General features: G+C 42.2%; 2 protein-coding genes across 4 annotated transcripts; one reads left to right on the top strand and one right to left on the bottom strand.

Annotated features, from left to right (window-relative positions):
- Positions 1 to 3,348: 3,348 nt before the first annotated feature.
- Positions 3,349 to 6,740, bottom strand: LOC106578612 (motor neuron and pancreas homeobox protein 1). 2 transcript variants are annotated; one of them, XM_014157610.2, is made up of 3 exons: positions 6,137 to 6,740; positions 5,129 to 5,289; positions 3,349 to 4,890 (listed from the first exon to the last, which is right to left on the bottom strand). In XM_014157610.2, exons 1-3 carry the CDS (start codon positions 6,621 to 6,623, stop codon positions 4,603 to 4,605), a joined length of 936 nt encoding a protein of 311 aa, XP_014013085.1. In that variant the 5' UTR covers positions 6,624 to 6,740; the 3' UTR covers positions 3,349 to 4,602. The 2 variants fall into 2 exon arrangements, with proteins under 2 accessions (XP_014013085.1, XP_014013086.1); XM_014157611.2 differs by having other exon boundaries at positions 6,146 to 6,740.
- Positions 6,741 to 15,802: 9,062 nt separating this feature from the next.
- LOC106578613 (ubiquitin-protein ligase E3C) lies at positions 15,803 to 62,038 on the top strand. 2 transcript variants are annotated; one of them, XM_014157612.2, is made up of 24 exons: positions 15,803 to 16,089; positions 16,960 to 17,122; positions 17,454 to 17,507; positions 17,611 to 17,685; positions 17,904 to 18,050; positions 18,193 to 18,308; positions 18,551 to 18,708; positions 18,832 to 18,997; positions 22,357 to 22,577; positions 22,830 to 22,981; positions 23,400 to 23,590; positions 27,331 to 27,417; positions 27,704 to 27,867; positions 28,947 to 29,173; positions 31,689 to 31,793; positions 32,293 to 32,380; positions 45,385 to 45,482; positions 45,798 to 45,930; positions 46,819 to 47,066; positions 53,527 to 53,739; positions 55,562 to 55,750; positions 55,939 to 56,005; positions 58,874 to 59,004; positions 60,973 to 62,038. In XM_014157612.2, exons 2-24 carry the CDS (start codon positions 17,054 to 17,056, stop codon positions 61,141 to 61,143), a joined length of 3,270 nt encoding a protein of 1,089 aa, XP_014013087.1. In that variant the 5' UTR covers positions 15,803 to 16,089; positions 16,960 to 17,053; the 3' UTR covers positions 61,144 to 62,038. The 2 variants fall into 2 exon arrangements, with proteins under 2 accessions (XP_014013087.1, XP_045558120.1); XM_045702164.1 differs by lacking the exon at positions 15,803 to 16,089 and adding an exon at positions 16,577 to 16,597.
- The last annotated feature ends 10,051 nt before the right edge of the window (positions 62,039 to 72,089 follow it).

Raw genomic sequence — 72,089 nt, 5'->3', positions numbered from 1 at the left:
TAAGGGAAATAAATTATATGGGGGTTTTAAAGAAAGTAGTACGCTGTTCAGCTAAAATAGTGTAAAACGTTTTAATCAATGACAGTATGATTCCATTTGACATGATCACTTAGTACTGACATCTCAATATGACCCCACCTGGGATTAGAATTTACAACCTCTGGATTATGGATATGCTGCTCCACAAAGTCTGTAGCATTCCTCTACACGTTCATTACATATAATACATCTCTGCACTTTAAAAAGAAAATGCCATCTGCACTGCTATTTTCTGACTATTCTCTCATCATTGATTTAATTGATTTATTTCAGCAATTTGAGGGGTTTTCTGTATAGTTCTCAAATGTTGGTGAGGCATATTATTCTGTTTTAATGTTACTCCTGAATCACAATGATAAATATAATCGTTTTTCTTGAGTGTATTTTTAACAAAGCTGAGATTTACTTTACTTAAGTCCAAAGTGTAGGAATACAGGTGAAATCAATAATTGAGAAAGACATTGTGGCATAGCAGGGCGATCGGAATGCTGTGAACCTAGAGGTTGTGAGTTCCAATCCAAGTTGAGGACATACAATGTAATCATGAGTGTCAAATATGTAAATTGAAAACACTGTATGTTAAAAGCACTGTTTGTGTGTGTATCCTAAAGACACATTTTGGTTTGCAGGGCATCACCTGTGAAATCTAATGTAAAACAAAATATGCACATGTGAAAATGTGAATCCTCATGTGAGACGTATGCGATTAAATGTGAAACTTCATGTGAAATATCATCACGTGAAGTGTTCCAAAAACACATAGTTTCACATGATTTCACATGTGAAGTAAAACTTTGAAATCATGTGGTTTTTCCGTAAGGGTTTAGCTACTTTCTAAGCAAAAAACAAGTCACACATTTGGTCAAACGTGAAGGAAACGCTGATAAGGAATTCACAAAACAGTAATCATGCTATGCACCACATAAAGCATAAGTAACCCATAAACTCACCAATGTGCTACAGTGACTGATTTCCCACATTTAAGCTGTGCTAGGTTCTGTACATCAGACCAGACTGTGTAGGACAGAAACCTACAGTATGTTACAGGGTTGGGGAGTAACTGATTACATGTAATCGGTTAAGTAATATGATTACAAAAACCTGTAAATGTAAGCAGTTATGTTACTAGTAAAACTATTGTAATCAGTGCAGTCAAAAACTTGATTTTTGTGTTTTATATATATTTCCACACTGAGGTTGGAATAATACGATTAAATTGTGAAAATTATGATAAGGCCCTTTTAGTCTAAGAGCTGTTGAAAAGGCCGCCTGAAATTTCGGCCTGTTTCGATGGGAGGGAGTTTTGGCTTTCCATGGTGACATCACCATACGATAAATTAGTTACTAATTCCCATGTGGCTCAGTTGGTAGAGCATGGTGCTTATAACGCCAGGGTTGTATGTTTGATTCCCATGGGAGATCAGTATGAAAAATGCATGCATGCACTACTGTAAGTCTCTCTGGATAAGAGTGTCTGCTAAATGACCTAACTTTCAAATGTTAATAGACCAATAAGAAAGAGAGTTCCAAAACTCTGACAATAACAGCTAGTTTTCAATTTTCCCCTCCCCACTCAAACAACACCCGGACAGTCCTCGCAAAACTCTGACAATAACAGCTAGTTTTCAGTTTTCCCCACTCAAACAACTCCCGGACAGTCCTCGCAAAACTCTGACAATAACAGCTAGTTTTCAGTTTTCCCCACTCAAACAACTCCCGGACAGTCCTCGCAAAACTCTGACAATAACAGCTAGTTTTCAGTTTTCCCCACTCAAACAACTCCCGGACAGTCCTCGCAAAACTCTGACAATAACAACTAGTTTTCAGTTTTCCCCACTCAAACAACTCCCGGACAGTCCTCGCAAAACTCTGACAATAACAGCTAGTTTTCAGTTTTCCCCACTCAAACAACTCCCGGACAGTCCTCGCAAAACTCTGACAATAACAGCTAGTTTTCAGTTTTCCCCACTCAAACAACTCCCGGACAGTCCTCGCAAAATTGTTGCTTGAGAAATTGCTCTTTGCTAAGAAGTTATTTTTGTTTATTTTTGACCATTTTAATTTGAAAAAATCACAGTAAAGTACTTAATTGTTAGTTGTTACCCAGAAAATATTGGGATAAAAACTGCTGCATTGTACCTTTAAGTTTGTTCTACTTGAGTGAGTCTAGTCTGACCACAATTCAGAGACCACTATGATGACACAACAAATGTGTTTGATGGATCCTTTTTGTCATCTTCTAATGCCTCTTAAAGGGAAAGTAATCCAAAAGTAACTGAAAGTAATCAGATTACGTTACTGAGTTTGGGTAATCTAAAAATTACGTTACTGATTTCAATTTTGGACAGGTAACTAGTACACTAACTGTAACGGATTACATTTACAAAGTAATTTACCCAACCCTGTTCTTAAAGTAGACTGGTAAATATATCACACTTCATGAACATATAGCTGCAATGCAAGACATCTGTATTTCCAAAACAAAAAGACACTGCATGTGATTATGAACAACTACCAAACATTGTCAATCTTAAAAGAGACAATGGAATAGGGGGATATTAGATGAGGCATTATGGGTAAAAGAAAGGGAATATATTGCAAAGGAATTGCTTTTCATGCCTTGAGCATTATGTTGATATTTACATGTACTCAAGTAATTGATCTGAAATATAACTCATTGGTAGCTATGTACCCTTATGGAAAAACCCATGATTTCACATGTGGAAAATCACATGATTTCACATGTGAAATTCCCACATGTTTAGGAAATGCTTTTCATTCACATTGAACCAAATGTATGACTAGATTCTTTGCTTAGAAAGTAGCTAAGCCCTTGAGGAAAATCCACATGATTTCACAATTTTATTTCACATGTGAAATTCCACATGTGAAATCATGCAAAACCATGTTTTTTGGAACATTTCACATGTGATGATATTTCACATGAAGTTTCACATGTGGATTTTCACAAATGATCACATAACCTTTTCCATGTGAAATCATGTGAAACCATGAGGTTGTGGAACACTTCGCGTGATGGTATTTCACATGAAGTTTCACATGTGGATTTTCATGTTATCACATGCTGCTTTACATGTCACATTAACTTCACATGTGAAATTCATGTTTTTTTCTTAAGGGTGGGCCTAAATATGTATTAGACTTTTACTTTCTATTAAACTGGACTGAATTACATTGCCACAAATGCCATTGCAATTACTAAGAGCTCTGTCTTCTTCCAATATTGTATTTCTCTCCTTCCAGATAATGTTGCAGTCTCTTCAGGCCTAAAGATGATGTAGTGAGCTCAGTAGCCTATAATTTTGATGAGTAAAAGCATGTTGTTTTGGTGGATGTAACATAGGCAATAGCCTAAATAAAAAAAACGGCATTATAAGCTGTGGATGTAGTCTATATATTAGTAGGATATCATACACTTCGTAGGCCTATTGAAGGTTCTGTCGTCATCGTTGGTCTGACAGGTCGGGTCATGGGAATCGCTGTTTATACCGGTGTCGGATCTGTGCAAACGTGTCTGGAGTAAGACTGTGGAACCATTTCACACTAGACCAGCAATTGGCTCATATTAATACATCTTTGAAACCGCTTGTTAATGCGGATAGACAACAAAAGCACTATTTTCAAAGGATTGTCATTCGATCTGCTAAATATAGACATTATGTCATAATTTATTTATGAATGAAAATATTTTCCTACTTCGCACAATAGCCCTCAAGAAAATATAAAATGCTATGCACTTGCTGGCTAAATCAATATATCAATCAAAATTATACTAAGATCATAAGGTCAATTATACAGACCTATGTGTATGCTTATGACCTCTAAACAGAGAACAAATTGGCTCCAACATGGCACCATAATCAGCTAAGTGTGTTTGATAAATTCACATTGGTCAGCATTAAAAAACACAATGTTTTATACAACAAATGTATTTAATGTCGTCTGTAGGCTATCATGGGAGAGGTTAACAATAATTTAGCATGCATCGGTATAGCCATTTTATAAACACAGCATACAAAAATAAACAAAGGATATTTTTCTGCACGTTAACAATATATGACACAATTACATTAGTGTTATAGGCTATATCCACACAAATTCAAAAACATTAAACAAAATAAAATGCAAAGATGAATATCATGTCTGAATTTACAATTGGTAGCCATATCAAAATAGTATGACAATAACACCTATAGTGGAGTACCCATGTGATTGTACTGGACATCAGGGTCCTAAACCAACTGGATGAAAACATGACATTGTCACATAAAACCATGCAATATTACAAATAGCAGAGTGTACCTCGATACTGCATTCTAAAACGTCAATCTGACCTTATAGGGCCATTCTGCACACTGAATCTCAGTCAGGCATTGATCGTTTAGTATTTTCCAAATTATTCTAATTACTTTCGTAATTTCCGGGTAGGTGATTGAAGGTTGTTATTACTGTACATGCAGCTGCAGTTAGGTGGAACATTTTATTCCCATTTAAGGCGTGTAGGCCTATAGCGTTTCAAAAATACGTGTATCCTTACCCCTATCAAGGCTGTGGGCTTATATCACTGGTGTGGTTTCTATCGTCGTCTGATGAGCAATCCGAGGAGTTGTACAGGAAGTTGTCACCTTCATCGTCGTCACTGTCCCTGAAGTCTCTTATTCTGTTACTTTTGGCAGAACTAGTCTTTTGATAATCCGTTTGTTCCTGTCCGTCCGATTTCTCCTGTCCGTTTTTGTTGCTTTTCTTATTCTCAGCCTCCTGAGCGGCTTGCTCTTTGGCCTTCTTGCTCCGTTTCCACTTCATTCGCCTGTTCTGAAACCAAATTTTCACCTGAAAATGAAAATAACAAATATTTTTGAGAAAATGTGTTTTTATATGGTCGAACAATAATAGTTCAAGTTAATAGGCCGTTTTTAGATACGAGCCGTTCGTAATGGGCAGCACCTGGCCAGATCATAGAACACACAACTAAAGAACAGTGTTTTCATGTAAAACGGATTGAATAGCATAATAGTGGTATGTTTCACAATGGCTCACAAACAAACATGTATTTGAAGCTCTTATATACCTGCGTTTCCGTCAGCATCAAGGATGTAGCCACCTCAAAGCGCTTCGGTCGCGACAGATACTTATTCAGTTTGAATTGATGCTCGAGCTCCAGTAGCTGCTGACTTGTGAATGCAGTCCTTGGTCTTCTGCACTTTCCAAGCAAGTTTGACTGGGCCTGAGCTGGAAAACAACATGTAAGTACAAGAAAAAATGATGTCAACGTGCGTGCGTGATTTTACATTAGGCCTATGCACGGCATTTGAATAAATTATTCGATAGGCTGTAATAAAACCGTTATATGCCTGAAAAATCCAATTTGTCTGCAAACAAAAGGAATAATATTGAGATAACAATTTCCCTATATGATATAGCCTTTATGATACATGACCTATATGATATAGCCTATAACAATATGTACTTTTGTAATAAGCAGATTGAAAATGAAAGGCTAATCATTACAGGTTTAAATGGGAAATCAGTTGTTGAATATTAAATGGTAAAAGCTTTATATTAAACTGATTTAAATTGAACATATAGAACACATATATCCTTTGGGATATAAATGTGTGTTTTTTTTGCACACTATGCAGCCTTCTCAAGAAACGGGTTCAGGTCGAAATTGCCATAATATTGTTAGTATAACATCTAACATTGTCTGAATATATATTCAGAGAGAGCTAAGCTATTTGCCATCTAATTTTAAACACATCTGTTAAAACGAACCGGAACAAAAAGCGCAGTATCTGGTTAGCAAACAGTGTGTCGGCTGCGAGTTTCACACTGTCCATTATATGTCCATTTTAGTTTCTCTCTGAAAACCTATCACCCCTCTCCTCGCACCTTCACCAAGTCTTGAGGCAGTAAAAGTACCAATGGATGAATAATGTAAAATCCATCCACTTGCTCGCCAAGTGCGTATACAGCAATATAAAGTCAGCAGTTTTTTTATCAGCAGTCCAAAAATTATTATATAATTAAAAGCATAGACGACAAACTATGAAAATTAAATGGCAGCAGTTATACTCACAATACTCACAATTAAAGTCGGGCATTTTGGGTAGCATCATTCCCGCTGTGGAGACTCGCAGCCAGTGGTCGAGCTGAAACGTCCCGGCCGAGAGTTTGAGGGAGTCGCTGCATGGATGGTGGTGATGAGACCCATGCGGATATGAGTAGGACAAGGCAGGGTGCTGCCCGAGGGAGTAGGTATACATGGGGTGGCCGTAGAGAGCCTGGGGAGGGATCCCTGCGCTGCTCTGTGGATGTAATCCAAGCATACTGTGGGGACTGTTCAAGAAGCCTGGTTTAGGAATCAAACCAGAAGGGGAAATCCTAGGTGGAGACGGCGTCTCATTCCGTAAAGAGTCGGCATTCAATTCTGAGTTTGGTACACTTCCGGACGATGAAATGGAAGAGGAAGATAAAGAAGTCACAAGCGCAAGCGGAGATGTCTGCACCTTCGGCGGGTCAACAGCCAGAAGCGCATCGATGCGGAAATTTTTTGATTTCTCCATTTGAACCAATGTCCCCGTCGTTTGCAGACGTTGAACAGTTGTATCAAAACGATATTGAAGTGTCGTCGTCGTTCCACCTCTTAAAGTTATGATCTCGGTTAAAGTGTGAGCGGTGAAACCAACGTGACACTTAATTCTTATTCAATATGGGATTGGTTCCACCCGTTTGGCATGGGGTTATCCCATTGGTCAATCCAAGCCATGTTTACAATGCGTTTAGTTGGCACATTGCGTACCTCTCTAAGAAATGACCCGTCCCACTTTGGGTCGATGGGGCACTTTTGAAAGGGTGAAGTTTAGAAAACATTTTAATGAATTGGTTGGATATATTTGCATTGATCAATAATATGATATACATTTAGCCAAACATGGATAGACTTGAAAATGGATTGAGAGCTTATTGACCTATTTATAGTCACATAGTTTAATTAAATTACAAGTTGTGAAGACTTCAACCTATAATGCCAGGTGATTGCAAAGGTGGAGATTTGCTCCTCCGTCTTAAAGTAACTGTCCAGTGAAAATCTCACGTTTAAAAGTTAATACTCTCTTAACTCATAGTCTACCCAAATAATGTTGTTGACTCATCCTATACTCTCATTTGTAGCCAAAGCAAACTTGTATCTCAAACAGACATTAGAAAAATGCTTGCTATTTCCTCATAGAGGATGATGTCATCCTCCTGAAGAGGATAAGCTGGCCAATCAGTGGTCCATGAGCTGGTCAATCAATAGGCTATTTTTAATGATCAGTATAAGTCAACACCATTCTGTTGATGAGGTATACCCACAACATTCCGACACAGAAACTGCTTTTGACATACATGGGTACCATTTTTTGGAAGGAAAACTATTTGACTCATATTGTAATTAATTATAGATCAAATTTCATAGAAATGTCAAAACACTGGACAGTTACTTAAAAAAACTATAGCCTATACTTTCCTAAGGGAAATTATTCAAATGCTTTTTGGGTAGGCCATTGTGAAGAGAATATGGCATTCACCATATTGACAGCTAACGGAAGGCTCGTTATTCTACAACATATACACTGAGTGTACAAAACATTAGTAACATCTGCTCTTTCCATGACAGACTGACCAGGTGAATCTAGGTGAAAGCTACGATCTCTTATTAATGTCACCTGTTAAATTCCCTTCGATCAGTGTAGATAAAGGGGAGGCGACAAGTTAAAGAAGGATTTTTAAGCCTTGAGACAATTGAGACGGATTGTGTATGTGTGCCATTCAAAGGGTGAATGGGCCAGACAAAATATTTGAAGTGCCTTTGAATGGGGAATGGTAGTAGGTGTTGGCGACCGGTTTGAGTGTGTCAAGAACTGCAACGCTGCTGGGTTTTTCACGATCAACAGTTACCCGTGTGTATCAAGAATGGTCCACCAACCAAAGGAAATCCAGCCAACAGCAGGTCAGTGGTAAAAAACAGGTTATTGATGAAAAAGGACAAAGGAGGCTGACACAAATTGTGCAGAGCAACAGACTATAATGCCTGGTGATTGCAACAATGGAAAAAACACTGCACACTGGAGAGTTGGTCTGATGAAATCTGCTGTTTCACGCTGATGGGAGGACTACAGTATGGAGAAAACCACATGAGTACATGCATCCATCATGCGGCGTGTCAACATTGCAGGCTGGTGGTGTTACAGTGTGGGGTGTGTTTTCATGGCACACATTGAGCCCCTTGATAAAAGTGGAGCAATGTTTGAATGTCACAGAATATCTGAACATCATTTCCAATCAGGTGAATCACCTTCATGGCAGCAGTGTATCCATCTGCAAATTTATTTTCTCAGCAGGATAACACCTCATGGCACAAGGCTAGGATTGTCCAGGAATGGTTCCATGAACATGATAGTGAATTTAGCTTACAGCAGTGGCCTGCCCAGTCACTAGATCTAAAATCATTTGAGCATCTGTGGGATGAGATGGAACAAGCTATTTGAAATAGAGATCCACTACCAGCCAACTTGACACAACTATGGGAAGCATTGGAGTCAACATGGGCCAGCATCCCTGTGGAACGCTTTTGACACCTTGTAGAGTTCATGTCGCGACGAGTTGAGGCTGTTCTGAGGGCAACTCAATATTAGGAAGGTGTTTCTCGTGTTTTGTACACTCAGTGTATGTGTTTCTTTCTTTCTGCAGTATAAGACAATTGGGGGCATCTAGGGGCCAGTGGATTCCTAACTTCAGTTCTGCGCACATAACTCACATTTGAGTTGGGGACAAGTATTTATAATAAAGTTTTGCCCCAAAATCCATAGGCCTGTTTAATGCATTGGATTTTGATGGCTTGTGTAGCCTACATGTACAGTTTAGCAATGACAGACATATTACCCAAAATATTTTGGAAGAAGCCTGTACAGTCAAATAATAGGCCTATTCATTTTCTATGCCTTATTATTAATCATAAATTGTTAATGAAGAAACTCACTTGCTATGCTTTACATCACCTGCCATCACATGGTTGGAGAGTTATTTATCCAACAGAACCCAGAGAGTGTTCTTCAATGGAAGCTTCTGAAACATCAAATATGCACAGTTTGGTATCCCTCAGAGCAGTTGCCTTGGGCCGTTACTCTTCTCTAATTTTACAAATAATTCCCACTGGTCTTACACAAAGCTAGAATGACGATGTAATGAGGATGATTCCACACTCTACATGTCAGCACCTAAAGTCAGTGAGCTCACTAAAATTCTAAATAAGGAGTTACAGTCAGTGTCAGAATGGGTGATTAATAATAAACGGGTCTTAAATACATCTAAAACTAAAGGTATTGTCTTTGGTTCAAAACATTCTCTAAGACCTAAACCTCAACTGGAGTTGTACATAAAGTGTGTGACCATTGAGCAAGTTGAGGAAGCTGAACTCCTGGGTATAATATCGGATGGTCAGTTATCATGGTCAAGTCATATTGACAGAGTTGTTGTGAAGATAGGGAGGGTTATGTCTGTTATAAAAATATGTTCTTCGTTTTTGACACAAAAATCAACTGCACTAGTTAGTTGTTAAGGCTCTGGTCTTGTCCCATCTTGATTACTGTCCGTTGATATGGTCAAGTGCAGCCAAGAAAGACCTAGCAAAGCTGCAGCTGGCTCAAAACAGAGCAGGAAGCCTTGCCATTAACTGCACATACAGAAATAACATCAACAACCTGCATGGCTGAGGGTTGACGAGGTTTGACGAGATTTTAACTACTTCTCTGCAGTTTTCATGGGAAATATTACTGTGATGAAAATGCCAGTGTCTGCATAAAAACGTCTGCTAAATGGCGTATATTATTATAAAAATCAAATGACATGCAGCTCATACACCTGTACATACCCCACAAGACATGCCAGCAGGGGTCTCTTCACAGTCCCCAAGTCCAAAATGAATTCACGGCATCACACAGTATTATACAGAGCCATGATTGCATGGAACTCCCTTCCATCACCAATTACTCAAGAAAACAGCAAAATTACCTTTAAAAAAAAGATTAAACTATATATAATGTTAAAGCGGGGACTGTGAAAGGACACACACCCAAACAGACACCCTCTAACACACGTTATGTTTGTTGTTGAATTGTTTGTACATCATTGTATTTTAAATTGAGTGATTGTCCTTGTCGATCAGTGTATCAGCATTTTGTTACTTGTCACGTTTTGTGTTTTTTTATGGACCCCAGGAAGAGTAGCTGAGTCTTCTGCAAAATCTAATGGGGATCCAAACAAATAAATCACCACACCATACAGGATATTATATTCCTCCCCCCCAAAAGATGTAATGTCACAAATGAAAAAGTGTGTCTATGCATGACCCAGAGACCTGAGCCCAACTGGGAAATTTAGCTAAGAGCCTGCCTTATGCCACTACCCAAATCCGGGAGTAGACTGAATACATTTTGCTCTGCCCTGCACAATATAAATGTTAAATGTAACATCGTGATATGTAGGGCATATAGCCTCCTGGGACCCTGCAAAAAAAAGGTCTTATATTTGGATGGACTTTTTTGTGTTTGGGGTGAAAGGAAAATGCAACCAATAATGGATATTTTAACTAAATGCAATACATTTACCATAGTATTTTGGAACTCCTTTAATTACTCAAATAAATTACAAATTAGACTTTTCAAAGTGTATTAAATTATGAAAAAATATAATTAGGGTAATACCATCATTTGAAGATCTCTTTTGAACTCACGTGCTGTCCCCTGGGTCTCTTCATGTATGCCTCTGCATACACCTGCATACACACCTGTATTCACACCTGTATTCACACCTGTATTCACACCGGTACATAGATATTCAATATTCAAAGGCATATTTTGACATTGAAAGTGCACTAACTGTTATCAAATTTGACGAAAATTGCATCCTTAGTTCTGTATGGCTCAAATCACTGCACCTGTACATAGCTGTAAACAGCCCATCTATCTACCTACCTGTAAACAGCCCATCTATCTACCTACCTCATCCCCATACTGTATTTTTTTTATTTATCTTGCTCCTTTGCACCCCAGTATCTCTACTTGCACATTCATCTTCTGCACATCTACCATTCCAGTGTTTAATTGCTGTATTGTAATTACTTCCCCACCATGGCCTATTTATTGCCTTAACTTACCTCATTTGCACTCACTCTATATATACTTTTTGTTTTCTTTTGTTCTACTGTATTATTGACTGTATGTTTTGTTTATTCCATGTGTAACTGTGTTGTTGTATGTGTCGAATTGCTATGCTTTATCTTGGCCAGGTCGCAGTTGCAAATGAGAACTTGTTCTCAACTAGCCTACCTGGTTAAATAAAGGTGAAATATATATATATTTTTTTAAATTAGCAAAATATGAAGCATATAATCGTTATTAGGTGCCATAGGTTCCATGTAGGCCTAGATATCTATAGCTCTGGGGGTGGTTGTCTTATGGTCTAATAAGCCACTTAAAGTTAATGGAGGAAAAGGTCGAAATTAGAATTATTACTGTTGCCCTTAACCTGTCTACCAATCAAGCTGATTCGTTTTTGTCAATTCATCAGCTAACCACTATTGGGACCGGCGCAGTCTTTGCAGACTTTATTTGCTCAGGGGAAATCAACAAGTCACGGTGTAGTTCCAAGTAAACGATGACCGTTTAATTGGAAACCTTGATGATATCATGACCGATTACGGAATAATAGCCAAATCTGAGATTGATGTGTCATCCTGCAATGGGAGTCCACGTGCGCCACAAAATCAGAACGCCTAAACCCAAGCCTAAAAGCTAATCAAATAATGCCAATGGGGTAATCTTGATATTACTTTTATCTCGCTCAGGCCTCAGATGATGTTCACCTTTTGCATTTCGAACATGGACTAATTTGTCTTTTTTTATGATGACCTTTGAGATCCATTAAATGTTTTGAAATTCAATTTTTGCGATTTCTTAGAATTTATGAACAGCATCTGAATCTACGATTTGATCATTTTCTTAATATCTTAACAGCGCCACACGTTTGATCTGTGCTTTGTCGCCTCCCCTGGTTTAATTTCATTAAGGGGCCAGGTGAATATTTCTATTAAAGCACAAGTGAAATATGAAGCCATTTAGTATTGGCCAACACCAATCACGGAGATGTATTGCCCCTTTTCATCACGTCAACAGGAGGGAAAATGTATATGGGACCCTAAGATGGAAGCAGACCCTAAAACCCCAGTCTTTCTTGAAAGCTGTTAATTTGCGCCGTAATTACTTTCACAATTAACTAAAATACAAATCAAAGTGACAAATCGAGATAGTTTATATATTCATTACCCTCGGTAAATGTGTTCATTATAAAAAGGCAATTTAAGGGGACGTGCACTGTCTCTTTTATTGCAATAAATACATTCCATTAAATCGGCACAAATGACCACTGCCTTGAAATGCAGCTAGGACTGCTTTGAAACACATTTGTGACTCATCATTTTATCAATTTGAAATGTTCAGGAAGCCATTCCTTGGAGAGTATTTCTCTCCTTAAAAGCCCTTGGACGATAGACTCCATTAACTAGACATCATCATTAGCGAGGAGATCACATTCCTGCAAGACTTAATTGCATATGATTTTTGTAGACTGCTGGATCTGTGTAGAGAACTAATTTCCCTCGAACAGGCGCAATATGTCTAAATGTCCTCAATTCAATATTGCAGGCTAATTTCTTGGGTACGTGCCATCAATTTTGTTCGGCTGCAGAGCCGTATTGATCATTTCTCTCAATGTCCTTCAGCATGAACCACTCAATAGAATGTAACTTGTGCTATATTAGGCATATTTTTTCAATGAATGAAAATGATTCAAAACGTTAAAAAAAGTTGTAGGCCTATTTAAAAATGTTGTTATTTACTTTATTTAATAAATGTCATTATTGATATTCATGCATATGTATTGTTAAACATGCATTATTATTAGTTATTATTATTATTATTATTGGTGTTATTGTTGTTTAGGCCTATCACATAGTCATAACCAACAAGTAGTAGGCCTATATCATCAGCACCACCATCCACTATATCATCGTCAACCTATAGCTCACCTGCTGGAATTATACCTTAAGTTTACCTTTCTGTAATTCACGTTAACGGTGAAACCATTTATTTTACGAACGCAACGAAACATTAAATTCCATGGAGTGATCAAATCAGTCTGCTTTTGTGTCGTGAAATTACCACTAAACGAGATGACAGTCGGATAGGCCGTTCCCCCATCACATGAGACACAGTGATTGATCTGAAATGTTGTCTATGTAATCTTCTAACGTCTGTGTTTCCAATTGACACTTGACATGATTAATTGTGCACCTGTCAACGTGTTAAGTAACCTGTTTATTATTTAATACAATTCATAAAATTTGATCTCAGATCATGGTTATTTTAAGTTGTTAGGCCAACATGTGTTTTTATTTTTTTCTAAGCGAGTGTTGCAAATGATAAATGTCCTATGATATGTTATTTCATTTATGAAATTGATTTTTACACACAAGCACAGAAAAGCACAACGAATGGATGTGACAAAACAGGACCGTATTTAAATAGAACAAAGAATAAAGGTGGTTGAGATGTAAGCAAGATACATCTTCGATTGGGCACTTGTGTTAACTTGATGTTGAATGCCTTCTGCTCAAAAGCAATGGACATAGATGATGATGAGTCATTTGTTAAATTTCATCTCCCTTAATTCAACTATGATTAACACTAGGCCTATCACTATTTATACATTTACATCAATTGTATGAAACATATACTATGCACTTCTTGCTAAAAATGCACCCACTAACATATTTTTATCCATTAGGGGAAATGTAGTGAGGTGACATCCCACAGACAGTAAATTATGCTGATTTAATTTCTAAAGACACTTCTAACCTGTGGTCTTAAATTGATTAGATTAGATGTAGCTACAACAACATACAGTCCAAGACAGAGGTTAATGATATTTAGAAATGTGTATAGTCCCCATCTTGATCTATTGACTTGGTCCTGAGACAAAAACAAACAAATATGTACATGCGCAAAAGTTGAGGTCATGGTGAGGTCATGGTTAAGTACTTATCATTTGTCCATTATTGTGCCAACTCTCAACAGCTAGCCCACTGGTGACAGACGTCAATTCAACTCCGATTTCTGAGCACTCTCGTCTGTGTGCCAGAGCACAGAATAACTGATTATAACTGATGAATTTACGAACACGCAACACCCGTTGAATATGACCGGTGTCCATAAGGCGGCAGGTGGCTAGAGCGTTGGACTAGTAATCGAAAGGTTGCAAGATCGAATCCCCGAGCTGACAAGGTAAAAATCTGTCCTTCTGCCCCTGAACAAGGCAGTTAACCCACTGTTGCTAGGCCGTCATTGAAAATAAGAATGTGTTCTTAACTGACTTGCCTGGTAAAATAGACAGGTCATTAAATTGTTTCCAGCAGCACAGTCACCAACGCTAGAAAACAGCCTAACCAACTCCCTTATTTCATTTTTTATTTAACTAGGCAAGTCAGGGTGAGTAAAAAGGTCAGAGTGAGGTGTTCTCTCCTTGTGTTGCTCATTTTTGTCTGGAAGTAGCAAGCAAGCTAACGAACTTCGGCCAGTTACTTTGAGTGCTTGACTACCGTTGTGAGGTCAGAACGCTCGGATCAACCCTCATCTGCAGAATCGTCGTCTGCGCTCTGAAAGCTCCGAGAGCGAACCGCTCTGAATATACGAACGGACAATCTGACAACACTTTGAATTTACGAACGACCCAGAGCGCACTCTGACACACTGGAGGCAATTTACGAACGCACCCGATTGCACGGTGGGCTCCCGAGTTGCGCAGTGGTCTAAGACACTGCATTTCAGTGCAAGATGCGTCACTACAGTACCTGGTTCGAATCCAGGCTGCATCACATCACCGTGATTGGGAGTCCCATAGGGCAGGCCAGAAGCGTCCGGGGTAGGCCGTTATTGTAAATAAGAATTTGTTCTTGCCTATATAAAAAAAGACAATAATTTCATTGAAATGAAGTGGAAAAAACGTTGATTCAACCAGCTACTATTTGTGATTTTTCGAAATTGTTAAGCGTTTAAGATGGAAAATTGTGTGGGGGTTAGCAGGTAAACTGACAACTCAATGTCTGAAATTTCTGTAACACACAATCAAATAATGAAAAGGTCTTTTTGACAATTATGATATCTAATTGCACATATAAGATGTCATAAATGCTTGACCTTCTTTGACATAATGGAGGGTGGAGAGTGACTTAAGTATCTCCAGGAGAATTATTGAATTAGTTCGTTACATCTATTTTGCAAACTGAAAAATGATTAAATCAATCAAAGACTCATACATCATTCTGAACAGAAATGGGAGATCGAGTGAATAGGAGCAGTTTCAAATCAAACTATAAATAGGACAGCCAGGGTCATATGTAGGGTTATATGTAATTTAGAGAGACTAAATGCAACTTTGAACAAGATTCTTCAGGTTTGATTCTTCAGATTCTCCTTTCCATTCATGAAAGTTTACAATCAGTGCAGCTAACATTATATTGCATACCATATAACTATTTATATTTTCTCTCTTTTCTAGTTGAAGTGGAACTAGGTCCATGGTCTACTATTCCATTATAAAGAATATCACCATATGTTGATTTGAATAGCAAATCCACAAAAATCCACTGTTTCCTGTTGATCCCCGGCCCAAGGCACGAATGCACTAGGATTCTGCTAGAAGATGATCCAATAATGCCAAACTGTGTTTTGTTGACATTGCATTCAGCGAATAGCATTTCAACATTGAATCGCGTATCCAGTCGGATTCCAGTATTCTAAAGAAGGACGTACCCGTTTATCTTGTGTTTCGGGAAAGACGGGGAGAAGGAGCCAACAATACATTTTTGTTTCATTTAATATCGCACAAAAGTCTTATGTAGTCTTTCATTTCTGTTGGTCATTTCATTAATCAAAGGTAATCAACATACAGTTACTTTATGTTTTAGTCCAAACGATTTATTCTGTTAGAACAAAGATGTCAAGAGGATAGCCATGTTTACTAACGTTAACGCGTTAGCTAGCTAGAAAGGCGACCTGTCCCGTAAAGTTAGCTAGCCAGCTAACGTTTGCTAACGGGCTAGCTCGCTATAATGTCAAAAGAGTAATCTACATGTACGCACGAATAAAGTAACTTGGGGATTGTCTGTACATCGAATGCTATTGAAAGTATGAAGTAGTGGCAGACAGATCACCAAGAGCGATATATACACAAGCTGCTGAGTCATTAGCTAACCTAGCTAGCATGCTAGCCAGTTAGCCTAGGGTCCAGTGTTGTCTTTGGTGTTGTGCAATGAAAACCGAAAGAGTGACGTTTGCTAACTAAGTTGCCTAACTAACAAATACATAAAACCGGAACATGGTTGACAATGTAGCTAATGCGCTAGAGAGTCATCTACAAGGCAACAGTGATTTCCCCACAAAAGGTGTTGTTGTGCTATCTATATAGCTAGTCAAAGTCACTTGTGTCTTTTGGGAATTTTTACAACGTTAGCTACTGTAGCTAGCTAGCTAACACTAACGTTACTGTGGCTAAGCATGCTAGCTACCGTTAGCCTAGCTAGTCAGTTACACTTTCCACTGGTTATGGCTCTCTTTGTTTTTCAATTTCCCTTCCAAAAATATTCTAGATGCGGGAAGTGTAACGTTCGCTAACTACTGTAGCTATGTGTCTAGCTAGCTTTAATATTGATGCTTTATTTTGGATGGTGTCAAGCTGTCGGTACTGTACTAAATTAGACAACTAGCCACCAAATGAATGGAATGTGTCGTTTACTTTATTTTTCAGATTGCTGTAGCACCCAATTTGTAAAGTCCTGAATTGAACCAAGACAAGGATCCTTCGTCTATGGTTAGAAACACCTCTTTGATAAAATCTAACCATGAGCTTCAGTTTTGAGGGAGATTTCAAAACAAGACCGAAGGTGTCTCTTGGGGGAGCGAGTAAAAAGGTAAGACCACTATGAGGTTAATAATAACTTAATAACTTTTGGATTTTCTGACTACTTGTTTTTCACACCCTTGGCTGAACGCTGTGTGCAACATCCTAAATTGTCCGTAAATCAGAAAATTGTGTTTTAGTACACATTTTTACTTTTCGCCATTAAAACTAGAAAAGTATGCCTTTGTACGAGCTGGTCCACGGGGGACACGTATTACCGGGAATGCACATCAATCCTAGACGATAGTGCAGATACAGTGGCCACTATCGTCTGCCTAGGCTAACCTAGCGACTTATTTTTTTCTACTAGTCATGCCAAGCTAATATACTTTGTCTTTCAGGAGGAAAAAGCATCTCTCCTACACCGGACACAAGAGGAAAGGAGAAAAAGAGAGGTAGTCCTTTGACGTAAAATCGTCCAGCTTTGTATGTCAACCAATCGTTATTTACTTTCTCTGTGCATTTATTTACTTTACTCTGTTTTTCAACTTCAATAAGGATGAAAGACGAAGATTGAAGAATGCAATTATCATTCAATCCTATATACGAGGATACCATGACCGAAAACAGCAAGTATGTCTACTAATATGAACAAGCTCACAGTCATTAGACAACACCCATTCTTCAGTTTCAATGCCATTCCCTTCCACACTCCCTTATCTTGCCAGCAATCCCTTTTCCACAACCTTTTATTGCTGCTGGCAATGTTGATAGTCTACACAATGAAGTATCTATCAAGGGATCATCCCTATAACTGTCTGTGTTTGACCTCTGACCCTGGTGTTTTCCAGTATGCCATCCAGAGGGGCAACTTTGACCGCTGCGTCTGCCTGGCACAGTCAGAAGGTGGACTGCCAATCTCCGACGCTGCCAGTCTCAGTCTCTTAACAAGGCAACTGCTATTTTTCTACAGACAGAGTGAGGACTCTCAGAGATTGGTGAGGACCAATGGTTTTTGGGCAAACGTGTTGTTGAACTAATGAAAAACTTGTGTAAAAATGTGATGTCTAAATGCTAAAATGACTCAAATGCACGTTTTGCATGTGGGAACATGACACATTTCTGTCTGTGTCTCTGTAGATATGGATTTGTCAGAACCTAGTGAAACACAATGGGCAGTTTGTGAAGCTGTTGGTGGGGCCCGAAAGACAGACGTGTGTGTTTCAGATCAAGAGGGTCCTTGGCTTCTGCTGCAGGTAATGGGGCCTACACCTATTCTTCATGAATGCGCTCTGGGGTGAAGTTTCACCTAGGTACAGATCTAGGATCAGCTTCCCCTCATCCAATCCTAACCTTAACCATTAGTGGAAAGAATGTTAAACTGACCCAAGATCAGCTTCTAAGGGCAACTTCACTCTACATCCATGAATGCATTTTGCAAACAAATCGATGAAGTATATTGCACCACCTTAACACCCTTTGTCCATCTCTCTCCTAGACTTCTGCAAACCTGCAAGGATGACAGTTTGAATGTTGCCGTTCCCATGAGGATGCTAGAGATCTATTCCTCAGAGAGAACCTATCTCCCTGTCCTTCAAGATGTTAATTGTGTGGCATCGTTAATCGAGCAGATTTTGCACTATATGGTACAGAAAGGTAAATATCATGAGGATATCTGTGGAAATGCACTATAACATTTTATTTGGTTAATGCTAATTTTCAAGCCCCATTGAATTTGAATCAGCTCTCTTTCTTTTTGTCTCACTCTTTCTCTCTCAGGATACTACAGGTCGCTTTATATTCTAGTGAATCACAAGCTCCCTTCCAGTCTGGAGTACAGTGATGCTCCCTCTGGAGCACACGCTATCCCCTTGGCAGGCACACTGCTTGAGCACACGCTGAAGCCCCTGCACTTTACCTATTCCTCCTGCACAACAGGCGCAAGGTATAACACTCCGGGGATACGTTTTTCCTAGGTACAGATCAGCTTCCCCTCCCCTCCCCCAATCCTAACCTTAACCATTAGTGGGTAAAAATATAAACTGGCCCAAGATCAGTGTCTAGGGGCAACTTTGCCCTACTATAACAGCAGCCGTAGCGTCTGTAAAACCAAAACGGTCACATCAGAACAGTCAAACGCGCACATACCCTAAAACTAACCAGAACACACACAGAGAGAGAGAAGGCCCTTTTTGCTAAAGCCAGACCCCCTAAAAGTTTCACCTCCAACATATAAAAACCCCCTCACACACAAAGCCTCTCGGCATCAGCGACTGCTGAGCATGTGGGAAAGAGCACAGTGAGAAGCCACGAGCGGAATGCCTTTGTCTCTGGCGTATGCTGTTAAGATTGTCCAGTAAATCGGTAATGTCAACTTTGGGCATTTGTTTGTCCTTTGAGTTGGCGGAGACACCGTAATTGCTTCACCAACCTATTTACAACGAGCAATAAAACTGATCCAGACTCGGAGTACAGAATATTGACTATTTGCTCTCAATTTGAAACATTCTTAATGACAAACGAGGGGGGCGTTCTTTTCTTTTTGAAGAAAAGCAGAGACTGGGTGTGAGAAACTTGTGTACACACTCACTCCAACAGATAATTATCTGACCGGGGCCACCAGATGTGTGAGTGACTCAGTAAAAACAGCTCTGTTTGACAAGACAATATTGGGGCACTCACAGAGCTGAAAGGAGGAGACACCTACTCTCTCGATCACTCTATTGTCCCTGTTTGGATAATGAGTTTAAAGAATAACTTTACTCAAAAACTGTATTTTGGCTCTGTACGGAAAGTGCTCCATCTTGAAAACTTGACAACTGACTTTTTGGGGATTGTATTAACGGTGTGAACAAAATACTTAGATTGAAACCAAAAGTTATCCCTTTAAAAACAATTTATTGTGGAGTCTAAGCTGTTCATATGTTTATTCGTCATTGTGTAACATGTTTGTACATTTTGATTTGTAATCAGCAGCTTAATTCAATATCTTTATCATGTATGTAGTGAACTGGCCTCCCAAGTGACGCAGTGGTCTAAGGCACTGCATCGCAGTGCTAGCTATGCCACTAGAGATTCTGTGTTCGAGTCGCAGCCGGCCGCGACCGGGAGACCCATGGGGTGGCGCACAATTGGCCCAACGTTGTCCGGGTTAGGGGAGGGTTTGGCCGGCAGGGATGTCCTTGTCCCATCGCGCACTATCGACTCCTGTGGCGGGCTGGGCGCAGTGCATGCTGACACGGTTGCCAGGTGTATGGTGTTTCCTCCGACACATTGGTGCGGCTGGCTTTCGGGTTAAGTGGGCATTGTATCAAGAAGCAGTGCAGCTTGGTTGGGTTGTGTTTCTGAGGATGCACGGCTCTCGACCTTCGCCTCTCCCGAGTCCGTACCGGAGTTGCAGCGATGAGACAAGACTGGAACTACCAATTGGATACCATGAAATTGGGGAGGAAAAGGGATTACATTTTTTTATATATGTATGTATGTATGTATGTATGTATGTATGTATGTATGTATGTATGTATGTATGTATGTATGTATATGTATACAGTTGAAGTCGGAAGTTTGCATACACCTTAGTAAAATACATTTAAACTCAGTTTTTCACAATTCCTGACATTTAATCCTAGTAAAAATTCCCTGTCTTAGGTCAGTTAGGATCACCACTTTATTTTAAGAATGTGAAATGTCAGAATAATAGTAGGGAGTGATTTATTTCAGCTTTTATTTCTTTGATCACATTCCCAGTGGGTCAGCAGTTTACATACTCAATTAGTATTTGGTAGCATTGCCTTTTAAATTGTTTAACTTGGGTAAAACGTTTCGGGTAGCCTTCCACAAGCTTCCCACAATAAGTTGGGTGAATTATGTCCCATTCCTCCTGACAGAGCTGGTGTAACTGAGTCAGGTTTGTAGGCCTCCTTGCTCGCACACACTTTTTCAGTTCTGCCCACAAATTTTCTATAGGATTGAGGTCAGGGCTTTGTGATGGCCACTCCAATACCTTGACTTCGTTGTCCTTAAGCCATTTTGCCACAACTTTGGAAGTATGCTTGGGGTCATTGTCCATTTGGAAGACCCATTTGCGACCAAGCTTTAACTTCCTGCCTGATGTCTTGAGATTTTGCTTCAATATATCCACATCATTTTTCCATCCTCATGATGCCATCTATTTTGTGAAGTGCACCAGTCCCTCCTGCAGCAAAGCACCCCACAACATGATGCTGCCACCCCCGTGCTTCACGGTTGGGATGGTGTTCTTTGGCTTGCAAGCCTCCCCCTTTTTCCTCCAAACATAATGATGGTCATTATGGCCAAACAGTTCTATTTTTGTTTCATCAGACTAGAGGACATTTCTCCAAAAAGTACAATCTTTTTCCCCATGTGCAGTTGCAAACCATAGTCTGGCTTTTTTATGGCGGTTTTGGAGCAGTGGCTTCTTCCTTGCTGAGTGGCCTTTCAGGTTATGTCAATATATGACTCGTTTTGCTGTGGATATATATACTTCTGTACATGTATCCTCCAGCATCTTCACAAGGTCCTTTGCTGTTGTTCTGGGATTGATTTGCACTTTTCGCACCAAAGTACGTTCATCTCTAGGAGACGGAACGCGTCTCTTTCCTGAGTGGTATGACGGCTGCGTGGTCCCATGGTGTTTATACTTGCGTACTATTGTTTGTACAGATGAACGTGGTACCTTCAGGTGTTTGGAAATTGCTCCCGAGGATGAACCAGACTTGTGGAGGTCTACAATTGTTTTTCTGAGCTCTTGGCTGGTTTCTTTTGATTTTCCCATGATGTCAAGCAAAGAGGCACTGAGTCTTAAGGTAGGCATTGAAATACATCCACAGGTACACCTTCAATTGACTCAAATGATGTCATTTAGCCTATCAGAAGCTTCTAAAGCCATGACATAATTTTCTGGAATTTTCCAAGCTGTTTAAAGGCACAGTCAACTTAGTGTATGTAAACTTCTGACCCACTGGAATTGTGATACAGTGAATTATAAGTGAAATAATCTGTCTGTAAACAATTGTTGGAAAAATTACTTGTCATGTAGAAAGTAGATGTCCTAACCGACTTGCCAAAACTATAGTTTGTTAACAAGAAATTTGTTGAGTGGTTGAAAAATGAGTTTTAATGACTCCAACCTAAGTGTATGTAAACTTCTGACTTCAACTCTATATGTAGTGAACAATTTAAAACCAACTCATCCATTTTACAATGTGGAGAATGTACGCGGCTCCACTCCAGACGTTTGTGTAATGACAATCAATTTCTCTCCCTCTCTCTCTGGTTCCACAGGCAGTTTGTGTTTGCAGCCTTCACGGAGGAGTTCATCTCGGCGCCGTTCACGGAGCAGATCTTTCACTTCTTTATTCCGGCGCTGTCCGACCCGCGCCTCCACTTCCCCTTTGAGGCCTTCCTGGGTTCCCTGCAGGCCACTGTAGTCTCCTCCGCAGCGGCGCAGAAACAGGCGCCGTGGCTCTTCTACTTTGTCCTCTCAGCCGGGGAGACGTGCCTGGGTAAGTGTTGTCAGGGATACGCTTTGTCTGCGTCCAAAATGGCACCCTATTCCCATAGTGCACTACGTTACACAGTGTCCTGTCTAGGTAATAGGGTGCCATTTGGGACACAGCCGTTGTGTGCAGTGTGTGGGGAATAGTACTCTCGTGTACCTGCAGATACACTGACAAGAGGATGTGGAGGGAATGACCAGAAACAAAATCTATGGCGATAGGGAGTGTTTTGTAGTAATGTTGTGTGTATGTGTGCAGGTTCCCTATCAGAGGAGGGCCTCCAGCTATACCTGCGTGCTCTGCAGACCCTCCTACCTCTCCTTCCCGTGTCAGAGAGCACCAGCAGGCCCGAGGTCATCAGTGACTCTGAGGACGAGGAGGACACTGACATCCAGGCTCCGTCCACACAGGTAGCTAGCTACCACTAATGTGTCAATACAGGTAACAGAGGGAAATCCAGGGATAGTACTCTGCAGGTTACAGATAACGCATATAGTTCAGAATGCGCTTTTACTTCACAGGCAACACTCTTAAATGAAAACGGCTAACATCTGAATATATGTATTACACACGAGTAGCAGACCACAGCCTTATCCACACTGCCTTTAGGCACCTCATTATAAACACCGGGGCCCGTATTCATACAGCGTCTCAGAGTAGGTGGGCTGATTAGGGATCAGGTCCGCCCCTGGACAAACGATTTGCTCCAATATGATCTAAATGGCAGAACTGATCCTAGATCCTACTGAGACTTTATGAATACAGTCCCTGCTATACTTACAGGAACATCTCACTCACACCTATTCTGTGTGTTCTTGTTCATTCCAGCACGACAGTTATCGGATATCGGTGCAGTTGATCACGGAGGAGTGTGTCCACAAGCTGGACACCAAGCAGCAGACCAACGCGCTGCTCAACCTGGTGTGGAGGGACTCGGCCAGCGAAGAGGTCTTCACCATGATGGCCTCCATTTGCCACACGCTCATGGTGCAGCACCGCATGATGGTGCCTAAAGTCAGGTCAGTGTTCTACATCGGATCCAGTTACATTGAATGCGTCCCCAAATGGCACCGTTTTCCCTATATAGTGCACTCCTTTTGACCAGAGCCCTACAGGCCTTGGTCAAAAGTAGTGCACTACAAAGGGAATAGGGTGCCACACCTAAGGTTTTACATGTACCTACAGTGCTAGAATAAGCACTTTTGTTTTATTTGAATCCTTGCATTTAGTTGTTTCAAAAACCTTTCTTTCACTACAATTTTAATGAATATTTAGCCTTTTAAGTCATTTTGCAGGAACGTGATGTGAAGCCTTTTTTTAATCATTTTTTGACATCATGAAAGTGGGTGTTCAGAATCAGCATTTATTTTAAAGTTGTAAGCAACTAATGTGAATAGCGATGAAGGAGCACAGCCACTATCTGTCGTCTTCGCCCTAGTGGCGTTTACAACCGGTGGAGGAAGTACTAGGATGTCAGGGAAGCTCTGAAGCTGTCACTCCTAGATTAGGGTAATTAGCCCTGGGCTGGTTGATTGCATAAGGGCAGGATGTGGATGTGAGAGGGGGATCTTCCCTGGGCTTTATGGCACACACTGAGCGTCTCTCATTCTCAACCCCTCTGGTTAATAGTTAGTAGAGCCAAAGGAAGACACTACCTGTCTGTACTGTGGGGATGGGAGAGTGAGCGTGTTATCATTACTGATGCGTTGTTCTCACCTTTTACAGGGTGGGCAACAAAGAATGTGGCTATTGTTTAGGGCTGGAGAGTTACCTGGGTCGTATTCACTAGAAACCAAAGGAAAGCAAACAGGCTGGAACGGGAGAAAGTCTACCTGAATTTGTCCGATAAGAAACCTTCATCTTCATTGCAGAACGTTTTAAGTTGCAAAAATGTTTGTGACGGTTAGGAATACAATCCTGTGTGATCTCATGCTAGACTTGATTCAGGCAACATTCAAGCTAACCTTTAGAACCCAAATGTCTCTCAAAAACGATACTAGAGAAGATACATTGATTTGCTTACCAAATCAGTTGTTGGAAAAGGCCTAGAATCCTCCCTAAGAAATTTCTCTCATTTTTACAGCTTCCTTTCGTCCAACTGCTTTTACCATAAATTTTACCTCTTGTCCTCCATCATTATCGGATATCTGTACAAAATAATTAGCTCACTGTGGAAGATTAATTAGTGGCGAAGTGGATGGGATACCTTTACAAGAGGCTAAAGGGAGCAAATTGCATCCTGGGCCTGATTTACTGCGTATAAAAAAGAGCTTGTCTGCCCAGCCCGGCCCTCCCGTCTCCCACCTCATGCCCGACGGCAAGCCCAGCGCAATGCCTCGAATAAACATGTATCTTTTTCTTTGCTTCCTTCTTCTTATTAGAGCTCTAAGATGTAGGCCCTGTATTTTCAGTAAGATCTTTTACTTCAGATTTAATCATACGATTTAAGATAAAAAAATAAATAAAAAGATTACACAGTTTTGGTTACTATAATCTTTGTCTTTGGTGTTGGGAGGTTAAATGGGTGTAATTTCAAGTTAATTGATTAATGTTTGGTATTTGTTGTAATTTCACTATGTTATTTACCCTTGGCCTGAGGTGGCTCTCTGTCCCTAACTGATGTTCACTGACAACTGTAAGTGCTAGCAAGCCTCTGTCCTTAATTCGTTTTTGAGCACTTGATGTGATTGTGGAGTTGACATGAGATAATGACGCTTGGGCAATGAGAACACACTCTTTCTGCCACTGGCACTAACTCGCAGGCCCTTATGAATTAAGCTAGTTTAACATAAAGCCAGTTATTATCACAATTACTATTAAAGGTCATTTTCGATTGAGCCGACATATGCAGCGTTTACCGTGAATGCAATCTCTGCTAAAGCAGGAACATTACATTACTATTGCGCTGTAGCGCAGCTCTTCAGTGGTTCAGATTGAATTGAGCCCTTTCCCTTTTATTTTGCCTAGTTTTCTCTTTTTCTGCGAGCATACGTAAATTCTTGCATTATGTCTACATAAAATAATCTGTTTTGGCCATCAAGGTAATTTTTGTGCACACACACACACACACACACACACACACACACACACACAACCCTTTTTGATGCCTGTGATTGTATTTATTAGTGCCTTCATTTCCTGATTGAAATGGAGCTTTGATTTCTAGCAGGCCGTATATCAGGCTGTCAGTCAGCATTTTATTGCTCTGTTGCCCATTTCAATCAAACACCCGGCCGCACACTGTAAAGGCCCAGAGCACTGTGCTATACCTATCTCCCGTCCTCTTTTGTACTGACGGATGGGGGGGGCCTTGGCAGAAACGATTTATCAAACATATAGAGAGTTGTCACTCGTTTTACCCCCCCCCCCGAAGGATCATTTAAAATTTTCAGCCTTTCAAATAATCTCTGCTGCTCAATGGTGAACGAGGGTGTGCCCTAAATGTCACCCTATTCCCTACATAGTACACGACTTTAGACCAGAGCCCTATGGGTCCTGGTCAAAAGTAGTGCACTATATAGGGAATTGGGATGCACTCTTAGAGATTGGAGGCCGACACCAACATTAGTTTATTTATGTGAGATTCCATCCACTTCCCATTCCCTCTCTCTGTTCTGTCAACTTTTTTTTTTTTTTTTTTACAAGATCAGCTTTTAAACCATATCTGTTTTTGTTTTCTCTCTCATGAGTTAGACACTTGTTTTTCATCGTCTCTTGTTTTGTTGCTTCTTTAAAAAAAAAGTATTTATTCCACATTTTAATAGGATTTATATATTTTTTTGTTGGTTGTATTTTGCTAGTTGTTTAGGATTAAAAAGAGGGGATTAACGTCAATGCATTACATCAACCTTTACCCCTCAACATGTGAATAGAAGGAGATTGCCTGCCCTTATTAACAGGCTTCCTTATAGGTGACAATACCCTATCCCGTTAGACAGAGGCCCATTTAAAAGCAAGGGGCTTTTATTTTGTTTTCAGCTGAATTACTGCATTGGCGTTACCTGTTGTTAACCCTCGGTGTTAAAGAAACACACACACAATCAAGCACTTTCACACTTGGGTGCCATGGGCCGTTAGTTAGGCCGGCCGGAGTGTCGGGATGAGGGTTCAGTGTGAGCGTTCCAAATGGCACCCTATTCCCTACTAGTGCACTACTTTTGACCAGGGCCCATAGGGCACTATAGGGAATAGGTTGCCATCGTGATGCAGCCAGTGGCTCACCCACCCCCTCCCTCCCTCTTTCCCCTGTGTTTTCATGTAATTCAGGGAGAGTGTGGAAGCGTGCTGGCGCGCAGAGGTCATTGTGAGGGCTATGCCCCCCCCCATCCCTTCTCCTCTATTGTCCCCATCGTTGCCATTAAGTTAAATGGGGCTCCTGCAGGAAGCCAGAGGGCCTGTTTATGACCCAGGGCCGAGCTCCTCCTCGCCAGCAACTAGTTTACTAATGGAAGGTGCCTCGTCTAAATAAAGCTTAATGGGTCGTTTAATCTTTTTTTCGTCACGGAAAAGGGAGAGAGGAGAATGAAGGGGGAGAGAAAGGGCCAAGAAGGAAGATTCCTGGGGGATGCTGCTGTTCAACAGCTTTTACTAGTATTTTTCCATCTTTATTTGTGTCCTCTAGTTAAGTGGTCAATGTTGACGATCTCCGCCTTGGAGGGCATCGAGGCAGAGCGATTTATACGTTTACAGACGAGTACATTGTCAACCCTTTAGACATATGCATCTTTTTAGGCCTGTCTTTTTATTTTGTCCCCTCCAGGCTTCTGTACAGTTTAGCGTTCAACGCACGTTTCCTGAGGCATCTCTGGCACCTGATACAGTCCATGACTACCAAAATGATTACAGGGTGAGTTGATTGAATGTTGGTCAGGGGCTGTATGTATCAAGCGTCTCGGTTTAGGAGTGCTGATCTTGGATCAGGTCCACCCCTGTCCATGTCATCTTATTCATTGTGATCTAAAAGGCCAAACTGATCCTAAATCAGTACTCCTGCTTTGAGACACTTGATATATGCAGCCCTGAACACAGTGACAGACCTTGGTGGGCTGTCGGTGAATGTAAGCCAATTCAATGTGCCCCATTGGCATAAATTCCCAGGTAAATATAGCAAGTCTCTTTTTCTTCCCCCCCAGGTCCATGGTTCCACTGCTGCAGGTCATCTCCCGGGGGTCTCCCATGTCTCTGGAAGACTCCAATCGCATCATTCCCCTCTTCTATCTCTTCAGTTCCCTCTTCAGTCACTCGCTCATCTCTGTGCACGACAGCGAGTTCTTTGGCTACCCCATGGAAGGTCATGGTAGGCCACTCCCTCTGTACTATTCCCTATGCACTACTTTTGACCAGGGCCCATAGGGTGCCATTTTGGACGCAGACCTAGTCTCAAAATCACCTGCCTCTTGTTTTGAATCAGGGTGCAGCTGACATTGTATTTTACTTTGAATTTAAAGGCTTCTACACATGTACACTGAGTGTACAAATCATTAAGCACAACTTCCTAATATTGAGTTGTACCCCCTTTTGCCCTCAGAACAGCCTCAATTCATCGGGGCCTGGACTCTACAAGGTGTAGAAAGCGTTCCACAGGGATGCTGGCCCATGTTGATGCCAATGCTTCCCACAGTTGTGTCAAGTTGGCTGGATGTCCTTTGGGTGGTGGACCATTCTTGATACACATGGGAAACTGTTGAGTGTGAAAAACCCAGCAGCATTGTAGTTCTTGACACGAATTGGTGCGCCTGGCACCTACTACCATACCTTGTTCAAAGGCACTTCAAATCTCGTCTTGCTCATTCACCCCCTGAATGGCGCACATAAACAATTCATGCCTCAATTGTCTCAAGGCTTAAAAATACTTGAAACTGTCTCCTCCCTTTCATCTATTCTGATTTGAAGTGAATTTAACAAGTGACATTGATAAGGGATCATAGACTGACCAAGTGAATGCAGGTTGAACCTATGTCATGGAACATTTTTTTACACTCAGTGTATTTTTATCCAAATGGATAGTCTCATAAATCTGTGTCTAATATTCATTGGGCAACAACAGTAAGAGATATAGGGTGACATTTTCCTCCTGGCAAAGACAGCTGTGCTGTGAACAAACGCACAGGTAGAAATAACGGGAGCTCCGATACTGTACCTCACGATTGCGTTGCATAAGGTGTGTAAATCGCGCTTTTGATTAAATCTCCGGTTGAACTAAAGTTCTTTCTCATGGAAATTGGAACAAAAGTTGTGCTGCATAATTCATAATTTAACTTAGTGCATTAGCTCACGGCACAGTTGTCTTTGAGGGAGGAAAATGTCGCCTGCACTGTGTTCAATGGCTGAGTGACGGGGAACAACCGTCCATTCCTCCTGTCCACCCGTTTTCAGGCCACAGCAATACGTCCATGATGCCGTTCACATTGTCCGAGCTGGTGACCCTGTCTCGGTTACTAAGGGACGCTTGTCTGGGCATTATCAAGCTGGCCTACCCAGAGACCAAGACGGAGCACCGCGAGGAGTACATGGCCGCCTTCCGCAGCGTGGGGGTCAAGACAAACACAGAGGTGCAGCAGCGCATCCAGGCCGAGCAGAAACGTTGGGTCCAGCTCTTCAAGGTGATTGCCCACCCATCGCCCTGGCATGGTCAGGGTCATATTCATTACTCCCACTGTAGCAAAACTTTTTACAACGGGAAAGGCATACAAGCTTTTCTTATTGGACAAATTTCAGGTAGTCCCTCCCCTTTGTGACTCGTTTGCTTCCGTTTTGCTCCGAGTGAATGCGACCAAGGCAGTGGCTCCACATCTAATTGAGGTTTTTGATACGGTCCTATGTTTGCAAAATAGTTCAGAAAACGTGTTTCGCAATCTAACATTTAGATGCCTCCCAACTGGCTTGATTCCTTACTCTTGTAACGGATTTGGAAAATGGTTACATGCTAGTGTATTCAGTGTCCTCTTGAATGCCCTCTTTTTAAAAGTACAATGCAGCCGTATTTCACTATCACATTTCTGGGTAACAATTAAGTACCTTTACTGTGATTGTTTTCAATTAAAATGGTCAAAAAGAAGCAAAAATAGCTTCTTAGCAAAGGGAAATTTCTCAAGCAAGACTTTTGTTAGGACTGTCTGGGAGTGGTTTGAGTGGGGATTGGAAAACTGAAAAATAGCTGTTATTGGCAGAGATGTTTAGAACTTTCTTATTGGTCTATTAACTAATTTACAGCATAGTGACATCACCATGGAAAGCCAGAACTCCATCCCTCTAAAACAGGCTGAAGTTTCAGTTGGTCTTTTCAAACAGCTCTTACACTAAAAGGGCATTATCATAATTTTCACAATTTCACAATATTTTTCCAACTTCATAGTGTGGAAATATATATAAACACAGGAAAACCACGTTTTTGACTGCACTGTGCCTTTAAAATGTCATATTTTGACTTTGGATTCTCTCATAGCCTTTACAAAAATGTGTCGATCAGCAACAGAGCATGCATGGCTAAATTCACACCAGGAAGAGCAAAGGGGGTTGAATGAGGACACATATTGTCTGTTTACTGAAAGGAAATGAGACAGATAACAACATTAGGTTAATTCGCCACTCGTCAGGCCTCTCTCATCTTTACCTCCCTCTCCTTCACTCTATCCTCCTCTCCCTCTTTCTCTCTCTTTCCCTGTAACGGTAATTAAGCGACTTCATTCTTGGCTTTGAATTTGAGAGAGGGCCTCGAAGGTGAGCGATGCTTTCTTTCAGCCGAGGTGTTGGCCGTGTACAAATGCGGCAGGAATTTCATAACAGATCGAGGAGCGCAAACACCGTCAGCTAAAACGACCCATTAAAGAAGTGGGAGAGCAGGGGAAAGGCATTTTCCAAATTGAACGGGGCTGGATTTACAGTCGTTTTAACGCCGCTGACCCCCTAACACGCTAATGTTTGGTTCGAGTCATCAGCCGTCCCTCGACCATCTTTTATCACCCCCATTGTCGAGCTATCTATATAATTGAAAGAAGTTAATTTAATGAAAATGATCAACTAAGCTTGTATTAATATTGCTAATGGACCTTCTCTTCTTGGCTATGTTTGGAGAGGGATGTCACGGTGGAGTTTGGGAAAGGCCCATTAAGGCGTGCACTTAACCCGATGGGCTAATTAAGGAATGCTTATTCATTCCTCGGAGTAGGGGCTATGTCTCCGAGCCCATCGTCCGCGCCACGAACAGCGTTTTGCACTCCCCATTATTACTGAGAATACCGACTCCAGTCGTCGCTGATGACTGCTCGAGATTGATCGCGTCCCGTATGAAAACGTTGTGCGTTTTAAAAATAACATTTCCATTCAAACGATGTTGCCTGCTTATTGTATTAAATTGTTTCAAGGTAATTACGTGATTGACTACTCCTCCTAGCTAGTGCCGGTAATGACTGTGGAGTGAGATTATGGAAAGGATCAATATAGACGTAACAAGTTCAGTCTTTACAGTGGAGTACTTATCAACTTCTGTCTAACATTCATATCCCAACACTGCACACAGTAAGACATGGGATAGGAGGCAACAAATCCATGTTTTTCACAGGACAGTACAGGAACATGTTTTTAGGACAGGACAGTTAAAGATTGACATTTTTTGATATTGACGGTACTGGACAGGAATAAATATCCCAACAACTCTCACCCTGACCCTAACTCACAGTACAACAGAGTTACACCGGTCAAAATGTTGCTCTTGGTCACGTGGCTGATGTCAATTAACTCTGGTGCTGGACATGGAGGGACGACTCCAGCCATTTCTCTTTTATACTATTGTTATGGCATGCTAATGGCTCAATCACAAATAGCTTTAGAGGAAGCAGCTTGTTGTCTAGCCTCCACATAGGTTTTGTTTCTTTGTAAACAAACTAATCTATGTTAAAATGACACGTTTGACGTGTTTTAAAATGACTAGTATGTTTAACTTTTGGTTTCACGTATGTATTTTGTTGCACTTTCACTTATTCATTACATAACCAGCGTATTTTCATTTGTTTTTATATGAAGTAGAGAGACTGAGAAAGAACAGAGGGAGTGGTTTTGTTCTCACAGTCCTGAGTGACTGACTTTTATTTGTGTTGTTTATTGCTATTTCTTTTGCAGGTCATCACTAACTTGGTAAAGATGGTGAAGGCTCGTGACATCAGACGACCATTCTGTCCAGCAGGCCATTGGCTTGCTGAAGAGGTCAACATCCGAGCAGATAAGGTAACCGTGCTCTCGGCCATTACATCAGACTCGTTGCCCTTAATGAGATTATCCGTCTTATCACTAATATGCTTTACTCAATAACACTTCACTGACACTTCATTTGAACAATCCACCTGTATGACTGCATACAGGACTTATGAAACACCATTTTAGTTTATATATGTTACAACGACATCTACGGGATGCATGCAATGTCATGAACTGAGCTACTGAGATGTAGCTTCAGGAGTATCTATGTAAATGGTGTTAAAATGGATCGAATACGTTAACTTTATTGTCCAATTACATGGACATTCATTTTGTGAGGTCAGCATACAAATTACACTAAAACAATACATTATAGTACATGCAGTACAAAAATACTGGGAAGTGACCATACACGTATACGTAGTCCCTGTGGCATACTGTCAGGACATGTATTGGGTCCACATTTTGTCCTTTGTAGGATGTTGTTACTATAGCCATGCTGACTGGAGACGTGCTCGTCCCCCTCCAGGTGACCCAGTTGTACGTCCCTTCAGCCAGACACGTGTGGAGGACGCGGAGGATGGGACGCATCGGACCCCTGCAGTCCACACTGGATGGTACGATACAATATAGTAGCCCCAAAAAGTAGTTCCTGTTATGCATTAACGAAGACGGTGGGAAACCCTGTGCATCCTAGCTATCCGGTATATAACTGCGCATATCCAGCTAGTGTTGGCATGGGGGAAGTGTGTCATGTTTTCCTATGGGAAACATGAACAGTTCCCTGTCTTAGTAATACGTGTCTTTGGCATTAACCAACCACTGATGGTCGTCACAGATTTTAGAAGTACAGTGAAATACCCTAATTGGGGTATAGGGAACACTGTGTGACCTCTGGTAAATTAAGCTCTTAGGTCAGCTCAGCTGTAATCTCAGGTTTGTTGTTTTCCTTCGAGTCACTCCAAAATGCCTCAGCGAAGTGCCAGGGAGGGCAATGGGCCGAGAGAGACAGCCAGGCTCTTATGCCCTTTAATTTCGAGCTGCATCGCGGGCCTCCGGCAGTGGGCAGAGAGAGCTGGTGTGAAAACAAACAGATAACAATGCGTGTATGATCTGCCTAATGCCACTCCGGCCAGCCCCGATACCTAGATCAATTCAATTAGCCTGAGAGTCCTGATGAGCGCAGCCACATCTGGCTGTATATTTGTCTACCCTTTCTTCGTTTCCTTAAATGGACAGGCCCTCGGGTGATGAATGGCCAACGTATTGACCACTCCGGGCCATATTTCTCCTCAAAGATGGAAACCTGATGGGCGAAATGCAGATGGGATTGACTAATTGAGCAGAAGAATTTAGCTCTAAGGGAGACAATGAAGGGGTGGAGAATGGCAGTTTAACTTTGCTTTTGTGGCAGTTTTTGGTTCTAAACGGTTCTGAATGGCGAGTTTAATACAAAACAAACATCCACTTAATGGAAACGGCCGGGCATGTTGGACAGGCAGCTCACAGTTGCATTAATTGAAAGTGTGTGTTAGTGAGGAAGGGGAAGTCGAGGCAGGATTGAGCACTCTTTAATGGGCTGCCTGTAAACAGTCAGCTGGGTGGAGAGAGGGGGCCTAGCAGGTTTGTAGTCGGGTAGGGAGTAGGGTTAGCAGGTATGCAGGATGGGGGGCAACTGGAGAAATGGAAGGATTGGGTTATCGGTGTTTGGCCCCCTTCATGAATACCTGTCTGGGTTTTCTGTTCAGTGTTTGTCATTAGGGAGATTCAGGTCAAGAGTGTGGGGTTTAGATTCTGGTAGTGGGAAAGAGAAACCTCTGTGCAGCCTGGTCAGCATCTATCCACACACTGTGTGGTCATGGAAACCCTACATGGGGCTTTTAGGAAGCCCTACATGGGGCTTTTATTAGATGGATGGATGAATTAGAGCCGGATGGATGGATGGATAACTAGATGGAGGATCAGATTGATGAATGGGAGGATAGTGTGGATAGATGGGTTAATTGATGAAGTGAAGATGGATAAATGAATAAATAACTAGATGGATGGGTGGAAGACAGACATATTGACTGTTACAGAGCAGTTTAAGCTAACGTTGTTGTACTGTATTGTATGTAGAGTTATGCACGGGTCAGCTTTTTGGAGCCGGCCACATCAATTCCGAGCCCCACCCGATATCCGACATCAGGACAGATTTTTCTCCACAACCTGACCCACCTGCATAGAATTGTTCCCGAGAGCCGATTCGTGACCTGCCAAATAACATCAATTTCTTTAGTTGCTTTTATGACTCCAGAGTAGTAGACTATTAGTGTATTCCCCCGCATGAATGAATTTGTCTGCATGTCTATTCAGCGTTTGGATAAAAGGAAACCATGCCACGAATTAAGAACGATAGGCCTATCTTTTTATTTTCTCGATGCGATGCGGCACATTGACAACTCGGATCTCTTTGAAAAAGAGCCTTCTAACTAGCCTTCTACTCACCTAATGAAAGCCTATAGCTGACATAACACAACAATACCTTGACATTCAATATTTAGATAAATAGTTTAATTAAAACTTAATCAACAATTCCCAGAATCTAATAGGCTATAGGCTGCAAAAATAGCCTACATTTAGTAGGCTACTCAAACTTTTACCAGCCGCACCGGTTCAAACTTTATATGGCCTGCGTATGGTCAAAAACTGGTACGCTCAATGCTGTCGGGGGTACTATATATATATATATATATTTTTTTTTTCAAACAGTCCATTTATTTTTTCTAACGGGGCTATACATTTGGGTGAGGTTTTTTTCTCGCCTGAGTAGCCTCGTTTCACTTCCAAAAATAAAATTAAACCATCTAGTGTTCAGCGAAATAACAACACAATGTCAAATACAGGTAGCCTAGTCAAATAATGAACATCCAAACACATGTTACTCTTTCACGGGAATTCCACTAACGGTCCGTATGTAGCCAAACGTAGCTGCTGCTCCTGTTGGTATCTGTACTGATGGCGCAAAAGCCATGACAGGGAGACATGGTGGAGTGGTAATGCGCATGCAAGCAGTTGCTCCCGACGCCACTTGGGTACACTGCAGCATCCACCGAAAGGCTCTTGCTGCCAAGGGAATGCCTGACCGCTTGAAAGACGTTTTGGACACTACAGTGAAAATGGTTAACTTTGTTAAAGCAAGGCCCCTGAACTCGCGTGTATTTTCAGCACTATGCAATGATATGGGCAGTGACCGTGTAACGCTTTTACAACATACAGAAGTGCGCTGGTTATCAAGGGGCAAAGTATTGACACGTTTTTCTTAATTGAGAGACAAGCTTAAAGTTTTCTTTACTGACCATAATTTTCACTTGTCTGACCGCTTGCATGATGACGAGTTTCTCATACGACTGCCCTATCTGGGTGATGTTTTTTCTCGCCTGAATGATCTGAATTAGAGGTCGACCGATTAATCGGAATGGCCGATTAATTAGGGCCGATTTCAAGTTTTCATAACAATCGGTATTTTTGGACACCGATTTGCAGATTTTGTATTTTATTTATACACCTTTATTTAGGCAAGTCAGTTAAGAATACATTCTTATTTTCAATGACGGCCTAGGAACGGTGGGTTAACTGCCTTGTTCAGGGGCAGAACGACAGAATTTTACCTTGTCAGCTCGGGGATTCGTTTTTGCAGCCTTCCGGTTACTAGTCCAACGCTCTAACCACCTGCCTTACATTGCACTCCACAAGGACCCTGCGTGGCAGGCTGACTACCTGTTACGCGAGGGCAGCAAGAAGCCAAGGTACGTTGCTAGCTAGCATTAAACTTATCTTATAAAAAACAATCAATCTTAACATAATCACTAGTTAACTACACATGGTTGATGATATTACTAGTTTATCTAGCGTGTCCTGCGTTGCATATAATCGATGCGGTGCCTGTTAATTTCTCATTGAATCACAACCTACTTCGACAAACGAGTGATGATTTAACAAGCGCATTTGCGAAAAAAGCACTGTCGTTGCACCAATGTACCTAACCATAAACATCAATGCCTTTCTTTAAAATCAATACACAAGTATATATTTTTAAACCTGCATATTTAGTTAATATTGCCTGCTAACATGAATTTCTTATAACTAGGGAAATTCTATCACTTCTCTTGCGTTCCGTGCAGGCAGTCAGGGTATATGCAGCAGTTTGGGCCGCCTGGCTCATTGCGAACTGTGTGAAGTCCATTTATTCCTAACAAAGGCCGTAATTAATTATGACATAGCATTGAAGGTTGTACAATGTAACAGCAATATTTAGACTTAGCGATGCCATCCGTTAGATAAAATACGGAACGGTTCCGTATTTCACTGAAAGAATAAACGTTTTGTTTTCGTAATGATAGTTTCCGGATTCGACCATTTTAATGACCTAAGGCTCGTATTTCTGTGTGTTATGTTATAATTAAGTCTATGATTTGATAGAGCAGTCTGACTGAGCGATGGTAGGCACCAGCAGGCTCGTTAGCATTCATTCAAACAGCACTTTCGTGCGTTTGCCAGCAGCTCTTCGCAATGCTTCAAGCATTGTGCTGTTTATGACTTCAAGCCTATCAACTCCCGAGAATAGGCTGGTGTAACTGATGTGAAATGGCTAGCTAGTTAGCGGGGTGCGCGCTAATACCGTTACAAACGTCACTCGCTCTGAGACTTGGAGTAGTTGTTCCCCTTGCTCTGCATGGGTAACGCTGCTTCGAGGGTGGCTGTTGTTGATGTGTTCCTGGTTCGAAGCCCAGAGGAGCAAGGAAAGGGACGGAAGCTATACTGTTACACTGGCAATACTAAAGTGCCTATAAGAACATCCAATAGTCAAAGGTATTTGAAATACAAATCGTATAGAGAGAGAGAGTCATATAATTCCTACTACAACCTAAAACTTCTTAACTGGGAATATTGAAGACTCATGTTAAAAGGAACCACCAGCTTTCATATGTACTGAGCAAGTAACTTAAATGTTAGCTTTTTTTACATGGCACATATTGCACTTTTACTTTCTTTTCCAACACTTTGTTTTTGCATTATTTAAACCAAATTCAATCAATCAATCAATCAAATTTATTTTTATATAGCCCTTCGTACATCAGCTGATATCTCAAAGTGCTGTACAGAAACCCAGCCTAAAACCCCAAACAGCAAGCAAAGCATGTGAAAGAAGCACGGTGGCTAGGAAAAACTCCCTAGGAAAAACTCCCTAGAAAGGCCAAAAACCTAGGAAGAAACCTAGAGAGGAACCAGGCTATGAGGGGTGGCCAGTCCTCTTCTGGCTGTGCAGGGTGGATATTATAACAGAACATGGTCAAGATGTTAAAATGTTAAAATGTTCATAAATGACCAGCATGGTCAAATAATAATAATCATAGTAGTTGTCGAGGGTGCAACAAGCACGTCCGGTGAACAGGTCAGGGTTCCATAGCCGCAGGCAGAACAGTTGAAACTGGAGCAGCAGCACGGCCAAGTGGACTGGGGACAGCAAGGAGTCATCATACCAGGTAGTCCTGAGGCATGGTCCTAGGGCTCAGGTCCTCCGAGAGAAAGACAGACAGAGAGAATTAGAGAGAGCATATTTAAATTCACACAGGACACCGGATAAGACAAGAGAAATACTCCAGATGTAACAGACTGACCCTAGCCCCCCGACACATAAACTACTGCAGCATAAATACTGGAGGCTGAGACAGGAGGGATCAGAAGACACTGTGGCCCCATCCGATGATACCCCCGGACAGGGCCAAACAGGCAGGATATAACCCCACCCACTTTGCCAAAGCATAGCCCCCACACCACTAGAGGGATGTCTCCAACCACCAACTTACCGTCCTAAGACAAGGCCGAGTATAGCCCACAACGATCTCCGCCATGGCACAACCCAAGGGGGGGGCGCCAACCCAGACAGGAAGACCACGTCAGTGACTCAACCCACTCAAGTGACGCACCCCTCCCATGGACGGCATGGAAGAACACCAGTAAGCCAGTGACTCAGCCCCTGTAAAAGGGTTAGAGGCAGAGAATCCCAGTGGAAAGAGGGGAACCCTCCCTGCAAGGCAGAGACAGCAAGGGCGGTTCGTTGCTCCAGCCTTTCCGTTCACCTTCACACTCCTGGGCCAGACTATACTTAATCATAGGACCTACTGAAGAGATAAGTCTTCAGTAAAGACTTAAAGGTTGAGACTGAGTCTGCGTCTCTCACATTGGTAGGCAGACCATTCCATAAAAATGGAGCTCTATAGGAGAAAGCCCTACCTCCAGCCGTTTGCTTAGAAATTCTAGGGACAATTAGGAGGCCTGCGTCTTGTGACCGTAGCATACGTGTAGGTATGTACGGCAGGACCAAATCGGAAAGATAGGTAGAACGCAAGCCCATGTAATTTTGTAGGTTAGCAGTAAAACCTTGAAATCAGCCCTTGCCTTAACAGGAAGCTAGTGTAGGGAGGCTAGCACTGGAGTAATATGATCACATTTTTTGGTTCTAGTCAGGATTCTAGCAGCCGTATTTAGCACTAACTGAAGTTTATTTAGTGCTTTATCCGGGTAGCCGGAAAGTAGAGCATTGCAGTAGTCCAGCCTAGAAGTAACAAAAGCATGGATTAATTTTTCTGCGTCATTTTTGGACAGAAAGTTTCTGATTTTTGCAATGTTACGTAGATGGAAAAAAGCTGTCCTTGAAACAGTCTTGATATGTTCTTCAAAAGAGAGATCAGGGTTCAGAGTAACGCTGAGGTCCTTCACAGTTTTATTTGAGACGACTGTACAACCATCCAGATTAATGGTTAGATTCAACAGAAGATCTCTTTGTTTCTTGGGACCTAGAACAAGCATCTCTGTTTTGTCCGAGTTTAAAAGTAGAAAGTTTGCAGCCATCCACTTCTTTATGTCTGAAACACAGGCTTCTAGCGAGGGCAATTTTGGGGCTTCACCATGTTTCATTGAAATGTAGAGCTGTGTTAAATTTAACATTACGTTTTCGAATGACATCCCCAAGAGGTAAAATATATAGTGAAAACAATAGTGGTCCTAAAACGGAACCTTGAGGAACACCGAAATTTACAATTGATTTGTCAGAGGACAGACCATTCACAGAGACAAACTGATATCTTTCCGACAGATAAGATCTAAACCAGGCCAGAACTTGTCCATGTAGACCAATTTGGGTTTCCAATCTCTCCAAAAGAATGTGGTGATCGATGGTATCAAAAGCGGCACTAAGATCTAGGAGCACGAGGACAGATGCAGATCCTCGGTCTGACGTCATTAAAAGGTAATTTACCACCTTCACAAGTGCAGTCTCAGTGCTATGATGGGGTCTAAAACCAGACTGAAGCGTTTCGTATACATTGTTTGTCTTCAGGAAGGCAGTGAGTTGCTGTGCAACAGCTTTTTCTAAAATTTTTGAGAGGAATGTAAGATTCGATATAGGCCGATGGTTTTTTATAATTTCTGGATCAAGATTCGGCTTTTTCAAGAGAGGCTTTATTACTGCCACTTTTAGTGAGCTTGGTACACATCCGGTGGATAGAGAGCCGTTTATTATGTTCAACATAGGAGGGCCAAGCACAGGAAGCAGCTCTTTCAGTAGTTTAGTTGGAATAGGGTCCAGTATGCAGCTTGAGGGTTTGGAGGCCATGATTATTTTCATCATTGTGTCAAGAGATATAGTACTAAAACACTTTAGTATCTCCCTTGATCCTAGGTCCTGGCAGAGTTGTGTAGACTCAGGACAATGGAGCTTTGGAGGAATACCCAGATTTAAAGAGGAGTCTGTAATTTGCTTTCTAATGATCATGATCTTTTCCTCAAAGAAGTTCATAAATGTATTACTGCTGAAGTGAAAGCCATCCTCCATTTGCGAAGGCTGCTTTTTAGTTAGCTTTGCGACAGTATCAAAAAGAAATTTCGGATTGTTCTTATTTTCCTCAATTAAGTTGGAAAAATAGGATGATCCAGCAGCAGTGAGGGCTCTTCGATACTGCACGGTACTGTCTTTCCAAGCTAGTCGGAAGACTTCCAGTTTGATGTGGCGCCATTTCCGTTCCAATTTTCTGGAAGCTTGCTTCAGAGCTCGTGTATTTTCTCTATACCAGGGAGCTAGTTTCTTATGACAAATGTTTTTAGTTTTTAGGGGTGCAACTGCATCTAGGGTATTGCGCAAGGTTAAATTGAGTTCCTTGTTAGGTGGTTAACTGATTTTTGTCCTCTGACGTCCTTGGGTAGGCAGAGGCAGTCTGGAAGGGCATCAAGGAATCTTTGGGTTGTCTGAGAATTTATAGCACGACTTTTAATGCTCCTTGGTCGGGGTCTGAGCAGATTATTTGTTGCAATTGCAAACGTAATAAAATGGTGGTCCGATAGTCCAGGATTATGAGGAAAAACATTAAGATCCACAACATTTATTCCATGGGACAAAACTAGGTCCAGAGTATGACTGTGGCAGTGAGTAGGTCCAGAGACATGTTGGACAAAACCCACTGAGTCGATGATGGCTCCGAAAGCCTTTTGGAGTGGGTCTGTGGACTTTTCCATGTGAATGTTAAAGTCACCAAAAATTAGAATATTATCTGCTATGACTACAAGATCCGATAGGAATTCAGGGAACTCAGTGAGGAACACTGCATATGGCCCAGGAGGCCTATAAACAGTAGCTAGAAAAAGTGAGTGAGTAGGCTGCATAGATTTCATGACTAGAAGCTCAAAAGACGAAAACGTCATAGTTTCTTTTTTTGTAAATTGAAATTTGCTATCGTAAATGTTAGCAACACCTCCGCCTTTGCCGGATGCACGGGGGGTATGGTCACTAGTGTAACCAGGGGGTGAGGCCTCATTTAACACAGTAAATTCATCAGGCTTAAGCCATGTTTCAGTCAGGCCAATCACATCAAGATTATTATCAGTGATTAGTTCATTGACTATAACTGCCTTGGAAGTGAGGGATCTAACATTAAGTGACCCAATTTTGAGATGTGAGGTATCACAATCTCTTTCAATAATGGCAGGAATGGAGGAGGTCTTTATACTAGTGAGATTGCTAAAGCGAACACCGCCATTTTTAATTTTGCCCAACCTAGATCGAGGCACAGACACGGCCTCAATGGGGAAAGCTGAGCTGACTACGCTGACTGTGCTAGTGGCAGACTCCACTAAGCTGGCAGGCTGGCTAACAGCCTGCTGCCTGGCCTGCACCCTATTTCATTGTGGAGCTAGAGGAGTTAGAGCCCTGTCTATGTTCGTAGATAAGATGAGAGCACCCCTCCAGCTAGGATGGAGTTCGTCACTCCTCAACAGGCCAGGCTTGGTCCTGTTTGTGGGTGAGTCCCAGAAAGAGGGCCAATTATCTACAAATTCTATCTTTTGGGAGGGGCAGAAAACAGTTTTCAACCAGCGATTGAGTTGTGAGACTCTGCTGTAGAGCTCATCACTCCCCCTAACTGGGAGGGGGCCAGAGACAATTAATCGATGCCGACACATCTTTCTAGCTGATTTACACGCTGAAGCTATGTTGCGCTTGGTGACCTCTGACTGTTTCATCCTAACATCGTTGGTGCCGACGTGGATAACAATATCTCTATACTCTCTACACTCGCCAGTTTTAGCTTTAGCCAGCACCGTCTTTAGATTAGCCTTAACGTCGGTAGCCCTGCCCCCTGGTAAACAGTGTATGATCGCTGGATGATTAGTTTTAAGTCTAATACTGCGGGTAATGGAGTCGCCAATGACTAGGGTTTTCAATTTGTCAGAGCTAATGGTGGGAGCCGTCGGCGTCTCAGACCCCACAACGGGAGGAGTAGAGACCAGAGAAGTCTCGGCCTCCGACTCCGACTCGCTTAATGGGGAGAACCGGTTGAATGTTTCTGTCGGCTGAATAAGCGACACCGGTTGAGCATTCCTACAGCGTTTCCCTCCAGAAGCCATGTTGAAAGTTGTTCGGCTGCGGGGACCGTGCGAGGGGGTTTATACTAACGTTACTATCTGTACTTACTGGTGGCACAGACGCTGTTTCATCCTTTCCTACACTGAAATTACCCTTGCCTAACGATTGCGTCTGAAGCTGGGCTTGCAGCACAGCTATCCTTGCCGTAAGGCGATCGTTCTCCTGTATATTATAAGTACAACGACTGCAATTAGAAGGCATCATGTTAATGTTACTTAGCTTCGGCTGAACATGTTTCATTATTTATTTGAGGCTAAATTGATTTTATTGATGTATTATATTAAGTTAAAATAAGTGTTCATTCAGTATTGTTGTAATTGTCATTATTACAAATACATTTTTTTTTAAATCGGACGATTAATCGGCTTTTTTGGTCCTCCAATAATCGGTATTGGCGTTGAAAAATCATAATCGGTCGACCTCTAATCTGAATCTAGGATTACAGGGACTCTCCGCAACTACACTGCTAAAAAAAATAAAGGGAACACTTAAACAACACAATGTAACTCCAAGTCAATCACACTTCTGTGAAATCAAACTGTCCACTTAGGAAGCAACACTGATTGACAATAAATTTCACATGCTATTGTACAAATGGAATAGACAACAGGTGGAAATTATAGGCAATTAGCAAGACACCCCCAATAAAGGATTGGTTCTGCAGGTGGTGACCACAGACCACTTCTCAGTTCCTATGCTTCCCGGCTGATGTTTTGGTCACTTTTGAATGCTGGCGATGCTTTCACTCTAGTGGTAGCATGAGACGGAGTCTACAACCCACACAAGTGGCTCAGGTAGTGCAGCTCATCCAGGATGGCACATCAATGCGAGCTGTGACAAGAAGGTTTGCTGTGTCTGTCAGCGTAGTGTCCAGAGCATGGAGGCGCTACCAGGAGACAGGCCAGTACATCTGGAGACGGGGAGGAGGCCGTACGGGGGCAACAACCCAGCAGCAGGACCGCTACCTCCGCCTTTGTGCAAGGAGGAGCAGGAGGAGCACTGCCAGAGCCCTGCAAAATGACCTCCAGCAGGCCAAAAATGTGCATGTGTCTGCTCAAACGGTCAGAAACAGACTCCATGAGGGTGGTATGAGGGCCCGACGTCCACAGGTGGGGGTTGTGCTTACAGCCCAACACCGTGCAGGACGTTTTGCATTTGCCAGAGAACACCAAGATTGGCAAATTCGTCACTGGCGCACTGTGCTCTTCACAGATGAAAGCAGGTTCACACTGTGAACGTGTGACAGACGTAACAGAGTCTGGAGACGCCGTGGAGAACGTTCTGCTGCCTGCAACATCCTCCAGCATGACCGGTTTGGCGGAGGGTTAGTCATGGTGTGGGGTGGCATTTCTTTGGGGGGCCGCACAGCCCTCCATGTGCTCGCCAGAGGTAGCCTGACTGCCATTAGGTACCGAGATGAGATCCTCAGACCCCTTGTGAGACCATATGCTGGTGCGGTTGGCCCTGGGTTCCTCCTAATGCAAGACAATGCTACACCTCATGTGGCTGGAGTGTGTCAGCAGTTCCTGCAAGAGGAAGGCATTGATGCTATGGACTGGCCCGCCCGTTCCCCAGACCTGAATCCAATTGAGCACATCTGGGACATGTCTCGCTCCATCCACCAATGCCACGTTGTACCACAGACTGTCCAGGAGTTGGTGGATGCTTTAGTCCAGGTCTGGGAGGAGATCCCTCAGGAGACCATCCGCCACCTCATCAGGAGCATGCCCAGGCGTTGTAGGGAGGTCATACAGGCTCGTGGAGGCCACACACACTACTGAGCCTCATTTTGACTTGTTTTAAGGACATTACATCAAAGTTGGATCAGCCTGTAGTGTGGTTTTCCACTTTAATTTTGAGTGTGACTCCAAATCCAGACCTCCATGGGTTGATAAATTGGATTTCCATTGATTATTTTTGTGTGATTTTGTTGTCAGCACATTCAACTATGTAAAGAAAAAAGTATTTAATAAGATTATTTCATTCATTCAGATCTTGGATGTGTTATTTTAGTGTTCCCTTTATTTTTTTGAGCAGTGTATATTCAATGTGCGGGACAAATTTGAGGCTATGATTAAGAAGTTGGTGCTCTACTCTGTCTGCACTAACAAGGACAACACACAGGTCTTTCCATCGTTGTATGATTTTTTGTGTGCAAATGAACTCAAGTTTATGAACAATGTCAAATGTGATATAGCAAAGCACCTGAGTGAGTTGGGTGCGCAATTACCCAGGTACTTTCCCAAAACGGATGACACCAGATTTGTTATCCCTTTAATGCCCTGCCTCCAGTCCACTTACCGATATCTGAACAAGAGAGCCTCATCAAAATCGCAAATTGCAACCAGCGGTTCTGTGAAAATGTAATTTAATCAGAAGCCACTGCTAGATTTCTGGATTGGGCTACGCTTAGAGTATCCTGCCTTGGCAAATCGCGCTGTGAAGACACTGATGCCCTTTGCAACCACGTACCTATGTGAGAGTGGATTCTCGGCCCTCACTAGCATGAAAACTAAATACAGGCACAGTCCGTGTGTGGAAAATGATTTAAGACAGATTCTCTCCAATACAACCCAACATTGCAGAGTTATGTGCATCCTTTCAAGCACACCCTTCTCATTAACCTGTGGTGAGTTATTCACAATTGTTGATGAACAAATACGTTTTTTTTTTTATATAAGATGGTTAAATAAAGAGCAAAAGTATTGATTATTATAATATTATTATTTGTGCCCTGGTCCTAGAAGAGCTCTTTGTCACTTCCCGCGAGCCGGGTTGTGACAAAAACTCACACTCATTCTTATGTTTAATAAATGTATCATATAGTAGTGTGTGTGTATGGCTGACCCTGGTGCTAGAGGGGGTACGCAGCTGGAGGTTGAATGTTTGAAGGGGTACGGGACTATAAAAAGTTTGGGAACCTCTGGTCTAAATAAACGAAAGCCTGAATTAATATAATATTTAACTGAATTATCGTAAACAAATGCCTGCTTGCACTTTTGCAGGCTGTGTATCCATCTACCGGGTGGTTGTCCTCCCTGTCCACAATGACTACAAAATCCTTCCAACCCGGGGATTTCACTCGCACAGCACCTGTTTCCACGATGGTGTATTTCACCATCATAACCTTTCTTTCTAATTCTCCTGTTACGTTACCCATTTTCGTGTGAGCTAGGAGTCAGGGAAAATAAACTTGGCAACATATATTGTTGCGTGGCAGAAGGGAAAATAAACTTGGCAACATATATTGTTGCGTGGCAGAAGGGAACATAAGCACTGCACCTGGACAAATTAGGAATGTTTCAGCACCACACATAATGGACAGTTCCCTGCTCCACTCTCACTGCATAGCTGGTAGCCTAAGCCTAGGCTATGTCTGCCTCGCCGCTCACGTAATGGAATTTGCAACACAACTCAACACAACAAGCTATTGGCTTTTTATCTTAATTTGAAACGTTTCCAAACCGCAGTATAATTGTTCTGAACTGCGAGCCTCCCAGAGGGTAGGAAGAATGTTTTCATTTCACCCCCCTGCTGATTTAATTTTTTTTGTTTTGGGTCAACCGCGGGGAACCGTGGGTATTCGACCAGATGCAGGTCTCTACAGTATTGTTGTTGAAGAGGAGGGAAAAATAAAGGATGTTCTATTTTATTCTATTCTAGTGGGGATGGAGCCTCCACAGCTGTCTGTGTCTGAGGAGAGACACTTGGCCATCCTGACTGAGCTGCCTTTCGTCGTGCCCTTTGAGGAGCGAGTCAAGGTGCTCCACATCTCAGCCCTGCATATTGCTCCATGTACTTGTTATAAAACCCAAACCCTTGAGGAATAGTCTGTATAACTGACTTAATTTTCACCTCAGTTATCAATGTGTCAATATATTAGTTATTCTAGAAGTCGCAGACATTACCTCTCAGAAACCAATTGAAGAGAAAACAAGCACATAGCATTTGTTTAAATTGTTTTATCTTCTTTATTTACTGCCTCAATTAGAAATAGTCCATGTAGTCAATATAGATGTCCTATAAAACCTGGCTGGCTGTAGGTAGTCATTTAAATCTGCTTGTCCCTGGTGAAGATCTTCCAGAGACTGATCTACGCGGACAAGCGGGACGTCCAGGGAGACGGGCCGTTTCTGGACGGGATCAACGTCACCATCAGACGGAACTACATCTACGAGGACGCCTACGACAAGCTCTCCCCAGAAAACGGTACATGGTTAGGCTGAGGAGGGATACAGCTTGGTTAGAAGGGTAATGTCTCGGGCTTGCGTCCCAATAGTCTCTCCTTTCTCCCAAAGTGTGCACTTGTTCACTTCCCGTCATGGATTTGGATGGAAATTACTGGTATAATAAAGTAGTGAATGAGTGCACATTTCAGGACGCAGCCTCAGTTTCTAATATTTGTGGTCCATAAAATCCAGATTTTGTCGCCGAGGTTACAGATCCCATTAGAAATGATGGCTAGCTTTCGCATCGGTCTCGGAACTGGGATTTCACGAAAGAATAATTGTGATCGGGATTATTCCAACGGATCGCAAAAAAGCGCGAAATCAATTATTTTAAGTCCCCTCTTTTGTGTTTGAATTTAAAAGAGCACCCGTTTGGCCATATGATTGAAGCGAGTAGTAGGAGACCTTGCCTTGGAGGGGCTGAAAACGATATAATTTATGTGTCTTTCTATGTTATAGCTGCTCTGATTTATCACCTCACATGAATTATGCTGAAACGTGACCTCTTTTGATACGCTTTGATTTGAATATTCCTCAGGTCAGAGAAATCATGCCTCAATGTGGAAATGGGAGAAATAAAAACGCTAAAATAGATATTTTCCGTTTTATCCCTACATATACAGTAGATTTTTAGATTGTAAATGTTAATAACATAACATGCATGCGTGTATATTTCCATGTAGACTGCTTCTACTTTGAGTAGAATACTCTGATCTTACAGAAGAGGTGTCAGAATAAGGGAATTGAATCTAACTTTTTAATAATTTTTGTCTTCATTCCTGGAAGTAAAATATAACAGGCCTTTTCTATATATTATATTTCTATATTAACTTCATTTACCCCCCTCCCCCGTGTCCCCTGTATCCAGAGGCGGACCTGAAGAAACGTATCCGGGTGCACCTGCTCAACGCCCACGGCCTGGACGAGGCGGGCATCGATGGCGGGGGCATCTTCCGTGAATTCCTCAACGAGCTGCTCAAGTCGGGCTTCAACCCCAACCAGGGGTTCTTCAAGACCACCAACGAGGGCCTTCTCTACCCCAGCCCCACCGCCCAGATGCTGGTGGGGGACTCCTTCGCCAGACACTACTACTTCCTGGGACGAATACTGGGGAAGGTAAAGTTATCAATATAAACATTTTATGTATTTTATTGGATAGAGGAGAGACAGTGTTTCACAAAGGCAATGCCGACGCTGGGCAAACGTGTGCTGTTGGGGGGCGGCTCTGACCGCTAGACCACCCAGGCTGCACTGGGAAAGGTAAAGCTGTCTATTTCCAGGTCTCTGTAAAAGTCAGTGTTCTTGTGTAGTCAATACAGTGTAAAGTGGAGCCTCTAGCTAGGTTCCATTAACTTGTCCAGTGATCTCTTTGATGATATCTAGAACGTTTGAAAAGAAGGTAGATTGCCTGCCATGGTGCGTTTCCATTGAGCTGTCTTGTCTAAAAACAGCTGGACATAATGACGTTTCACCTGAAGAAAAAAATGATCCATTTAAGCAAATTGCCATTCTGCCCTTGAGCAAGGCAGTTAACCCCCAACAACAACTGCTCCCCGGGCGCCGATGACGTGGACGTCGATTAAGGCAGCCCCCCACCTCTCTGATTCAGAGGGGTTGGGTTAAATGCGGAAGACACATTTCAGTTGAATGTATTCAGCTGTACAACTAACTAGGTATCCCCTTTCCCATGAACTGGCGACGGCCTGTATGCCCGGCACACCAATCAGTTTCATTTAAAAAAATATATTTTACCTTTATTTAACTAGGCAAGTCAGTTAAGAACAAATTCTTACTTTCAATGACGGCCTAGGAACTGCCTTGTTCAGGGGCAGAACGACAGATTTTTACCTTCTCGGCTCAGGGATTCGATCTAGCAACTTTTCGGTTACTGGCCCAACGCTCTAACCCCTAGGCTACCTGCCGCCCCATGTCTCAGGTAGCCTGCAAAAGCCAGCATGGATAGTAGTAGGGTTAACCCCATTTCTTCGATTGGTCCATTGTTTGGTCAATATGCTGTTGGTCGTCCAAGATATTTTTTAGTCGAGCAGTGGCAAATATATAGAAAGAAATGATGGCACTCGAGATACCTGTCTGATTGACGCCTGTGAGTGGACTAAGCCATTGCTGAGGCCTCGGGAGATGGCACACCAGTATCATTTACCGTTAATTCCCATCATTTCTCATCTACATTTGTTAATGCATTCAGTATATTATTATTATTATTATTATTATTATTATTATTACAGTCTTACTGTTGTAAATGTAGGAGTGGACACGTTGTTTGCAGAGCACACAACCTTAGTCCCATTTAGGAGTTGTCAATTTCTTCATTCTTTTATTTGAAGCGCTCCTGTCCATCTTGAGTAAGGACACGCTCTTGATTATGCATAGAACTAGGCCTAGGCTACCTGGCCTGCTCACAAATGTAGGCCTAGAAATGTGGGGATCTGATACTATTTCTGATTGTCTTATCTCACCATCACTGTGGAGCTTCTCAAAGAAATGTTTTATTCATCTCAAACAGCAAGTAAACAAAGTCTGTTTTTACATTAATTGAGATTGACAATATTTCCTCAACCTAGCCTATTGGAAAAATCTTTCCGGCACTCTCCCTTTCGATAACCACTCAGCATGAAAGGGGGGGAAAAAATGTCATGCTCTGGTCAGGTGGAAACGTCATAAAATAGGCCTACCTGATTACTTCTTTATCCCATGCGCAAATAGCCTACAGCTATGTCTGTCTGGAGCTCACTGGCACAGGAAACTCTTAAGGGCCCAAAATATTTTATACAATGTTGCAAGTTTGCTAGCACAAGCTTCAGGCTGACCAACTTAATAGTTGATACAATGTTTCAAGTTCCTTGAAGATGTGATTTATGGGATATTTCTTTTTATAAGGATATTTTCTACCTGCAGGCTGCCATGTTTTTATTTGTTGGCTTTATGTAGGCTATTTTTACATAATGGCAATGGCAATAGAAGTTACGTTTTGATTTGTATCATTTTCATTTAGATCGAGTTTTGATTAACTACATGACATTGATTTCGAGATATGAAGATCTTATTATAAATGAATTTAAACTGGCACACAGATCAGTAGAAATGGTACGATAACGTGGCACTCCAAATGGAAAGGGTTGCCGACCGCTGGTGTAGCCTATTACCAGCAACTTCAGGAGCTTAAAGGCAGAATCTGCGAAGACCAACAGCACCGGGCAGCAGGAGGGTCGGGAATAGTTATTTTTCTTCTTCTGGTTAGGCTATATCATTTTATTTGTAATCGTAGTGCTTAAAGCATTAGACAAGTCCAGTAGTCTAAATATAGTTGATTTTATTCAAACATAGGGTGTGTCTATATATGGAAAAAGAAACGTTTTAACAGAACACAACAGTCGACTCTCGGTCTACCAATATTTTTTGGGGTCAGGGACAAAACATATTAGCCATTTAGGCCATTCTAATAATTGTGTGTGCCTACTTATCGCCACGGTCTGTGACATGGTGTAACTTCCACTCGTAGGCCTGGAGTTCTGAAACAATTTGATGGTGAAACTGCAATGTGAAGCAATTCAGTCATTCTTGAAAGTCAAGACAATCCTTGTCTTGCAAAAGCATTTTTTTATTGTTGAATAAATGGATATTGCAACCAGTGTGCATTTAGAATTAAATGTTGAGTGGAGCTTATAGTTACGTGATAACATCACGTGCCTCGCGTACCTTCAACATTTTTCTGCAATCTATTTGAAAAACGCATTTTCCATAATTTGTCGCAATAAAGTTGAACAAAAGAAAAATCCACTCCGTCGAACGGATACACATTTATATGATCTTTGGAAAATGTCTCCTGCATCTGCCGTTTCCATTACAAATGTTCGCGACATTGCTTTTGTGGAATAAACCTGGGTCAATGGGAACCTGCCTAATGTCACAGACAATGGAAGAATGAGATGCTAAAGTGCTTGCAGCAGGAACTAACCAATTTAGAAATTAGGGAAGACTCACCCAAGGATGTAGTTATTATCACCAGCTATCTTTAAGCATTAACGGAAACAACAAGCACCTCCAATGTTGTAATTAGATGGTAAACCAACCAATGTGTGTAAGTTGATGGTAGGGAAACCAACCAATGTGTGATGAAGTCTAATCAGTTAATGAGATGTGAAATGGAGTCTGCAACACCGCGCTCCAGTACCTCAGGGAGGGGGTTCTGGCCTGCCCTCTTGTGGTCCTTCTCTGAGGGTCACACTGTGGCCCAGTGACACCAGCCGATCATCTGGGTTTGATCAGAGATCATTACCAATGAGGCAGCTCTAACATTGAATAACAGGTACAGGGACAAGGCTGATTCATTATTACATCTAATGGTTGTTAGTATTTCAACTTGACTTCATATCTAACAAAGGTGTTTGTTGTCCTTGATAAAAAAAAAAAAAAATTATCAAGTGATGTCCAAGAACGTGACCAGTTTGAATGGAATAAGCTACAGAGCTTGAACCCGAGCTTGGTTTCTTAACCCTACAGCATGTGCAATCTGTTGATGGCTTTGTTTTCCCTTCCCCCTTTTCCCCTCCCTGATGGCACAATTTATTAGAGCCTAATGTTTTTAAATGTTCTTTAATGCATGTGCTGACTGATTGTTAATCGAGATGCTGTGAGAGAGAGAGAGAGAGTGTGTGTGTGTGAGTCGGAAGAGGGGTCATCTCATTCTCAACGGGAGAAGAATGACCTCATGACAACCAGCCCCCTCTCAATAAGACCTTCCATTAGCCGGTGATTCCGTCCTCATTGTTTGTGGAGCGATTGCATTTGGCCGAGCGCTAAATCAGCGCCAGCCCCCTGCCGTCAGGGACATAAATAAGCAGTCAATGCATGTGGTAATAGCATTTTGATCTGAAAGTCCTCTCCTGCTCTCTCTCTCTCTCTCCAAGATGGTCCCGTCCACTCATCAGATCACCATAACTCCTCCTGGGTTTTGGACCTAAATAGCACCCTATTCCCTTTTATAGTGCACTACTTTTGACCAGTCGTATGGGCCCTGGTCAAAAGTAGTGCACTACATAGGGTTTAGGGTGCCATTTGGGACTAGGCCTGGTCTCTCTGTATTCGTCCCACTATGAAATGGCCAGTCAGCTGCTAGCGGCATGCTCTGCTCCCCCCTCCCCTCTCACTACAGCTAATGGCTCAGGCAATAAAGGTGGGGGGAAATTATTTAGAATTTGGCTTTCAATTAACCCTACCTAAAGTTCCCTCTTTCTCCATAAATACGGGCTTGTGAGTGCTCGTTTGAGTGGTGTATTGATATTTGTTTAGTGCTGTTATTGGCGATGAACCGGGAGGAAAGATGGAACTGTTATAGATTAGGATTGCATCACTGCTGCGCTGAGATGCGTGGAACACACGCCAAGGCCTATGGGACACAGGAGATTAATATAGTTAATGAATGGCCTCCCGGCCTGCCATTGTTGTGGAGGTAATGTATTATTGTCAGGAGTGGGCCTGTTTGGGGTACTCACTGAAATGGGATTGGACATCACAATATGGGCTATCGCTCTTCCTAACTTGTCCTCCCAACTGACATGTATGAAGGTTGACTCGACAAACAGAAACCACATAACATTACAGACCACATGAGTATATAATTCCACTGAGAATGAAAGCATATTGAATTCTCATAGCCTTCAGTATTGTATCTCTCTAGCATCTGGAGTCCAAGGCAAGGTTGCTGGTCTCTCACTGTTCTCTCTGGCATCTAAAAGCAACCGTGCAATGTCCACTAAAAAAGGGCAAATCACCTCAAGTTTACGTCAAACCAAATAATTGAGTTGATTTTAGTTGATTTGGTCATGGGGGAAAAAAAATATTCTTGTTGCTAAAGTTTGACTAATGTGTTTGGCTTACAGTTCCTCGTGGCCCATAGACTGAGTGAGGAGCCATCCAAGTTGTAAAATACTGAACTTCCCCTTTAAGATGCTGTGCCGGCTGGTTGCTGTTTTCAGAGCCCCTCTTCTTCCAGACTCTTTTGTTGGGCTATTAAAGAGAGAGATCTCCTGTTGCCAGTCTCACAGCTCCACATCACTGTCCAGCCAGGCTCCCAGTAACCTTCAGTAGGACGTGTGGATCAGACTGCCCCCCTCCTCTCCATGCCTCACCCATTACTTACCCCATCCATCCACCTGGAACACCCACCCTGCCCCTTCATGATAGTGCACTGCACCCAAAAGCCCTGTATTGTTAGCCCTGACCTGCCCTCCAAACTCTCTCAGGGTGGCTGAAGTTTTGTGTGTTTGTTTGCACTCTCCCTCACCCTCCTCTGTCCTCCCTAGTGCCTTTCCTCATTGATCTACCCAGTCGGACTAAAAGTTCCCCTTCAGAGGTGTCCAGGTTGCACCCCTGATTGATAGTGATGCGTTTGAAAGGCATTATATTTTGATTGATTCTTAATGTTGTAAATTAAGGGATTTATTTGGCAGCTAACAGAAGGCAACCTGCAATGTTGTCGGGCGTTTATTCTCCCTGATGGCGCCGCGATCTGTTTTAATTGCGTTGCCACTGCACTCACTTATATTAAAAGGGGACGGTCCATAATTAATCAGTTTTATCCCGAGTCATTTTGGCACAATTTCTGGCAATAAACACCCATAAATAAAGCGACCCAAAAATATATAAATATATATATATATATATATTCCACAGGTTTTTACTCTTCCCCCATACAGGTCTACTTATTGCCACCTCTTCCCGGCACTGTGTTGTTATTGATAGGTTTCAAGGGGGCACGTGGCACATGTGGTCAGGGAATTCGTAGAGACTCCCTGAGTGGATTAATTTGCATAAAAAATAGACTGTGTTTGAAGTTGCTCAATTAACCTGTGTTTAGAAAATAGCCAGGGATTTATGCCTGCCTATGTGTTTTAAGATGCATGCATTATGGAAATGGTGTAGATTTATAATCCATTTAGCTGATGTGGTCAGGATTTTTTTAGTGCAATCATTTATAAGGACCTGTATATTTAATGCTTGGAACGGGCTCTTTTTTAGGACAATTCCAGTACATTAGCTCCCCGTTTTATGAGTCACCTGCTTGGCCATGGTTCTTAATGGCAGCCCAGGTCAAGGATAGAATTGACATTTATAAAGTTTGAGGCGGCAGATTTGAAAGCCTGTATGTTTTAGACAGATTATGTTCTTGTGTTGCGCTCTTGCGCCGATGTGAACGGCGTTGTCGCTTTCACATCCGGTGTTGCCGTCTCTCTTTTACTAATGCGTTGCGTAAAGGTTTTTAACTGAAAACAGCAAAGATAGCTCTCATCTTTATCCATTGTTGTTATTGATTCTTCTCTTCTTCTCTTCACCGTTCTGTCACTGGTTATGTTAGTCTGATTTGTATGACTTTATCATGACCTCATTTTTATCATAGGAAATCATTTATGCCATTTAGCAGACGCTTTTATCCAAAGCGACTTACAATCATCCGCACACCCATGATCCTGGTGTTGGAAGCAACATGCTCTCTACCAACTGAGCCACACAGGATCACATCATGTTATCATGACCTTTGTTTCCTGTCTCCCTATAGGCCCTGTATGAGAACATGCTGGTGGAGCTGCCATTTGCCAGTTTCTTCCTGTCCAAGCTGCTGGGAACCAGTGCAGATGTGGACATCCACCACCTGGCCTCGCTGGACCCTGAGATGTACCGCAACCTGCTCTTCCTCAAGAGCTACGAGGACGATGTGGAGGATCTGGGACTCAACTTTACCATCGTCAACAACGACCTGGGAGAGGCACAGGTGTGTGAGTGTGCAGTTGTGTGTTTTGGATGGGTGTGTGGGTATCCGTGTGTGTTTTGTGTGGGGGGTGAATAATTCACACACTACCACTCTCAGTATTATTCTCTCTCTCTATCATCTTTGATTGCCAGTGCCTCTTCCTCATTTGTGCCTGTTGGCCTTGTCATCCTGTGGCCTTGTCATTCTGCCCTTCTCTCCATTCCTTTTGTCCTGTTCTCTCCTTGTCGGTCTCTAGCTGCCACCCTCCCTGCTCCCTCACTCTCTCTATACGCTCTCCCTGTGAGGTGTTAATAATTCATTTCCCTCACATTGTCTGTATTTGGTGCTGAGAGAGATAAAGCACGTTGCCCGCTCTCGCCCTGACTGCTGCTGTGCAGCGGGGAATAGAAGGCTCTATGTTGACCGTTCCACCAAACGGGTCTTCAAGCAATTATCTCGGAACACGCCTGAGAGGCGTGACTTTTGCCACTTTAGCACGTCCACCAAGTCTGAGCCTGGCTGATTTGACAGAGAGGGCCTATTCAGTGCCCTCTGGTCCCCCTCACCAGTCTCCCCGGGCTGGGTTAAGCACTCTACCCACTCCGCCTGTTTGCTCAGGGCTTTAGCTTTTCTTATTAGCTCCTCTTTAAACAGGCTTGAACAGTGTCGTTAGAATGTAGCCCGCGTTTGCAAATAGGGCATTGCAAATACAATACCGAAAACAATTTGCAGGAGATTAGGCACACACTCAGAGGCAGACTGGCCTATATATGCCCTCGAGAGATAGTCAAAGCAAGCAAACAAGATAAAGACAGTCATTCGCATGCAATAAGGTGTGGAGTCAATATGACCTGGAATCGCATAATGTTACGGATTGAGAATGACCTGTTTGTTGAAAGCATTGTCGATTCGATCATTTTCTGTATTACCTTTTGACTGAAATGTTGTTAAATTAAAGGTAATATAGATACCTTCTACAGAAGGGATTTATTCCTGGGAAGTATCTTACAATGGTGTACAATAAGAGCAAGCTGCCTATAGCTGACTATTAACCCTTTTGTGGTACTTAATTTTGTCTTTAACCCACTTTGTAGTGCAAACATTTTGCGGGGGGACATGCCCCCTCACCCCCTTAGCTGTCAAGTATCCACATTATTGGAAATAGTTAAGATTTTTGGGAACACAATGATTTAAAAAGTATCATAAGCTCCTAAATTATCTCGATTATTTCACTGTGATTATTTGGTATGTGTCCTAACTCCTCCAAAACCATTAAATCAACATACAAACTACTCCAGGAATGGGGAGAGATCAGGATTTGTGACCCAAAGCTCAACAAACTATAGCTGATGAAACAGGTTGGTGGAAGAATCTTGTGCCAAACTTTTAAGGGACTAGCAGCTGTTCATGGACCATACCAAAGTCAGGAACAGAGAACTGGTCCTTATCCCTAGCGCACTGTCCCATTTTAGGCCTGCCAAACCGACCACTGGGTCCCTTAGCCTGATCAGCGATTTATCCCCTTGCTCCACTGGTACCCTCAAACAAGCTGTTTGGGCCTAAACACTCTAAAGCGCTAGTCTTGTGTTCAGCATTGTTGAGGGTATTCCTCCAATAACACAATAATATTACATGCTCCACTACCAAATTTCTACTTTGCATTTTGCGTGACACTTGATTGACAATTTACCTGTGAACACACGCCTTGACTCTCTATGTTTTCAAATTGAGAAAGGTATACCCTGTGTTCAGGGCGACCTGTTCCCTCTCTCTCTCTCTCCTGGTTGCCTTCTACGTGGCTATGTGATAAATGCCTGTATGTCTGACGGGTTCTTTCTTCCAGGTGGTTGAGCTGAAGCCGGGAGGGAAGGACATCCCTGTGTCCACGGCCAACAGGATAGCTTATATCCATTTAGTGGCTGATTACCGACTCAACAAACAGATCAGGCCCCACTGCCTGGCCTTCAGACAGGGCCTGGCCAACGTGGTAAACCTGGAGTGGCTGCGCATGTTTGACCAGCAGGAGATCCAGGTAACTTGGATTTTCACTAGGCTCGCAAAATTCCGGCAACTTTCCCAAAATTTCCAGGATTACTGGAAAGTCTCAGAATTTGGGGGAAATTGCCTGAATTTTGCAACTCTATTCACATTACTTACTAACATGCACACATAAAGATATATTTCTAATTATTCTTCATCATCTTTGCTTTCCCACTACAGGTTTTAATATCTGGAGCTCATGTGCCCATTTGCCTTGACGACCTGAAGACGTTTACAAACTACTCAGGTATGATCACATTATGGATGGTTTATAAAACTTTCTTGAAAGAAACCAAACTACTTAGGCTCAGTCATAATGGTGAAAATGATATCGAAGTGATACTCAGTTACTAGTAGTAGGAGTAACTGCTTTTGTCATTTAATGTGTTGACCACCCCTCATCACTGTCAAACGCTCCCTAAAACACTTCAGCGAGCAGGCCTTTCTAATCGACCTGGCCCAGGTATCCTGGAAGGATATTGACCTCTTTCCGTCAGTAGAGGATGCCTGGTTATTCTTTAAAAGTGCTTTCCTCACCATCTTAAATAAGCATGCCCCTTTAAAAAAATGTAGAACCAGGAACAGATATAGCCCTTGGTTCTCTCCAGACCTGACTGCCCCTGACCAGCACAAAAACATCCTGTGGTGTACTTTTCAGGGAAGTTAGGAACCAATATACACAGGCAGTTAGGAAAGCAAAGGCTAGCTTTTTCAAACAGAAATTTGCATCCTGTAGCACAAACTCCAAAAGGTTTTGGGACACTGTAAAGTCCATGGAGAATTAGAGCACCTCCTCCCAGCTGCCCACTGCACTGAGGCTAGGAAACACTGTCACCACCGATAAATACACGATAATTGAGAATTTAAATAAGCATTTCTCTACGGCTGGCCATGCTTTCCACCTGGCTACCCCTACCCCGGTCAACAGTCTTGCAGCCCCCACAGCAACTTGCCCAAGCCTCCCCCATTTCTCCTTCAGCCAAATCCAGACAGCTGATGTTCTGAAAGAGCTGCAAAATCAGCCGTGCTAGACAATCTGGACCCTCTCTTTCTAAAATGATCCGCCGAAATTGTTGCAACCCCTATTACTAGCCTGTTCAACCTCTCTTTCGTATCGTCTGAGATCCCCAGATTGGAAAGCTGCCGCGGTCATCCCCCTCTTCAAAGGGGGAGACACTCTAGACCCAAACTGTTACAGACCTATATCTATCCTACCCTGCCTTTTTAAGGTCTTCGAAAGCCAAGTGAACAAACAGATCACCGACCATTTCGAATCCCACCGTACCTTCTCCGCTATGCAATCTGGTTTCCGAGCTGGTCATGGGTGCACCTCAGCCACGCTCAAGGTACTAAACGATATCATAACCGCCATCGATAAGAGACAATACTGTGCAGCTGTATTCATCGACCTGTCCAAGGCTTTCGACTCTGTCAATCATCACATTTTTATCTGTAGACTCAACAGCCTTGGTTTCTCAAATGACTGCCTCGCCTGGTTCACCAACTACTTCTCAGACAGAGTTCATTCAGTGTGTCAAATCGGAGGGCCTGTTGTCCGGACTTCTGGCAGTCTCTATGGGGGTGCCACAGGGTTCAATTATCGGGCCGACTCTCTTCTCAATATACATCAATGATGTCGCTCTTGCTGCTGGTGATTCTCTGAGCCACCTCTACGCAGACGACACCATTCTGTATACTTCTGTCCCTTCTTTGGACACTGTGTTAACTAACCTCCACACGAGCTTCAGTGCCATACAACTCTCCTTCCGTGGCCTCCAACTGCTCTTAAATGCAAGTAAAACTAAATGCATGCTCTTCAACCGATCGCTGCCTGCACCTGCCCGCCTGTCCAGCATCACTACTCTGGACTGTTCTGACTTAGAATATGTGGACAACTACAAATACCTAGGTGTCTGGTTAGACTGTAAACTCTCCTTCCAGACTCACATTAAGCATCTCCAATCCAAAATTAAATCCAGAATCGGCTTCCTATTTCGCAACAAAGCCTCCTTCACTCATGCTGCCAAACATACCCTCGTAAAACTGACTATCCTGCCGATCCTTGACTTTGGCGATGTCATTTACAAAATAGCCTCCAACACTCTACTCAGAAAAGTGGATGCAGTCTATCACAGTGCCATCCATTTTGTCACCAAAGCCCCATATACTACCCACCACTGCGACCTGTATGCTCTCGTTGGCTGGCCCTCGCTTCATACTCGTCGCCAAACCCACTGGCTCCAGGTCATCTATAAGTCTTTGCTAGATAAAGCCCCGCCTTATCTCAGCTCACTGGTCACCATAGCAGCACACACTCCAGCAGGTATATTTCACTGGTCACCACCAAATCCAATTCCTCCTTTGGCTGCCTTTCCTTCCAGTTCTCTGCTGCCAATGACTGGAATGAACTGCACAAATCTCTGAAGCTGGAGACTCATATCTCCCTCACTAGCTTTAAGCACCAGCTGTCAGAGCAGCTCACAGATCACTGTACCTGTACATAACCCATCTGTAAATAGCCCATCCAACTACCTCATCCCCATACTGTTATTTATTTATTTTTCTCCTTTGCACCCCAGTATCTCTACTTGGACATTAATCTTATGCACATCTATCACTCCAGTGTTTTTAATTGCTATATTGTAATTGTTTTGCCACTATGGCCTATTTATTGCCTTACCTCTCCCTTATCCTACCTCATTTGCACACACTGTATATAGACTTTCTATTGTATTATTGAGTGTATGTTTGTTTATTCCATTTGTAACTCTGTGTTGTTGTTTGTGTCACACTGCTTTGATTTATCTTGGCCAGGTCGCAGTTGTTAATGAGAACTTGTGCTCAACTAGCCTACCTGGTGAAATAAAAATAGGTGAAATAAAAATAAAACAGGAGGATTTCCATAGAGCTAACTGTCAAGCTTTCCTGTCAACTTCATGGGCCAGGTGGCCTAGTCATGGGATACGGTTTCTCTCTAAAGAATGTGTGGTTCAATGGCATGTGTGGTGGTCGAGATGGTATGACTGGCATGACAACTACTTCTGTCTGCCAGTGGATTCATTTACAGATGTTTTTTTTTTTTATATTGTCCTTTCTCTGTCCCTCTCTTCTCCAGGTGGTTACACTGCCACCCACCCTGCCATTACCATCTTCTGGGAGGTGGTAGAGAGCTTCACCGATGAAGAGAAACGCAAGCTGCTCAAGTTTGTCACCAGTTGCTCGCGGCCTCCTCTCCTGGGCTTCAAGGTGAGGGTTGACCAAAAGTTCACTATGTCAGTTTGTTCCTGCGCCCGTTTTATTTTCTACCCTCCGTCTGGTGTTGTTGATTGCAGCCGGTGCTATCAGGAGTTTAACCAAACACTGAGTACCAAATGGCACCCTATTCCCTATCTAATGCACACATTGACCAAAAGTAGTGCACTATATAGGGAGACGTTTGGGACGCCGCCCCAGACAAACGCCAGCACAATGGAGTGTTCACTGTTCTAATGGGCATGTAATGAAAATACCTGTCCTGATGACCCCCTTTCGATGAACATTTTCAAATTGGGCTTAGTGATAAGACTCCTAAGGCTCTCTGGTTCATGCTTATCTTATCCTGCACTGTGGTTTACAGCCCTTCTCTGGATTATTAGCACTGTTGGCTCGTGAGTAGTAGTGAAGTTAGTTTCACATTATTAATAATGAATTCCTCTTTCTTTAGTTGGGCACAGGGTATAACCCCAGAATGAATATCCTAGTTAATAGCCGACCCCAAAAACTAGCACCAAAACATTGCTGTAACATCATCGAAAACGGTTTGTTTCCTAAATGATTTCAGCCAAGAGCTGAAACCTGTGCTGAAATGGTGGAAGTGCGTTTATCGGAACTACCATTACCGTGTCATCAGCTGCCGATTCCTCCAATCGAGAGCCGTTTCACTTTCCTAATGACTTGATTTATAGGGACACTAAAACGGTTGGAAATAGAAAAGAGAGCAATGCTGAAATCCATTAAGATGTTTATATACACACCTTACTTAGGATAACCAGCTGTAATTGTCATATGATTGGTTTTACTACTGTTTGTTGCCGTCTTTAGTTAAGAATACTTAAGTACTTCCACAGCGGGGAGAGAGAAGAGGGTACGGGTGGGAACACTCCTAAAAATCTCCCTTGGTGGCTTAGGAAGGAGGGCTGGAGAGCTCTCCCCTGTTTAATGAATTTGACTTTGGGGAGTGTGTGGATGTGATGTCCTTGCCCTTCCCGGTTTCCTCCCCACTCCTGGTCTCCTCCAGATCTCCTCTCTGGGCCCGGAGAGGGAGCGATGATGGTGATTGGTAGGGCGGGGGGCAGGGAGCGGCCCCTGACCCTAACCCTGGGCCCGTGCCAGCCCAGCCTTAATTAGCTGCCGTAAACGTCCCAAAGATTCATTAGCGGAGAAATAGCGCTGTCAGGAGAAGCCATTTAAAAAGATGATGGATAGCCTCTTTTTCCAGAATGATCGCTTCCATAATGACACTTTCTCAATAAGCAACGATAGTTTAATACGATAATTGTCCGAAAAATGGCGTCGTTACCGCCGAGCCCCCCAGAACCATTTAACCAAGCTGGTACAGGCGCTGAACCCCACGCCATGCTCCTAATCTTTAAATAGCTATAGAGCGGCTGGACGTTAGAAACAGAAAGGATGATTCCTGTGGATTCTGATGGAAACAGTCAATGTGTGTGCTCCAAATGGCACCTATTCCCTATATAGTGCACTAATTTTGACAAGGGACCATAGGAAAACCCATAGGGCTCTGGTCAAAAGTAGTGTACTATATAGGGAATAGGGTGCCATTTGGGATGTGGCCAGTGTCTTGGCCTTGATGATGTGAGTGGAGATGGCCTGGCCTCATCACCAGAAAGCGTCATTTTATAAAGTGCCAGACTGAAAACATGAAATTACCATTTGTTTATCTTGCTCAGCATCCAAGTGTCACACTCGGTCTCCTTCAAACATAACAGCCCATTTTAATTGTATATCCACACTTTTTTCACGGCTTATCACATTTCTATCCTGATGTCGCTTGCAATTAATTATTTTGGCCAGAAAAACAACTGTTGTATCACTAGTGTTGTGCCAAATGAGTGGTACATCAGTTGTATGTATTTAATGTATACAGGGCCTCTGTGGCCCTCTGAACCTCTAGTTTGACACAGTTCTTCCTCCCATCTCCACCCATGTTTCCAGGAACTGTACCCAGCTTTCTGCATACATAACGGGGGGAATGACCTAGAGCGCCTGCCCACAGCTTCCACCTGCATGAACCTGCTTAAGCTGCCCGAGTTCTGCGACCAGCACCTGATGAGGAACAAGCTTCTGTACGCCATTGAGTCCTCCGCAGGCTTCGAGCTCAGCTGAGGGGGGACATCTGTGTCTTACTCCTTGCAACCACTGATTCAATTGACATGGACGGGCCAGAGAAGACTTCCTGTTGAGAACGAACATGATGAACTGATATCTCTCTTTGACTGTGTGTATAACAGAAACGGGGGTGAAGGGATTGTCACCCAAGAGTGGGACGAGGGAAGAATGGAGGGGGGGGGAAGCGCAGAATGTTTTGGTTTTAAAGTAACTTACATGTGTATTCAAAATCCCCAAAAGAGCAGCAAAAATAGAATCTCGAGGCTGTTTTTTTAACACTTTGCGCAAAAGAAACAGACAAGATCTACTGTGAGTGTGTCCATGACCCTTCAGCAGAGTGCATTATGAAATAAACGACAATAACAACCGTGTTCACCAAAGATCGAACAGTGCTGTCTGAGGAGAGAGGAACCGGCAATAAGAGGACAGAAATGGGGTTACACAGGACTGCAGCACTCCTTACACCTCTGTCTCAAGGGCTTTGAGAGGGCCAGCTTGTCTGTTAGGAGCCTGTCCCTAATGGCATCCTATGGCCCTGGCCAAAAGTAGTGAACTATAAAGGGACTTGGGTGCCATTTGGGACACGATTTCAACTAGAGGTAATATAAACTCACTTAGTTTTGTGATTACTGTAATGATTATTATTAATAGTAATTTCATAACATAAAAATGCAAATGCTTTGGGCAGGCTTCTGTGTTGTTTTTTAAGGCAAAGAGACGAGTATTGTTAAGAGATTGGACTATTGATTATGGAATATTTGTGTATATGTATATGTGTTTACACCACTCTTGTACGATTCCTTTAATCAGTATTTGTACAGGTTGCTTTTCTTGTGTTTTGAATGAAGGCCTCGTGTTCTCACGCACACATTAAAGTGAACCATCTATTCTACAGTATGTGCCCTGGCTGCAGTGAGTATCCACCTATGGAGCAACAGCTGTGGATGCGTCCCAAATGGCACCCTATTCCCTAATTAGTGACTAAGGTGCCATTTGGGATGGACACTGTCAAGTTGATAAGGCTAGTGAAACCTGACTATCCATGTATCAACAGACTGGAAAAATGTCTCTGAATATGATTAAATATGTAGGTTTTTTTTTTTGCAATTGTCTATTTTTGTTGCCAGGTAATTTACAGTGAAGAACCTGGATAAAAACAAGCTGCTTTGTGGGTAATTTACAGAGAAGGACCTGGACATAAAACAAGGTGCTTTGTGGGGAAATCTCCAGCATTTTATTGCCCTCTGACATACAGTATAATGAAATAAACATCCAATTAAGAAACACAGAGCAGAAACTATTCCAAGATTATGGGCCTTTGTCATAAATCTGCCTGAGTCTTGATGCAGTTTGGTTGATGTTATTATTATTATTTTTTATCCCTCTGGACCATTTCCTTCCATCCATCCCTCTAGTGTGTGTCCCAAATGGCACCCTATTACCTATATAGTGCTCTACTTTTGACATATAGGGCTCGGGTAGTAGTGCCATTTGGGATGCAACCCTCAAATAGCCAACCAATGCCTCATCCCGAACTCAAATCCCATGCATCCAACAGGCCAGGGGGAACACAAAGCAGTTTGTGTCTTAAAAAGATGACTTCATCTCAATTACAGAGATATTTATTTAGGGAATTGGCCTATCTGGATAGAGCCAAATTGAAACGTTTCTTACAAAAGTGTGATAAGAATATGCATAACCATGGTAACAACTGAAAGGAAACAGTTTGGATATCATGGGGAAATTATTAGCCTTAAGGTGAGTAGGCCTACAAAACGGTTCACGTGACAAGAATGAATCCAAACATTACGCACTTGATTTGATTTGCATTTTACATTTACTCTACTTTTCTCCGGAAATACTCAGGATACATTAAATAACAACACTATTCCTGGAAAATGTGGGGTAGGTGCAACATAAAACACAAGGGACTAAATGAGGACTAAACGGTGTCTCCGAAATGTGCACAGTTCCTAACCTAAGCAATTTCAATGCACTTTTATGGATCAAAGAAGTCTCCAACTATAAGGTACTTTTTTTTCCTTTACCAGCTGTGCCTCGAGGAACTAGAGCAAGCACACTTGTAGGCTAGTTTCATTTGAAACAACCCTTCATTCCCGCCATCACACAATTAATGTTTACGCAATCCAAAAAGGTCCATTGTTTATCGCAATTTGGGTCATGTGGGCATGATTTGAAATCTTGTTCTCTATTGTCAACATTGACTAGCTAAATGATAAAATACGATTTACAGCGTTAGACTTTCATAAGGCAATTCAGAGAAACGGATCGTAATTTTGGTGCGGATAGAAAAGAGTTATGAGTGCATTCAGGTGCGTGTGGCCCGGCGAATTTTCTTCACAATAAACAACGTCTCATTCTGTTCAGAACAACCCAGGGTATGACGCCATGTCATATTGTAACTACATCACACAGGGATCATAAACGTTGACACTGTATATGACATGAGCTTCATGATTTGGAAATGTTGCTGTAGATAATGCGTTCTCAGTCAATTTACCTGGTAAAAAAAATATTTGGAAGTGTTAAGTGCACATTTGGTTGACATCAAAGCGGTAGGCTATTTATTATTAGCTAAAAAACATAAAATCTTTCAAAATACATCCAGTAATTTTAAATGTACAGCATTTTACTCACACGGGCAAAACAAAAATGTGCTGAAGTCGGAGAATCTTTGCTGAATGATGACATTAATATTCAGCTAGGGGGATATACGCTGCACTGGCTAGATGGAACAGCACACTCTGGTAAAACGAGGGTGGGAGGTCTGTGCATATTTGTAAACAACAGCTGGTGCACGAAATCTAAAGAAGTCTCTAGATTTTGCTCGCCTGAAGTAGAGTATATTATGATAAACTGCAGACCACACTATTTGCTAAGAGAGTTTTCATCGTTACTTTTCGTGGCTGTTCATTTACCACCACAAACGAAAGCTGGCACTAAGACCGCACTCAGTCAGATGTATAAGCAAACCGGAAACCGCTCACCCAGAGGCGGCGCTCCTAGTGTCCGGAGACTTTAATGCAGGGAAACTTAAATCATATCTACCTAATTTCTATCAACATGTTAAATGTGCAACCAGAGGGAAAAAAAATCAAGATCACCTGTACTCCACACACAGACGTGTACAAAGCTCTCCCTCGCCCTCCATTTGGTAACTCTGACCACAATTCTATCCTGATTCCTGGTTACAAGCAAAAATGAAAGCAGGAAGCACCAGTGACTCGGTCAGATGAAGCAGATGCTAAACTACAGGACTGTTTTGCTATCACAGACTGGAACATGTTTCGGGATTCTTCCGATGGCATTGAGGAGTACACCACATCAGTCACTTGCTTTATCAATAAGTGCATTGAGAACGTCGTCCCCACAGTGACTGTACGTACATACCCCAACCAGAAGCCATGGATTACAGGCAACATTCGCACTGAGCTAAAGGGTAGAACTGCTGCATTCAAGGTGTGGGACTCTAACCCGGAAGCTTATAAGAAATCCTGCTATGCCCTCTGACGAACCATCAAACAGGCAAAGCGCTAATACAGGGCTAAGATTGAATCGTACTACACCAGCTCCGACGCTCGTCTTATGTGGCAGGGCTTGCAAACTATTACAGACTACAGAGGGAAGCACAGCCGCGAACTGCCCAACGACACGAGCCTACCAGACGAGCTAAATCACTTCTATGCTCGCTTCGAGGCAAGCAACACTGAGGCATGCATGAGAGCATCAGCTGTTCCGGACGACTGTGTGATCACGCTCTCCGTAGCCCACGTAAGACCTTTAAACAGGTCAACATTCACAAGGCCACGGGGCCAGACGGATTACCAGGACGTGTGCTCCGGGCATGTGCTGACCAACTGGCAGGTGTCATCACTGACATTTTCAACATGTCCCTGACTGAGTCTGTAATACCAACATGTTTCAAGCAGACCACCATAGTCTCTGTGCCCAAGAACACTAAGGCAACCTGCCTAAATGACTACAGACCTGTAGCACTCACGTCCATAGCCTTGAAGTGCTTTGAAAGGCTGGTAATTGCTTACATCAACAACATTATCCCAGAAACCCTAGACCCACTCCAATTAGCATAGCACCCAAACAGATCCATAGATGATGCAATCTCTATTTTACTCCAAACTGCCCTTTCCCACCTGGACAACAGGAACACCTACGTGAGAATGATATTCATTGACTACAGCTCAGCGTTCAACACCATAGTACCCTCAAAGCTCATCACTAAGCAAAGGATCCTGGGACTAAACACCTCCCTCTGCAACTGGATCCTGGACTTCCTGATGGGCCTCCCACAGGTGGTGAGGGTAGGTAGCAACACATCTTCCACACTGATCCTCAAAACTGGAGTCCCTCAGGGGTGCGTGCTCAGTCCCCTCCTGTACTCCCTGTTCACCCACGACTGCGTGGCCAGGCAAGACTCCAACACCATCATTAAGTTTGCAGACGACACAAAAGTGGTAGGCCTGATGACAACGGCGAGACAGCCTATAGGGAGGAGGTCAGAGACCTGGCCAGGTAGTGCCAGAATAACAACCTATCCCTCAACATAACCAAGACTAAGGAATGATTGTGGACTATAGGAAAAGGAGGACCGAGCACGCCCCCCATTCTCATCGACAGGGCTGTAGTGGAGCAGGATGAGAGCTTCAAGTTCCTTGGTGTCCACATCACCAACAAACTGGAATGGTCCAAACACCCCAAGACAGTCGTGAAGAGGGTAGGACAAAGCCTCTTCCCCCTCAGGAAACTAAAAAGATTTGGCATGGGTCTTCAGATCCTCATTAGGTTCTACAGCTGCAACATCGAGAGCATTCTGACTGGTTGCATCGCTGCCATGTACAGCAACTGCTCGACCTCCGACCGCAAGGCACTACAGAGGGTAGTGCGTACAGCTCAGTACATCACTGGGGCTAAGCTGCCTGCCATCCAGGACCTCTACAACAGGCGGTGTCAGAGGAAGTCCCTAAAAATGGTCAAAGACCCCAGCCACCCCAGTCATAGACTGTTCTCTCTACTACCGCATGGAAAGCGGTACCGGAGCGCCAAGTCTAGGACCAATAGGCTTCTCAACAGTTTTTACCCCCAAGCCATAAGACTCCTGAATAGGTAATCAAATGGCTACCAGGACTATTTGCATTGTGTGTGTCCCCCAACCACTCTTATGCTGCCGCTACTCTCTGTATATCATATATGCATAGTCCCTTTAACCATACCTACATGTACATACTACCTCAATTAGCCCGACTAACGGTGCTTGTATATAGCCTCGCTACTGTTATTTTTCACTGTCTTTTTTACTGTTGTTTTTATTTATCTATTTGTCACCCATTACTTTTTTTTTTACTTAAAAATTGCACTGTTGGTTAGAGCCTGTAAATAAGCATTTCACTGTAAGGTCTACACCTGTTGTATTCGGCGCACGGAACAAATAAACTTCGATTTCATTTTCAACGCGACATTAGCTCATGCGTATAACTACGTCATCGGGTCTCACGCTTGTCTCGCGCTGAACTGCGCATGTGCATGCAGTCAACTCAAAAGCACCCCTTCGATATAAAGTTGATTTTGACGAAAATGAAAACGTGTCATCTTGTCACTTTCACGAGGTTGGCGTAATAACATGTTCAACTACTTAAGACATTGTCTCGAACCTAGGTTGTGGCTTTAAATTTCGATACAATTAACAACTAAGGAAGAATCAGCAATTTGGAATTATTTATATGTAGACGTACTTCTTGAAATATAACTTATAAATTCCTCATGAGCTTAGTTCAACTGTCATTTTACTCCAATATTTGTAGACAAAGTAAATGTAAACAAACACTATATAGCCTCAAACATTTAAGGGATTCGATTAAGCTACCCCGGGTTAAACCGGGTTATGTGGGTCGGCCGTCATTGTAAACACGAATTTGTTCTTATCTGACTTGCTTAGTTAAATAAAGGTAAAATAAAAAATATTGCCCGTCACGTGAACGGATGTAGCTGGTGAGGGTGGCGCGCACTGCTCGAATCGAACGGTAATATGTACTGCTTTCTGTCTTGTCAACAGTGCAACACGGTGCATCCTTCAGAAACATACATCTGTTTTCCATAAAATATATGTTAAACTTCAGTGGTGTTAAATACTTTAAAGTACTACTTAAGTCGTTTTTGGGGGTATCTGTACTTTACTTTTTCTATTTTCGACTACTTTTACTTCACTACATTCCTAATGAAAATAATGTACTTTTTCTACTCCATACATTTTCATTGACACCCAAAAGTACTCGTTCCATTTGGAATGCTAAGCAGGACAGGAAAGTGGTCCAATTCACACACTTATCAACAGAACATCCTTGGTCGTCCCTACTGCCTCTGATCTTGCGAACTCACTAAATGTTGGAATGTTGGAGCGTGCCCCTGGCTATCCGTAAATTAAAATAAAAACAAGAAAATGGTGCCATCTGCTGAACAATTCATTAAAATGTACATTGACCCCCCTTGTACACTGCTGCTACTTGCTGTTTGTTTGTCACTTCGCCCCCTCCTACATGTACAGATTACCTCAACTAGCCTGTACCCCTGCACACTGACTCGGTACCGGTGCCTCCTGTATATAACCTCGTTATTCTTATTCTTATTGTGTTACTTTTTATTATTACTTTTATTTTAGCCTACTTGGTAAATATTTTGAGAATGTTTTTTTTACTATTGGAACCAAGAAAAAGAACTGATGTTTGCACAAGATTGTTGGAAAGTTGGTGCATAACTAACGAAATAAAAGTATGCTTAATCCAGTATAAACTAATGTATAGCATTTATTATATAAGAGACAAAATTAGCATCCTACAGCACAAAGGCAGAGTCATGTCTTAAACGCTGTGAGAAAAAAAAAGGCCGCCCTGCTCCGCTCCGCTTCTCTCTACCTAAATTACCGTCATAGTCCCTTCAATTTCCCTTAAATCCGGTTCGTTTGTCTGCTGAGTCTACCTTAGCTGTCACTCATCCATCATAGCCCTGCCATTCCCAACCAATCAGAGCGCTTGGAAATCCGCATCTGGACACTGCACCCGCCCACTCAGGGTGTTATAGTCGTCCGAAGGGAGAAGACCCATGTTTCTGAGGACTTTTTTTTATTGTCGTCAGTAACACGAATGTCTGAATGTTGTGCGTGCGTCGAAGTTTTTACATGGTCCGTAATTTCTCTGGATTTAGCGTCCAATAGTTTTACAAGCGTAAAACTAATAATGACTCAATAATCCATGCATTCTGAGAAGTTGTGGGCGGAGTTAGAAAGTTAGCTGTCAGAAGTATTAGTAAATGTACTTTTAATCCGTCTGTATGTATCATTTTAAAACACGGCATATGGAGGTGTACTGAGATACCGAATGGGCTGGACAATTCTCTTCTCATCACTCAGCTTGAAAAAACGTATACAAAAAACGTGGAAATCAATCAACCATAAACACAATGGAAAAATATAATGCCATGTCTTATTTAAATATTGAGATAGCATGGGCGACCGAGAAAAACAAATTGATCAAATGTTTAAGGCCAAGTGGCAAACAATAATGCAGACACTAGGGATGGGGGTGAGCATGCGGCTCTGGGCAGATGAGATGTTGTCATTGTTTGTGTGCGTCTGTAAATTGTTGTTCATATGTATAAGCTTGTATCTGGAGTAAAAATTAAAATTCGGAGAAAAAGCGTAGATTCACCGCTATTCATCAGTCACATTTTCAGATTGTTCAGGTCAACAGAACTACACTGAACAAAAATATAAACGCAAAATGCAACAACTTCAAATATTTTAATGCGTTACAGTTCATATAAGGAAATCAGTCAATTTAAATAAATAAATTATGCCCTAATCTATGGTTTTCACATGACTGGGAATACAGATATGCACCTGTTGGTCCCAGATACCATGAAAAAAAAAGTAGGGGCATGGATCAGAAAACCAGTAAGTATCTGGTGTGACCACTATTTGCCTCATGCAGTGCGACACATCTCCTTCACATAGAATTGATCAGGCTGTTGATTGTGGCCTGTGGAATGTTGTCCCACTCCTCTTCAATGGCTGTGCGAAGTTGCTGGATATTGGTGGTAAGTGGAAGATGCTGTTGTACACATCGACCCAGAGCATCCCAAACATGCTCAATGGGTGACATGTCTGGTGAGTATGCAGGCCATGGAAGAACTGGGACATTTTCAGCTTCCAGGAATTGTGTACAGATCCTTGTGACATGGGGCTGTGCATTAACATGCTGAAACGTGAGTGATGCCAACGGATGAATGCAACAACAATGGGCCACAGGATTTCGTCACGGTATCTCCGTGCATTCAAATTGCCATCTATAAAATTCAGCTTATGCCTGCCCATACCATAACCCCACCGCCGCCATGGGGCACTCTGTTCACAACGTAGACATCAGCAAACCGCTCTCCCACACAACGCCATACAAGTGGTCTGTGGTTGTGAGGACAATTGGACATACTACCAATCCTCTAAAACAACGCTGGAGGCAGCTTATGGTAGAGAAATTAAAATTCCATTCTCTGGCAACAGCTCTGGCGGACATTCTTGCAGTCAGCATGCCAATTGCACGCTCCCTCAAAACATGAGACTCTGGCATTGTGTTGTGTGACAAAACTGCACATTTTAGAGTGGCCTTTTATTGTCCGCAGCACAAGGTGCACCTGTGTAATGATCATGCAGTTTAAATCAGCTTCTTGATATGCCACACCTGTCAGGTGGATGGATTATCTTGGCAAAAGAGAAATGCTCACTAACAGGGATGTAAACATATTTGTGCACAACATTTGAGAGAAATAATGAACATATGAACACTTTCTGGGATCTTTTATTTCAGCTCCCATGAAACATGGGACTAACAATTTACATGTTGCGTTTATATTTTGTTCAGTGTAAGTCTAATATCAAGATTAAATCATATACCAGGACATTGGTTGTGGAGATAGAGCTATATGCCTCCACCCAAAATGAATGGAAAAGATAAGCACGAAATAAAACCAGGAAATTAGATGGTACTTATCTTTTCCATTTATTTGGGATGGAAGCATATAGCCGTTTTTGTGCTACTACCATTTTGTGTTGCTACCATGTTGTTGTCATGTTGTGTTGCTACCATGCTGTGTTGTCATGTTTGCTGCCTTGTTATGTTGTTGTCTTAGGTTTCTCTTTATGTAGTGTTGTGTTGTCTCTCTTGTTGTGATGTGTGTTTTGTCCTATATTTATATTGTATTTTTTTTTTAAATCCCAGGCCCCCATCCCCGCAGGAGGCCTTTTGCCTTTTGGTAGGCCGTCATTGTAAATAAGATTTTGTTCTTAACTGACTTGCCTAGTTAAATAAAGGTTAAATAAAATAAAAAAGTAAATAGTGTCTGTCTCTACATGACTATGAAGTTTTATTGAAATCCATCAATATATATTTTTATAGTTTAACTTTTTTATTTTTTGGACACTTCATTTTACATTTTTATTATTGACCTGTGGAACATTCCCCATGTATTTTATCATATATCATTATGTATGTATAAAATATTATTACTCTAACTCCAATAATCTTTTCATAAATAAGCAAAAGACAAAAGGTGTTACTTTGAGGTCTGAAAACATATTACAAGCTTTAATTTATGATTGAAATGTCCCTTTATGCTCAAATCTGGAGAGGCAGGTAGCCTAGTGGTTAGAGCATTTGGGCCACTAACCGAAATGTTGCTGGATAGAATCCCGGAGCTGACAAGGTACAAATCTGTTCCCCGGTAGGCCGTCATTGTAAATAAAGAATTTCTTCTTAACTGACTTGCCTACTTAAATAACATTTAAAAAATGATCATATTAAAAAAAAGGTCTCTGCCTCATATCTCACCTCAGCAAAAAACGCCTCAAGAGGCTTTGTGGTATAGACTGTTGAACACCAGCGCTATCGTGTGGTCAATTGATGCACCTGCCTAGAATTTGATTTAAAATAAAAATGCTTAAAAGTAACTGCAACGCAATTATCAATATTTCCTACTATTTATAAATTGATGTTTGACCAAATTCAATGAAAAATATCCTATCAATGACAGAGTCAATGCATGAATTCACAATATTCACATTAAAGTTCACAATAATGCTCTATATCCGGTATGATGTTGCATCATGGTTAAGCCAGAACCGGCCCAGGCACGGTGGAAGAGTGTCTCCTATACCTGTGCTTTGATTTGTGTACATTTCCATTTAACCCACACAAGGTCTTCAGTCACTTCCAAGTTTTTACTGTCAGTGGTTTTAAGCAGTTATGATTATATGGTTATTAATTTGTTTAGGCATTTTGTTTAAGGTTTTGATGCTCAATTGTCTATTATGAAGAATAACATTATTACATATATAATAGGGCTGGCGCCGGACACAGATTAAGTTTAGTCCTTGACTAAAACGCCATTTCAATGGAGATTCTCCATTGAGCATGCATTTTCGGCCAATACTTAATCTGTGTCCGGGCAAACCGGCACATAGTGATGTACTAAAGTCAAATCTTCTCTCCCTCTTATGAGGAAAAATATATAGGCTATTATATCTTATGCCAAATTGCCATAAACGTCCACTTTATAGAATCTATTGCGCTCCATGTTCTGATCCTCTTCCTTATTGGACCTGCTCGCGAGGCTAATTAGATATTGACCGCCACAATGTCCGTAATCACTTTTATTGAGACTGCGTCCCTGGCACCGCACACCATAGAAATAGGAATTGGAATACTTAATTTATTTGATTTAATAGGGTATCTATACCGTAGACGGCCTTGACTCTGGCAATGTCTTTGAGCCTATGCCTAATGTAATTTCTCGCTGGTAGAATTATAATTATAGCAGTTTTCCCCGTTTTGGCGTCAGTTTCATAAAAATCATGAAATAGG

Source organism: Salmo salar, chromosome ssa19 (genome assembly GCF_905237065.1).
Source record: "Salmo salar chromosome ssa19, Ssal_v3.1, whole genome shotgun sequence".
NCBI lineage: Eukaryota > Metazoa > Chordata > Actinopteri > Salmoniformes > Salmonidae > Salmo > Salmo salar.
Note: the sequence above shows the minus strand (reverse complement) of the source record. Positions and strands in the feature narration are given on the sequence as shown.

Bases quoted from the DNA above. Each gene is read 5' to 3' on its own strand.
- LOC106578613 (XM_014157612.2), top strand. From the start codon at position 17,054: ATGAGCTTCAGTTTTGAGGGAGATTTCAAAACAAGACCGAAGGTGTCT. The intron at 18,709-18,831 runs GTAAATATCATG...TTTCTCTCTCAG, and splicing joins GCACTATATGGTACAGAAAG to GATACTACAGGTCGCTTTAT. The intron at 45,931-46,818 runs GTACATGGTTAG...CCCTGTATCCAG, and splicing joins CAAGCTCTCCCCAGAAAACG to AGGCGGACCTGAAGAAACGT.
- LOC106578612 (XM_014157610.2), bottom strand. From the start codon at position 6,623: ATGGAGAAATCAAAAAATTTCCGCATCGATGCGCTTCTGGCTGTTGAC. The intron at 5,290-6,136 runs GTGAGTATAACT...GTTGTTTTCCAG, and splicing joins CGACTTTAATTGTGAGTATT to CTCAGGCCCAGTCAAACTTG. The intron at 4,891-5,128 runs GTATATAAGAGC...TTTCATTTTCAG, and splicing joins TGATGCTGACGGAAACGCAG to GTGAAAATTTGGTTTCAGAA.